Raw genomic sequence first — 69,310 nt, 5'->3', positions numbered from 1 at the left:
TATGGGCTGTTTTGGAACCCATCCCACAAAGGTTTGGTTGCAACATTATGGAAGCTAATTGTAGTATTTCAATAACATAAGCAAAACATGGATGGAAATGTTTTATTATTTTTGTGTAGGTCACAAAGTGTGTACATACAGAATTAAATTTTAAAAAATAATTCTATTTAAGTTCAAAAAGTGAAATTCAAGTTGAGTTGTTGTTCAACAATTACAAATCCATCCATAGATTTTTCAGAATTCACAATTTCTTTTTATAGGCACCTTGTATTACCTAGTAGGCCCAAACTTACAAAAATGTATAAATGAAATCCTATTTATACATATTACTTAGGTTTGTTTCTGACTCCACCATTGGACTATTTTATGAGAATGTGATTTCTTTTGATATTATAAGTTCAGGGTATGACCAAAAAGAAAACTTCCAAATCTTCTCACTGTATTGAAATTATCTATAGTGTGAGCTAACCCTTGTCTTCTGGGTCACATGATGCCTAATGTAGGCTATATGAGGAATATATTGTTGGAAATCTTTGACAAATTCACTTCATTTCTAAGGACTGAAGAAGTACACAGAGCATTTCAATTATTTTTACTATAAGTAAAAATATAAATTTGATGATAAAAAAAACTTTCTAGGATAATTTTTACATATGGTTATTTGTCTTTTCCCTAGAATTTAATTCCTATAACTAATTTAATTAATGTGTTTGTCTCATGTACATGGATATACAAGTTATTAAATATACTCTGCATGTAAGCATTGGTTTTTCCCCCCTAACCCTGCTCCCACCCCCAAAACATCCCATCTCCTACTCCCTCTCCCATCTCATCCTTTGTTAAGATTCCTTTTTAATTATCTTTATATGTAGAAGATCTACTTAGTATATACTAAGTAAAGATTTCAACCGGTTGCACTCACACAGAAACACAAAGTATAAACTACTGATTGAATACTAGTTTTATCGTTAATTCACATAGTACAACATATTAAGGACAGAGATCCTACTTAGGGAGTCAGTGCACAGTGACTCCTGTTGTTGTCTTACCAATTGGCACTCTTATTTATGAAGTCAGTAATCACCTGAGGCTCTTGTCATGAGCTGCCAAGGCTATGGAAGCCTCTTGTGTTCATAAACTCTGACCTTATTTAGGCAAGGCCATACTCATAATAGAAGTTCTCTCCTCCCTTCATAGAAATGTAACTCCTTCTTTGATGGCCTGTTCTTTAAAGGGATAAATTTTATACAAACCCATCTATAAGCTGGGGTAAAAAAGGCACCCAGAGATTGTGATATTGCTTCCAAGATGAGCATGAGCATGCCATCTACATACATGTACCTACTACATGGTGATGTAAAGAATCTAGTCATTGTTCACACTGTAGAAAATGCTTCTTCACATGGGGAAGGTGTGGGTCAAGGCAGACATGTGGGTCATTGTTGTGGATGAGGCTGTCCCTATGCTACTCTTTGTTGTCCTGAGCACAGAGAAAGTCACATTTCACATGCCCATTGCTTTAAGGAGAGTGACTCAACTATAAACATCATGAAAGAAAAAAAAAATGCACTACTACAGGCTGTGAATGCTTTGCAGTTCCAAGTGAGAAGGCATAAACTTTGGATGTAGCATCATCAGGACGGTGGTCTTTCCCTCATCTTCTCCCCACGTCTCTGGAGAACACAACCCCCTCTCTCAGCAACCACTGTTATACGCTCACTATGAGACTAATGTAAATCTTTACTGCATTGATGTCTTACAACTTTGGGGTTCATGTGTCACCACAGCATAACCTGAGTTATCTTGGAAATATAATCAATTTCCAGCCCAGAATCCTCCAAAGCTACTGTGTGATATGTCCCAATGGTGGTTTGTTTGAAATGGTCCCTCTATGAATAATTTCACTTGTTAATGCAGGCCATTGGAGGCAGCAGAAATGGCTCATGTAGTTGGATTCCTGACACCTAGATTTGAGACTTATATTGAGTTCCTGGCTGCTGGTTTCTTGCCAGGGCCAGCTGACTTCTGCCATTGAAGTATGCTTTTAGTGAGAAAACAGCAAATAGGAGCGCTCTCTCTCTCTCTGTCGCTGTTTCTCTGCCTCTTAAACAAAACAGTAAGAGGTTGTAATGAGAAGGTTCACTGGGTATGCTTTAAAGAAACCTGCTTTTGTCGAAGAGATCGTGGCAGGCTTGGGCTTGGGCAGATGAGTGTGTGAATTCCAGTGTAACTGTAACAGAGCCTTAAATACTCCTTGGGGATCTTCAGGAGTAGCATAGCCCTCTGCATCATCCCAAGTGGAAACCAGATGTCCAGGTCTTCACATCTACATATCTAACAACCTTTGGTCCCTGGATGCCTTCTAAGAGAGTCTTGTCTTAGTACAGAGCATTTCTGCCTCCTGTAAATATCTCTTATGTGTCAAAGAGCTGTGATTAGTCAATAGTCAATATTCACAGAATATGGCAAATGGACATATTATCCCCAGACAGTAATCAGAGTGAGTGAGTTCTCTCAGATTGCACTGCTTTGTACCTTCATTAGTTCTTACTTGTGAATATACTCAGAATCCAGCTGACACCCTGAGACACATTGTACACCATGGTCAGGTACCCATACTTGGCTTCTACATTTCCCTTTCGTCAGATGTGAGAGAATGGGGTTGGTGGAGACTTACACATTGCTCTGCAGAATTAGGAATCCATTTACCTGTGGGATTTTTAGAGCTCCAGCAAGTTCCGGTCTAGGAAGAAAATGCTGACATGGTTCCAGCAATAACAGCAAGTGTTTTGTATTGTATATGGCAGTTATAGTTAGAGGGAGTAAATACTCTCTGTAGAGAAAATGCAAACCATTCCTAAGGGTGCATTGATCTGTGACAAAGGCAGTGCACATTGGAATTCCATGGATAGTTTGGGGAGGTATGGTGGGTCCAGATTTATCACCTGGATGGCAAAGTAAAAGGCCAACATGTATGGGTAGTTCTTCCCTGACCACCTAAATGAAGCAGCAGATTTAGAGAGCAGGGTGAGAGTCTGTATCTCAGTGCAGTTTCACAGCCAAACCCTGAGGAAGCCAGGGTCAGGTTCAGGCTGCCACTCAGTGATGCTCCAGGGTCCCTGGAGGATCGTGGAATGTCTCTCTGACTTCTAGGAAGCAAACTGTTTCAGTGGACAACCTCATCTTCATGTACCCTTTGGGAAAACTTTGGTAAATTCCAATGTGGAAGCGCATTTCTGCTTAAGAACAGAAAGCAAGGTGCATCTCTTCTGTACGTTCTGGAATAGTTTGAGTGGAAATTTGATTGCCACTTGTTCAAATATGTGAGAGTATTATCATCTTTGACCATATTCACCAGTGTGATTTTCCCAGAATTTTTGATAATTTTCTACTTTTATATCAAATCTTATCAAAGCAGGCTTATTAAGTTAGATTTTTAATTAAACAAATGCATCCAATTCAGGACTTCTGGTATCAGAGTGTTCACAATGTTCACTTTTCTTCATTTATTCATTTCCTGGGTACTGAATTTATCTTTGTCTTTTCACATTTTACAATTGAACATTCTCTGTATTTTCCCACATTTCTTACCTGAAAATATGAGTTCTTAAATTTAAGATGGGTTTATGTTATTGTGAATAAGAAAATTGATGTTCTATTTTCTCACTATGAGTTTCTTTGCTCCACTTTTCTTGGAATTCTGGACTTTATCTTATTTCCTACATTTAACCCAAAATTTGAATGTCAAGAAAATTGTCACATTTGAATTATGAGGGAAGAAATATATTTATCCAATCCTTTCTTCAGCTCATATACACTGATTTTTAGTTTTCAATGTTGAATTAACTGATAAAGTGTCATTTCACTTTTGTTCTTTCATATGGTATATTCACAGTTTCAAAATGGCAGTGTTTTGTTTTTAGTATAAAGGTACTTTTCTATTTTGTCACAATGTGTTGTATGTATTATCTTTCCACATGAATTTAAAATTTTCTCCTGTGGTCTAAACAAGTGTAGCTTTCCCATACACCTGAACCAAAATTGGATTTCTGAGGATGGAGAGGACTCACTTGTGGGACACTAAATAGATCTGGTACAAAAATCACACTGTGGATCCATTGAGTAATTTTATGTATTTTAATGATAAGAGTGGTGAATTAAATTATTTAAAATCATTTTGCCCTAGTGATACACTTTTCCAATATGATGGTATATTTGTTCACCTGTGCGTTGCTTATAGCTCTGATGATCAGCTGAATATTGAGTACCTTAATCTATTTTTTTCAAAATATGAAGCTGTCATCTATTGAGTTCTATACCATGCACAAAATTGGTAGAAAACTTGAAGATTGAAGAACATATACTTGTAAAATTACCATCTTATTATAAGCAACCAGAAATATACTAATACAAAAAGTCTGTGTGAATATTCTGAGAAAAGTATACTTCACAGTTATACAGGGTACAGCATGGGTAAAATATGATAATATTGGGCAGTGAAAGAAGCTCATCCCAAAGGATGACAAAGCGAAATAGAGGTTCTTGTCTTCCAATAAGAAATGAAATTCAGACATAAGATGGAACAGTGATAAGCAAGACAGCAACATTGAATGAGGTAGTGCATGCATCAGAATAGCTAGGCACCTCTCCAGACAGATCTGGACACTGGCAGTAGTGATCCTGGGTCCCAACAGTCTCATCCATGCCAAGTGCTCAGAGTTGGATCAGGGGATGTGCTTATGGGGTGGGTACAAAAATCTTGATGCCTGTCCTCTGCCTCTGAAAGCCTGGGGAGCAAACGGAAGATTCTATGGAAGGCGCAACAAGGGTGAGGACCTCTGCTTCCATTCACCTGACTTTCTGCCATACATTTGTCAGAATTGCCAATAGGGACAGAATACACACAGGCACAAAGATACACTCACCTGCAGTCACAATGATACTTAACACATACACACAACCTTGAACTTACAAAGGTGCTGACATATTTTCTGGCTTGAACATAAGAGTCTGGTTGTGTTTCCTGTAGACATTTATCCTCAGATAAGTTTGGTAGCTGCTGATCAACATATCCAGTGAAATGTTCAAGGGGTGGAGCTGCAGGCAGATAAAAAGCAGAGATGATGACATGTCAAGATCTCCCCAGCATAGAGTCAGAGACCAGAGTGTCAGCTGAAATGGGGAGAATGTGGAATTGATGCTGTCTGCAGGGTCACCCTCTGCAGGGAGAACTTGTCTCTGTACAGGGCACAGCCAAATCCTAGGATTTCTGTGTCAGCAGCATACAGAATGTACGTGACAGTCTGGTGATCCAGACAAGGACACAGCTCGAAGCCAAAGGGAGAGATTTCTAAGTCCATCACAATGCTGAGACCTCGTCTTTGTGTCATTGTGATCAGAACAGGTCAGCCCTCTGGGTCATTTTATTGCTTTATCCCTCTACATCCCAGGAAGACAGGGAAGCACCTCGCCCTGATGCTCTGCACCTGTGACTGGGAAGTGGATTGTAAAGGATGTGTGGAGGTTGACATCTCTGCATTGTCTCTCCTCATGCCAGGATTTGAATAGTCCTTGCATGTGGTTCTGACTTTTATTCCCCAGGATGTGTGAAGAGCTGACTGTATGCCAGCTCCAAGGGGACTCTTCCTCTCATATTGAACTTATGTGAGTATTGGAGCCTCCTACTGCCAACATCCTGAGTCATAATTGTCAACAGGCTTTCTCTGGGTCAATAGTTTCTGAGCACAGGACCCTTTATTGGAAAAGGGCTTGAACTGAGAGATTTGGAGAGGATTTGCTTTCTGAAATACCTAGATATATGACAAGAGGGAATTTGGGGGACCATAGGACAGGATAAGTGGGTGAAGTGGGAGACAACTATGGATGAGAGCATGGCAGTATTAGCATGGTGTGGTCAGAACAAGACGTGTCCTGACCATTTTCTTGTGTGCAGAAAGGATATCTACTCTCATCCCTGTCCTTGAGAAAAAGCAGACACTGATTTAGGTGTTCTCCAGAGCATACTCATGCCTGGACACACTGGGTAGCCACTCACAACAGAGGTGAGCCAGCCTGCATGAGCTGGGGACACACACGACACAGGTAGTCACGCAGCCTGTAAGCCCTGCCCATGGCCATCATTTCCCTGAGCCCCATCTCTATTTAAAATATATGTTCGTTTTACAGTAGAAGTTACATAGATAATTCTAAAAGTATGCTTCCCTCTGTTTCTATAAATTGACATCTAGAAATGATTTAGATAAGCAGGTTATCTTAATATATTTTAAACAAATTAAAAATTTATATGACTCAACTAGGGGGAAATACATTACCTTAATGTTTAGAATGGTTACCTCATTTCAGTGAATGTCATTTTTAAGAAAAATTGAAGTTTTCTTTAAAAATGTTTTAGTATTTGTTTAATTGTGAAAGAATCTGGGATAGGTGTATTCATTAGCAAAGCACTTAAACCACTAGAGTATTTTATCATTGTTCAGCATTATTAATGAACATTATTACTTAGTTTTAGAAAATAATTTTTAAAAACTTAATATAAAATAAATAAGTGGCTTATGAAATAGTTATTTAAGAAAATAGTCATTAAAAAGCAATCCATTAAGTAATGTCATATAAAAGTCATTTCACATAAAATACTACTGTACTTGCTATACCTTTATAACTTATATTTGTGTAGAATTTTAATACTCAACATATATATTTAAATATTTTTATGTTTGTATAGTAGAGTTTTGGTTATTCAGTATCTTCATTATTTTCAAAAACTTTTCCCTTGCAAGTCACTTGTTATAGGGAATGTCTTTTTAGTTGCTTTAGGTTTTAGAAATTGCCTAAAACATGAATAAAAAACTAAATTCTTACTAAAATAAACATATATATTCACTGCATTTTCCTCAGAAAGTTTTGAAGTACCCTGTGCACTCAGAAAAACTGAAGGTGCATACCCAAATGTGTATTTTACAAGAATGCTCAGAACAACCTGATCGTAACTCTGACAATGTGGAGACAACCCAAATCATAATCTGTGAATGATTGAATGAGTTTAATGTGGGAAATATGTAAGAGTGAATGCCCTACATCTATAAAAATAATGAAGGATACCTGCTATAACTTGAATGAATTGAAAATGTAATGCCATGTGAAAGAAGCTAGATCTAAGAGGTCTCATATGACCTCATTCCATTGCCAGGAACTGTCCAGAATAGGTAACCACATAACAACTAAAAGAGATGAATGTTTGCATGAACTACATTCACGGAAGTTTACAAATGGCTGCTTAGTAGTGTCTGTCTTTGATTATGGGGTGATGCAAAAGGCTACAACCTACAGAGACATGATAATTACACAAACTTGTGAACATACTTTATAAAAAAATCAATGCAGAATTTGAATGTGAAAGTACTGTGATGCCACATCCTTGTACAATACTTCAGTGGTTCCCATTGGGTATGTGAATTTCACCTCAATAATACCATCATTGTTTCCTGGACTAAGAACTCTAAGCAAAGGCAAAAAGAGAAAGTTGTCAAATGATGGAGGACACAATTATAGAATCATTCCTATAATCTTGGAATCTACCTATATTTGTGGTAAAGATATCATATCCAAATTGCAAGGCAGTGAATATTGACTAAGATGTTTGTGAACAATACAGCATCCAAAGAGAAGAATGCTCAAGGATTAGTTGACTCTTGTGTTTGGGAAAGAAATTCCACTAAATTCATAACCACAAAATGATAAATTCTCTATGACGTTCAGGGAAGCAACATAAAACAGGTATAACTGAGACATGTTTTCAAATAGGAAATAGCATCTAAATTACTAAACCTAAAGAAAATTAATTAGTGTGCCTATTTTCAGGGATAGCCCTACTATATAAAATGACATTATTGTTTTTTTAACTTTTATTTAATGAATATAAATTTCCAAAGTACAGCTTATGGATTACAATGGCTTCCCCCTCCATAACTTCCCTCCCACCTGCAACCCTCCCCTTTCCCGCTCCCTCTCTCCTTCCATTCACATCAAGATTCATTTTCAATTCTCTTTATATACAGAAGATCAGTTCAGTATATATTAAGCAAAGATTTCAACAGTTTGCCCCCACATAGCAACACAAAGTGAAAAAATACTGTTGGAGTACTAGTTATAGCATTAAATAAGAGTGTATAGCACATTAAAGACAGAGATCCTACATGATATATGTTTTAAAAATTAATTAATTTTCTATACAATTTCCAAATAAGTTGATGGTCTGCTGTGTTTCAGTTTAAACAGCAATTTCTTTTACTTTCTATGAAAATATTTCTAGACTGCTTTGCATTTCTTGAGAAGAAGAGAGAGAAACAGAGAGCAGTGGTTGAGAGACCAATGTTTCATTGCTTCACCTCTCAATGCCTACAATGGCTGAGCCTGGATTGAGACCAGAGCCAGGAGCTAGGAAAAAATTGACTGACAGGGACCCAATAGCTCTGAGTTGTCACCAATCATTCAATGGTTTTGCTTTCTGGGAATCTAGGGTGAGGGATCAGAGCCAAATTACAAACCCAATTATTGTCATGTGGAACAATGTCATCTTAATTGCTATGCTAAATGAATAACCAAAAATGATTTATAGTTTTGCTTATTTGACAATGCTGAAAGGCTACTTCACTTTAGACTTTATTACAAAGGTTGAAAATGTGAAGAAACCCCTGAAAGAAACAATTTAGGATATCCTAGAACTTCTCTGGTTCTTTAAAGCTTTCACAGAATTTTTATCAGGTTTTATGAGAATAACATAGCACTTGGGAACAAAGATGCAGCCCAGGAGCCCTGCACTGGAGGCCAAGATGGAGAAGATCTCCACAGCCACCATGACCTTCCCCTTGGTGCTGTGGTAGACAGGCAGGAAGGTCACCCAGACACTGCAGAACACCAGCATGCTGAACGTCAGGAACTTGGCTTCATTGAACGTGTCAGGCAGATTCCTGGCTAGGAAAGCCACGGTGAAGCTGGCCAGGGCCAAGGAGCCCAGGTAGCCCAGGACACAATAGAAGGCAGTGACCGAGCCCTTGTTGCACACCAGGATGATGTGACCAGGCTCAGAGTGTACATCTATGTCAAGAAAGGGAGGAGAGGTTCCCAACCAGATGCTACAGAGAGCCAGTTGGATCAGGAAGCAGATGGGTATAATGAATTTAGAAGCACCTGATACCAAAAATTGCCTCATTTTTTTTCCAGGTTTTGTAACCTTGAAGGCCAGAATCACAGTGATGGTCTTGGCCAGCACAGTGGAAACAGCCACTGTGAACACAAGGCCAAATGCTATTTGCTGGAGGAGGCAGGTGGCTGTGTTGGGACGGCCAATGAAGAGTAAGGAGCAGAGGAAGCACAGGAGGAGGGTGATGAGCAGGATGTAGCTGAGGGTCCTGTTATTGGCCTTGACGATGGGAGTGTCTCGGTGCCTCACAAAGACCCAGAGGACCGCAGCTGTGAGGACAGAGAAGCACAGAGCCATGCAGGCCAGAGCAATCCCCAGGGATTCCTCAAAGCCTAAGAAGGTCACCAGCTTGGGGAGGCAGTGGTTTCTCTCCAGGTTTGGGTATTCATGATCTGCACACGGGATGCACTGCTCTGCATCTGTGGGGAAAAGGAAGATTCATGTTTCCATTTCACAGTTTGGTCCTTTTTCCCTGTTCAGGAAAATGGTCACTTTTTCAATGTCATGATGAGTCCAGCCTGCTCTGATGTATACCAAGAAACACTAAAGGATATTTCTACATTCCTGACCCTGGGAGAATGCTTATCTCCTATGGAAGAAACTGTTTCAAAGAAGCTCCTTTGCACATAGGGCTCTGTGCTCTCATCTTGTTTTTCAGAGATTTTTTTCAGTGTTTTAATTTTTATAAAGTGATGAATTTCATGTATTTCATATTTGCATGGATTCCACCAAAGCGTCTTCTCTCCTGTCCCCAGTGTCTTTCTCAGGAAAAGCCTTTTGTTCACATGGGTTAGAATATTTAACTGGGGTCATCAATGTTAAGCTTTTTCTTACTTATCCTCAAATGGAGATGAACTATATAAATGATGTTTCATTCCTGGGAACTCCATACATTTTTCAGTACTGTAATTTCCTACATGGACTCATTTTGTCAGTATTTCCATACAAATGTTGTGACACTGTGATTGAATAGAAGAGAATTGTAGCTGGCTGATTTCTGAGGTTATATTGGAGTAAGTGGTATTTTAATCATGTTACTAAAGACAAGTTTGCAATCTTGTTAACCTGAAAGCATGGATTTTTCACCATTTTAGCTCATGTGAACACCACATTAGACACCACATTGTGGCACATGAAATGATGCACCTCTGCTGCTATGGCATGAGAGAAGTTATTAGGAACAGGCCAGTTGATGAATGTTTCTCTTTCAATGAAATGTCCATTAAAAAAGCAAAAATAGGGTCAGTGTTATGGCATGGTAGGTAAAACCACCACCTGCAATGCCTGCATCCCAAATGGACATTATTTTGTGTTCCAGTTGATCAATTTCTTACCCAGAAGCAGAAGGTGGTCCAAGTACTTAGGACCCACACACCCATGTGGGAGACCCAAATAAAGCCCCTGGCTCCTGGCTTCTGCCTGGTCCAGCCTGGGCCATTGTTTCCATCTGGTGCATGAACAATTAAAAAAGCTTTCTCTCTCATTCTCTCTCTCTCTCTCTCTCTCTCTCTCTCTCCCCCTCTTTTGTTGTCTGAATCTCTGATTTTCAAATAAAATAAATAAATCTTTTTTTGATAGGCAGAGTTAGACAGTGAGAGAGACAGAGAGAAAGGTCTTCCTTTCATTGGTTCACACCCCCAAATGGCCGCTACTGCTGGCGCGCTGCACTGATCCAAAGCCAGGAGCCACGTGCTTCATCCTGGTTTCCCATGTGAGTGCAGGACCCAAGGACTTGGGCCGTCCTCCACTGCCTTTCTGGGCCACAGCAGAGAGCTGGACTGGAAGAGGAGCAAACAGGACAGAATCTGGCACACCAACTGGGACTAGAGCCTAGGGTACCAGCACTGCAGGTAGAGGATTGGCCTAGTGAGCCATGGTGTGGCCCAATAAATCTTTTTTTCTTTAAAAGAGAGGAAAGGGTGTTAATGGGCTACACTTGCAGAAAGAGTTGTACTCTGTTTTTATCCTTGGTACTTATGCAAGAATGCAAGCTTCAGGGACTGGAGTTGTGATGCAGGAGGTTAAGCCACAGCCTTGGATGATGGCATCCCATACAGGTGTCAGTTCATGTCCTAGCTTCTCCTCTTGCAAACCAGCTCCATGCCAATGTGCCTGGGAAACCAAGAGAGGAAGTCCCAAATACTTGAGTCCCTGCAATACCTAGAACAAGATCCTGGTTTCTGGCTTTGGCCAGGCCAAGTCTGGGCTGCTGCAGCTATCTGGGGAGTGAATCTACGTAATGGGAGATCATCTTCCCTCTCTATTATTCTCTCCCTCTCTCTGTAACTGACATTCAAACAAATAAACATAACTGTAAAAGAAATAGAAAATAAACATTAGAAAAATTCAGAGGAATTCTCTCTTACAATTCTTTTCAACGTGTACCCTTTACTTTTTATAAAATCTGTATGTGCCCTGGCACCAGTCTCAAATACACTGGGCATACATAGGCAAGTGTAGGTTGTACAATGAGTCAATGTATGCTACTTTAGTTTTCTTTCTTTTACTAACTTCTTTTCTTATTACTAAACTTTTATTTAATGAATATAAATTTCCAAAGTACAGCTTGCGGGTTACAATGGCTTCCCCCCTCCCAAAACTTCCCTCCCACCCACAACCCTCCAATTTCCCGCTCCCTCTCCCCTTCCAATCACATCAAGATTCATTTTCAATTCTCTTTATATGCAGAAGATCAGTTTAGTATACATTAAGTAAAGATTTCAACAGTTTGCCCCATATAGCAACACAAAGTGAAAAAAAAATATTGTTGGAGTACAAGTTAAAGCATTAAATAAGCATGTACAGCACATTAAAGACAGAGATCCTACATAATATTTTTAAAAAATTAATTAATTTTCTATGCCATTTCCAATTTAACACCAGGTTTTATTTTTTCATTTCCAATTCTCTTTATATACAGAAGATCGATTCAGTATATAATTAGTAAAGATCTCATCAGTTTGTATCCACGCAGAAACACAAAGTGTAAAAATACTGTTTCAGTACTAGTTATAGCATCACTGCACATTAGACAACACATTAAGGACAGATCCCACATGGGATGTAAGTACACAGTGACTCCTGTTGCTGACTTAACAATTTGACACTCCTGTTCATGGCGTCAGTAATCTCCCTAGGCTCTAGTCATGAGTTGCCAGGGCTATGGAAGCCTTTAGAGTTCGCTGACTTTGATCTTATTCTGATAGGGTCATAGTCAAAGTGGAAGTTCTCTCCTCCCTTCAGAGAAAGGTACCTCCTTCTTTAATGGCCCCGTTCATTCCACTGGGATCTCACTCACAGAGATCTTTCATTTAGGTCTTCCTCTTTTTTTTTTCTTTTCCATGGTATCTTGGCTTTCCATGCCTACAATACTCTCATGGGCTCTTCAGCCAGATCCGAATGCCTTAAGGGCTGATTCTGAGGCCAGAGTGTTGTTTAGGACATCTGCCATTCTATGAGTCTGCTGTGTATCCCACTTCCCATGTTGGATCTTTCTCTCCCTTTTTGATTCTATCAGTTAGTATTAGCAGACACTAGTCTTGTTTGTGTGATCCCTTTGACTCTTAGACCTGTCAGAGCCATCAATTGTGAGCTGAAATTGATCACTTGGACTAGTGAGATGGCATTGGTACATGCCACCTTGATGGGATTGTATTGGAATCCCCTGGCACATTTCTAACTCCACCATTTGGGTTAAGTCTGATTGAGCAGGTCCCAAATTGTACATCTCCTCCCTCTCTTTTTCCCACTCTTAAATTTAACAGGGATCACTTTTCAGTTAAAATTTAAACACCTAAGAAAAATTGTGTGTTAATTACAGAGTTCAACCACTAGTACTAGAACAACAACAACAACAAATACTAAAAAGGATAAAGTATTACATTGTACATCTAGAGTCAGGACAAGAGCTGATCAGGTCACTGTTTCATATAGTGTCCATTTCATTTCAACAGGTTTCCCCTTTGGTGCTCAGTTGTCACCGATCAGGGAAAACAAATGATATTTGTCTCTTTGGGACTGGCTTAATTCACTCAGCGTGATGTTTTCCAGATTGCTCCATCTTGTTGCAAATGACCGGGTTTCGTTGCTTCTTACTGCTGTATAGTATTCTATGGGGTACATGTCCCATAATTTCTTTATCCAGTCTACTGTTGATGGGCATTTGGGTTGGTTCCAGGTCTTAGCTATTGTGAATTGAGCTGCAAAAAAACATTAATGTGCAGATGGCTTTTTTATTTGCCAAATTAATTTCCTTTGGGTAAATTCCAAGGAGTGGGATGGCTGGGTTGTATGGTAGGGTTATGTTGAGGTTTCTGAGGATTCTCCAGACTGACTTCCATAGTGGTTAACCAGTTTGCATTCCCACCAACGGTGGGTTAGTGTCCCTTTTTTCCCACATCCTCTCCAGCATCTGCTATTAGTAGATTTCTGAATGTGAGCCATTCTCACCGGGGTGAGATGGAACCTCATTGTGGTTTTGATTTGCATTTCACTGATTGCTAGTGATCTTGAACATTTTTTCATGTGTCTGTTGGCCATTTGGATTTCCTCTTTCGAAAAATGTCTATTGAGGTCCTTGGCCCATCTCTTAAGTGGGTTGTTTGTTTTGTTGTTGTGGAGTTTCTTGATTTCTTTGTAGATTCTGGTTATCAATCCTTTATCTGTAGTATAGTTTGCAAATATTTTTTCCCATTCTGTCGGTTGCCTCTGCACTTTCCTGACTGTTTCTTTTGAAGTACAGAAACTTCACAATTTGATGCAATCCCAAATGTTAATTTTGGTTTTAACTGCCTGTGCTGCTGGAGTATTTTCCAAGAAGTCTTTCCCTGTGCCTATATCTTGCAGGGTTTCTCCAATGCTCTCTAATAATTTGATTGTTTCGGGTCATAGATTTAAGTCTTTAATCCATGTTGAGTGAATTTTTGTGTAAGGTGAAAGGTATGGGTCTTGCTTCAAGCTTCTGCACGTGGAAATCCAATTTTCCAGAACCATTTATTGAATAGGCTGTCCTTATTCCAGGGATTAGTTTTGGATCTTTGGTCGAATATAAGTTGGCTGTAGATGTTTGGATTGATTTCTGGTGTTTCTATTCTGTTCCATTGGTCTACCCATCTGTTTCTGTACCAGCACCATGCTGTTTTGATAACAACTGCCCTGTAGTATGTCCTGAATTCTGGTATTCTGATGCCTCTGGCTTTGTTTTTGTTGTACAAGATTGCTTTGGCTATTTGAGGTCTTCTGTGTCTCCATATGAATTTCAGCATCGTTTTTTCCACATCTGAGAAGAATGTCTTTGGTATCTTGATTGGTATTGCATTGAATGTATAAATTGCTTTTGGGAGAATAGACATTTTGATGATATTGATTCTTCCAATCATTGAGCATGGAAGATTTCTCCATTTTTTGGTATCCTCTTCTATTTCTTTCTGTAAGGTTTTGTAGTTTTCATCGTAGAGATCTTTAACGTCCTTGGTTAAGTTTATTCCAAGGTATTTGTTTTTGTAGCTAGTGAGAATGGGATTCATCTTAGAAGTTCTTCCTTAGCCGTGGCATTGCCTGTGTATACAAAGGCTGTTGATTTTTGTGGATTGATTTTATATCCTGCTACTTTGCCAAACTCTTCGATGAGTTCCAGTAGTCTCTTAGTAGAGTTCTTTGGGTCCCTTAAATAAAGAATCATATCATCTGCAAAGAGGGATAGTTTGACTTCTTCCTTCCCCATTTGTATCCCTTTAATTTCTTTTTCTTGCCTAATAGCTCTGGCCAAAACTTCCAGAACTATATTGAATAGCAGTGGTGAGAGTGGGCATCCCTGTCTGGTACCAGATCTCAGCGGAAATGCTTCCAACTTTTCCCCATTCAATAGGATGTTGGCCGTGGGTTTTTCATATATTGCTTTGATTGTATTGAGGAATGTTCCTTCCATACCCAGTTTGCTTAGAGTTTTCATCATGAAAGGGTGTTGTATTTTATCAAATGCTTTCTCTGCATCTATTGAGAGAATCATATTGTTTTTCTTCTGCAGTCTGTTAATGTAGTATATTACATTGATTGTTTTGCGAACGTTGAACCATCCCTGCATACCAGGGATAAATCCCATTTGGTCTGGGTGGATGATCTTTCTGATGTGTTGTTGTATTCTATTGGCCAGAATTTTATTGAGGAATTTTGCATCTATGTTCATCAAGGATAATGGTCTGTAATTCTCTTTCAATGCTGCATCTTTTTCCGGCTTAGGAATTAAGGTGATGGTGGCTTCATAGAAAGAATTTGGGAGGATTCCCTCTTTTTCGATTGCTCTGAATAGTTTGAGAAGAATTGGAGTTAGTTCTTCTCTAAATGTCTGGTAGAACTCAGCAGTGAATCCATCTGGCCCTGGGCTTTTCTTTGTTGGGAGGGCCTTTATTACTGTTTCAATTTCTGTGTCAGTTATGGGTCTGTTTAGGTTTTCTATGTCTTCCTGGCTCAATTTAGGGAGGTTGTATGTGTCCAAGAATCTGTCCATTTCTGATAGATTTCCCTGTTTGCTGGCATACAAGTCCTTGAAGTAATTTCTGATGATTCTTTTTATTTTTGTGGTGTCTGTAGTTATGTTTCCATTTTCATCTCTGATTGTATTGATTTGGGTCTTTTCTCTTCTTTTTTTAGTTAGTTGAGCCAATGGGGTGTCAATTTTGTTTACTTTTTCAAAAAAACAGCTCCTTGTTTGGCTGATTTTTTGTAATGTTTTTTTTTATTCAATCCTATTGATTTCTTCTTTGATTTTAATTATTTCTCTTCTCCTACTGGGTTTGGGTCTTGTTTGCTGCTGATTTTCTAGATCCTTGAGATGACTTGGAAGCTCATCTATTTGGTGCCTTTCCAATTTCTTGATGTAGGCACCTATTGATATAAACTTTCCTCTTAACCTGCTTTTGCTGTATCCCATAGGTTTTGGTATGTTGTGCTTTTATCCTCTTTTACTTCCAGAAAATTTTTGATTTCTCTTTTAATTTCTTCTATGACCCATTGTTCATTCAGGAGCATGTTGTTCAATCTCCATGTGTTTGCACGCGCTCTAGAGATTCCCGAGTTGCTAATTTCCAATTTCATTCTCTTGTGGTCTGAGAAGCTGCATGGTATGATTCTCATTCTTTTGAATTTGCTGAGACTTGCTTTATGGCCTAGTATGTGGTCAATCCTAGAGAAGGTTCCATGTACTGCTGAGAAGAATGTGAAGTCTTTAGATGTAGGATGACATGTTCTGTAGATATCTGTTAGATCCATTTGGGCTATAGTGAGATTTAAATCTACTGTCTCCTTGTTCATCTTCTGTCCTGTTGATCTGTCTATCTCTGAGAGTGGAGTATTGAAGTCCCCAGTACTATTGTATTGGTGCCTAAGTCTCCCTTTAAGTCCCTTAACAAGTCTTTTAAATAAGCTGGTGCCCTGTCATTAGGTGCATATACATTGATAATCATTATATCTTCCTGTTGAATGGATCCCTTAATCATTAAATAGTGCCCCTCTTTGTCTCTCCTAACAGTTTTTGTGGTAAAGTTTATGTTGTGTGATATTAAGATGGCTATGCCCGCTCTTTTTTCATTTCTGTTGGCATGGTCTATCTTTTTCCAGCCTTTCACTTTCAGTCTGAATGCATCATTGTTGGAAAGATGAGTTTCTTGTAAGCAGCAAAAAGATGAGTTTTGTTCCTTAATCCAATCAGCCAGTCGGTGTCCTTTAACTGGATATTACAGGCCATTAACATTCAATGTGACTATTGAGAAGGAGTAACTTTACCCTGTCATTTGCCAAAGATTTTTTCTAATATATGGTTTGAGACTCCTGTGATCTTTTGCTGTGAGGTTTCCTTCCTTTATCTTCTTTCATATTGGTGACCGTGTTTCTGTGTTTCTGTATGTAACACATCTTTAAGCATCTTTTGCAGGGCTGAACAAGTGGCGACAAATTCTTTCAATTTCTGTTTGCTGTGAAAGGTCTTTATTTCACCTTCATTCATAAATGAGAGCTTTGCAGGATATAATATTCTGGGCTGGCAGTTTTTCTCTCTTAGTACCTGGGCTATATCCCGCCATTCTCTCCTAGCTTGTAGGGTTTCTGATGAGAAATCAGCCATGAGTCTAATTGGAGATCCTCTAAGAGTAATCTGGCATTTCTCTCTTGCACATTTTAGGATCTTTTCTTTATGTTTCACTGTGGTGAATTTGATTACGATTTGTCGTGGTGAGGATTTTTTCTCGTTATACTATGCCTCTAAGTGGGCTGTCTGCTTTGATGGATCCTTAGAGGCTGTGATGGGTGTGGCCAGAGAGCTGTGCTTGATTCTTCAGGTTTAAGGCTGTGCAAAATGACTCACCCAGATTGTTCTCTCTCTTGCCCCTTGCTGGATCTCTCTCTCTCTCTCTCTCTCTCTCTCTCTCTTTTTTTTTTTTTTTTTTTTTTTTGACTCAGTTGGGAAGTGATTCTGCACAGGTGAGTGGAATTGAGAGTAGTTGAAATCTGGCCTCTGTGAGTATTCCTTTGATCTACCCCTGGGACCACACAAAGAGTTTATGCAGCCCTCAATGTGTTCTCAAGTTTCACCAAAGTTCCAAAGTTACTGAGTTTGTGTACTCATTGGCGGTGCTTTACATATGTAAAATGGTGCCTGCTCTTTGTATTGCTCAAGTGGAGGGAGGGGCCTCTGCCTTTCCCCACTAATGTCTCGCGTTTGTGAGGCTTTTGTCTTACCTCCCGTTCGTTCCCACGCTGGCGAGATTCTGTGGCTCGGCTCCCGTGGTTGGGTTTCCACGTGGTGGGCTCCTTGTAGGTCCTCTGTGTCACATCCACTAGATCCGGAAGCGTTTCCTCTGCAGTTTTTTTTCTTGAGTCTTTTCCTGAGGCTACAGTAATTCCACTTTTATGAAACTTTATTTTCCAGACTATCGGCACACGTCCTCACTATCCGCCATCTTGGCTCCACCCCCCTTTTACTAACTTCTTGCATGTTGAATATTTTCACAGTAACTTGAAGTCATATTTTGTTTTCTTCATAGAGGAAGCTATATATAGCTTATTTGAAGTTTCTTAAATGAAAATATTTCTATAGCTTAGATTACATGAATTAAAACATCCTTTTGGAAGAATTCAAATTATTTTAAACATATTTATTATACATTGAACAATGTAACTATTTACCAAAGAGACATTTTTATATTTCTCAAAACAATTAGCTTTGATATTTAACATTCCTTAAATGTTTGCCTTGTGCAAATGTTTTTGGGGTTACCAAGCTGCATCATTTTTAGGATTGTCTGTCTCTATATTTCACCTTGTTTATTCTCTTACTCTATTATATATCTCCAAAGGGCAAGATGGTGGCATTCAGGATGTGCACTGCACACCATGCACAATGTCAAAGATGTAGCACAGAAATACAGTATTCCCATCAAAATTTATGCAAAGTATCTCCCTGCTTGTCATTTGTGTATGCAAAAATTTTTGGTTGCAAGCCTTCTAGATATCCAAAGGGAGCCTTAACAAAACACAAATATTACATTTCTTGCTTAGAACTTATCCTTAGATTGAGACAGTCTCATCCAACACTGGATGGGAAAGAAGGATACCAGATAGAATCAGTGTCAGAGTTGAACTTGAGAGGATAAGCACCACACATAATGAGATGGTGATAGTGAGCATACAACAAGGGTATGGAAAGAGTGAGTGAAGGTGTGCATGGAGACCAATAGGATGCTCTGATCCCTTTGCAAAATATTCTGGGTTTCCTTTTTATTAAGAGAGAGTTCAGAGGCTGGAGTTCTCACAAGTAAGTTATGTTTTTTACCTGAATGATTGGAAATGTCTCTTCCTGGACAAACAACACAAGTATAGCAGCAGACAGGTCTTCCTTCCTGTGGCATTTTCCTGAATCCTGGACCACATCTCTGGCTACACAAAGACTGAGGAGTCTGAGGGGTAAAGAGAAGTGATGGTCATTGTTTTGCTTGTCATTAGGCACTGTGATAGGATGTCTCTATTTGTCTCATCACCCCAATGTCATCATTATGTCCTTCCCAGTCTGTGTCTTGTTGATTTTATTCAGATACCCAATTTGGAGTTTCTATGATGCTCGTTAAAGGTTTCTCAACTGAGTACCAAATAATATGAGGGTCCCTGCTAACCAATCATTAAACCTAATTTTGTTCATCACCAAATCTATGCTTCTGGGCATTTGTCTCTTTCTATTGAATTGCTTCCTCTGAAATCTTTTCAGTCAGCTTTTTATGGAAAAAATTTTTTTGAGAATTTGTATGTCTGAGGCTGTTTTACATGGTTCTTTTCTTGATCAAGTAGATTTTACATGCCAGAAAATAATATCCAAAAATCAGAATGACTAGGTATACTTCTGAGTAACTGTTCAGGAAAAGACAAGCCCACACAGAAATGATGAGAAAATGTTATAAACCATGGATTGTGCATTGATCTACTTCTGGACTTCTAGATTCCTGAAGACCATCCATTCTAGAATATAATTCTGGAATATAACTCACAACAGTTATATAAATCACCCACAAAATTTTCTGGGGTTTTTCAACAGCACAATAATGATAAAATTTTTGACCACAGCTAAGAGGTGCTATTCAGAAGAAAAACTGAACTGATTGGCAAACACAATGAAAATATAGAGAATGGGAATGTTTTCTACAAATAGGCAATAGATAAGTCCACTCATAATTTACTTGTGTTCATACTGCATAAAAACATAATAATGACTCTCACCAAATGATTAAAATATAATTATGATTATAAATGTATATATAATACATGAAGTTTTTTCACCTTATATAAATAAATAAGTCAGAACCATGCACAAGGACAATTCAAATCCTGGCATCAGGAGAGACAATATAGAGATGTCCCCCTCCACACATCCTTTACAATTTATTTCCCAGTCACAGGGGCAGAGCATCAGGACTGGGGGTTTCCCTGACTTCCTGGGATGGAGAGGGATATAGCAATAAAAGGACACAGAGTTCTGACCTGCTCTGACCACAGAGACACATAGGCGAGGTCTCAGCACTGTGACAGACTTAGAAATCTCTCCTTTTGGGGAGGAGAGAACTTCCACTTTGACTATGACCCTATCAGAATAAGATCAAAGTCAGTGAACTCTAAAGGCTTCTATAGCCTTGGCAACTCATGACTAGAGCCTAGGGAGATTACTGATGCCATGAACAAGAGTGTCAAATTGTTAAATCAGCAACAGGAGTCACTGTGTACTTACATCTCATGTGAGATCTGTCCTTAATGTGTTGTCTAATGTGCAGTGATGCTATAACTAGTACTGAAACAGTATTTTTACACTTTGTGTTTCTGCGTGGGTACAAACTGATGAAATCTTTACTAATTATATATTGAATTGATCTTCTATATATAAAGAGAATTGGAAATGAAAAAAAACAACCCAGTGTTAAATTGGAAATGGCATAGAAAATTAATTAATTTTTTAAAAGTATTATGTAGGATCTCTGTCTTTAATGTGCTGTACACTGTTATTTAATGCTATAACTAGTACTCCAACAGTATTTTTTTCACTTTGTGTTGCTATATGGGAGCAAACTGTTGAAATCTTTACCTAATATATACTAAACTTATCTTCTGTATATAAAGAGAATTGAAAATGAATCATGATGTGAATGGAAGGGGAGAGGGAGCGGGAAAGGGGAGGGTTGCGGTTGGGAGGGAAGTTATGGAAGGGGGGAAGCCATTGTAACCCGTAAGCTGTACTTTGGAAATTTATATTCATTAAATAAAAGTTTAATAAATAAAAAAAAGTTAAAATAAAACTTTAGAATTTGTATAGACATCCATTTAGTAATTTTATGTCTGTATATTGATCTCTATCTCTATTCCTTAACATTGTTCTTTCTAGTCACTCAACCTTTGGATGCATAAATATGCCCAAAGTAAAAACAACAATATCTAATACAAACATGCACTTCTGATAAACACTGGCTCATATATGTGTAAGGAAAACCGTGTCTTTTGAATGAAGATGTGAATTGAGAATTGAATGCTTGTTTAAAGTCGCACACTTAATCTCCTCTCAGACTCTCCTCAGACCCTCTGTATGTACCCAACATTCCCATGGATCCACACCTCCTTGAATGCTACAGGCCATTCTATCATCTCTTCATTGAGGATCAAGCCTTGGTCATGTGCATTCTCAGAGGAAAACTCCCCGATTTTAATGAGCATCCGAAATCCAGCAGGAAAGTTCACAATGTTGTGGATATCGTAGTGTTTCATACGGTGTCTCGTTTCATGGAAGGAAACATCCTCCCCAGCACTGTTGGTAAATTGGATGTTCCTCAGAAGTGGATGAAGCTGGAGGGGAGGCACAATTGGAAAGAGGGAGAGCATTCAGATTAGAGGTGGGAGGTGCATGTGTACTGAGAAATCCTTCTTTTTCTCCTCTCTACCCTCAGAGTGTCTATTTGGTGGAGGCTGATTTTGTCTGAATGGTTCCTATATTGCGGGTTCAAGTGTGGGGAATTCTGCCTCTCCTCTATTAAAATGATGGATACCATCCAAATCCAAACAGGGAAATCACAGGATGTGTCCCACAGGGTGGTTGACCATAAGATTGATTTGAGTTTTAGGAAAGCTCATGTTAGTTCTTCCACATGAGAACAACATGCCTTTTTATGTGAAATATCTTGATTGTTGTGATGGTTCCCCAGGGAATTGCATCCATGTGCACTTTTAAAATATTAAACCCACCTCCCAACAAAGAATGAAAACCTCTCTTTGGCAAAAAAAAAAATAGATTCAGCTGGATACCACTATGCATAGTGAAATATATGCATTCCATAAAGAAAACATAAGTTTTTTTGGTGATGGGTACTACATAATATAGAATGAAAAAAAACCACAATATATAAAAATGAAACTGAAATCTCAGGATTTGATTTGTGTTTATCGCTCTTGTGTACATTCCTGTGGAGCAGTGGTCTTTCCACTTTTCACTTGTGGAACATTATGATTAGTTGGGTATTAAACCTATTATTTAAAATAAATTGAAATCCAAAGAAAAATTGAAAGGAATTAGAGAGGATTGAGAAAGGAAAGAAAGAAATGATGGTTGTATTCTTAGAATTGTATCAATCTGGAAAACATCATGCTGAGTGAATTAAGCCAGTCCCAAAGAGAAAAATACCATTTGTTTTCCCTGATCGGTGACAACTGAGCGCCAAAGAGGAAACCTGTTAAGTGAAATGGACACTATAAGCAACAATGAACTGATCAGCTCCTGTCCTGACTTTAGATGTACAATGTAATACTTTATCCTTTTTAGTATTTGTTGTTGTTGTTGTTGTTCTAGTACTATTGGTTGAACTCAGTAATTAACACACAATTATTCTCAGGTGTTTAAATTTTAACTGAAAAGTGATCCCTGTTAAATCTAAGAATGGAAAAAGAGAGGGAGGAGATGAACAATTTGGAACATGCTCAATCGGACTGGCCGCAAATGGTGGAGTTAGAAATGTGCCAGGGGATTCCAACACAATCCCATCAAGGTGGCATGTACCAATGCCATCGCACTAGTCCAAGTGATCAATTTCAGCTCACAATTGATAGCTCTGATAGGTCTAAGAGTCAAAGAGATCACACAAACAAGACAAGTATCTGCTAATACTAACTGATAGAATCAAAAAGGGAGAGAAAGATCCAACATGGGAAGTGGGATACACAGCAGACTCATAGGATGGCAGATGTCCTAAACAACACTCCGGCCTCAGAATCAGCCCTCAAGGCATTCAGATCTGGCTGAAGAGCCCATGAGAGTATAGCAGGCATGGAAAGCCAAGATATCATGGGAAAAAAAAAAAAGACCTAAATGAAAGATCTCTGTGAGTGAGATCCCAGTGGAAAGAACGGGGCCATCAAAGAAGGAGATACCCTTCTCCGAAGGGAGGAGAGAACCTCCACTTTGACTATGACCCTATCGGAATAAGACCAAAGTCAGCGAACTCTAAAGGCTTCCATAGCCCTGGCAACTCATGACTAGAGCCTAGGGAGATTACTGACGCCATGAACAGGAGTGTCAAATTGTTAAGTCAGCAACAGGAGTCACTGTGTACTTACACCCCATGCGGGATCTGTCCCTAATGTGTCGTCTAAAGCCAAGTGATGCTATGACTGGTACTGAAACAGTATTTTTATACTTTGCGTTTCTGTGTGGGCGCAGACTGATGAGGTCTTTGCTAATTATATACTGAATTGATCTTCTGTATATAAAGAGAATTGGAAATGGAAAAAAAAAAACAACCTGGTGTCAAAATGGAAATGGCATAGAAAATTAATTATTTTGAAAAAAAAATTATGTAGGATCTCTGTCTTTAATGTGCTGTACATTGCTATTTAATGCTATAATTAGTAATCCAATGGTAGTTTTTTCACTCGATGTTGCTATATGGGCAAAATGTTGAAACCTTTACCTAATATATACTAAATTGATCTTCTGTATACAAAGAGAATTGAAAATGAATCTTTACATGAATGGAAGGGGAAAGGGAGCGGGAGGGGGGAGGGTTGCGGGCGGGAGGGAAGTTATGGGAGGGGGGAAGCCATTGTAACCCACAAGCTATACTTTGGAAATTTATATTCATTAAATAAAAGTTTAATAAAAAAAAATACTTAGAGATGTCAGAAAAGAGATGATTATGATGGTGATAATAGTTTATTTTTTTTTTAGTTTTTGAAGTACTTACTTTTCATTAGCAGTTAAATTTGCAATGTTTTCATAATTTGTTATTGTATATGTGGTAAATAAAATTTCTAAAATGCCCCCTAAATAAAGGCAAACTATTTTTCCACTCATAAAAAAAAAAAAACAAAAAAAAAAAAAAGAATTGTATCAATGAAATACATGAAATCTCTCCTTTTACATTAGTAATTTTTTTACTTAACAAAATTTGGGCTGATCTTTTGGTGCAGCAGGTGAAGCTGCTTTCAACGTTGCCCAGCATCTCTGTGATTGCAGGTTAAAATCTCAGCTGCTGGCCGGCGCCGTGGCTTAACAGGCTAATCCTCCACCTTGCTGCGCCAGCACACCGGGTCTAGTCCCGGTTGGGGCACCAATCCTGTCCCGGTTGCCCCTCTTCCAGGTCAGCTCTCTGCTGTGGCCAGGGAGTGCAGTGGAGGATGGCCCAAGTGCTTGGGCCCTGCACCCCATGGGAAACCAGGATAAGCACCTGGCTCCTGCCATCGGTACGGCGCGGTGCGCCGGCCGCAGCGCGCCTACCACAGTGGCCATTGGAGGGTGAACCAACGGCAAAAAGGAAAACCTTTCTCTCTGTCTCCCTCTACTGTCCACTCTGCCTGTCAAAAAAAAAATCTCAGCTGCTCTACTGCTGGTTCAGCTTTCTGCTGATGCCTGGGAAAGCACAGGTGAGGGTCCAAGTACGTGGGCCCCTGCACTCACATGGGAGATGCAGTGAAGCTCCTGCATCCTGGCTTGGCCTGGCCTACTCCTTATTCTTGCAGCCACTGGGGAGTGAATCAGAAGATGCCAGATCTGTTTCCTCTTTCTCTGTCTGTCTCTCCTTCTCTTACAGCAACTCAGATTTTCAAATTTTTTTTAAGGTTTAACAAAATTGAATGAAATATTAGTTGATTTTGGTTAAATGAATTAGATATCCAAAAATAATTTTTCTTAATAAATGTTTTGCAAAATCTTTGTACATCCCTGGCTGTACCTGGTAGTTCTAAACTTATAAAAATGTGTATGCAGTGTATGTATAGATCTATTTGTATAGCATTTTCACCTCAGTGGAGTTTAACAGTAATATGCATGAGTTTTATTTCTCACTCTGCACTTTGACTCATTTTTCTTGAGAACACAGGTACCTTTTGAGATGATAGGGGAAATATTTTATAACCAAAAAGATAATTAAGAATACCCTGATAGTACTGAGGATATGAACAGTGTGTACTAGCCCTGATTTTCTGAGTCTCCTGATGCCTTTGTAGGATGGCCAATTCTTTAAACAACTATCATCATGTCTTCACTGACTTGAACCAAGAACTTCATTATAACAATAATCTGATCTTTGGAATCATTCTTGGCCAATATACCTACTTTTCTGATTATGAGGCTACCAAATCACAACTGGTATGTCAATTATTATTGTATGTAAACACAGAACTTACATAGTCAAGTAAAGATATTGATGTCCATTTACATATATGTATAATATAGATTATATATTTTTCTTCTGTGAGACCTTAAATTTATTAGATTTACTCAAATAATTTGATCTGTATATTTTCCTGTACATATATGGAGAAGTTCCTAATTGTGTTTTACAATGGGTATTAGATTTATGTGAGCCAGAGTAAAAATCCAGACAAATTCATGTATAACCCAGCAGGTGTATTCTGTGCCTATGTGCACACTTGGTGATCTTGTATATAATAATAGGCTCACAACCCCTCCTCACTGTTTCTGGAAGGTTTTCTGTATGATGTCACTTCTTTATCAGAGTCCTTTTATGCTATAACATTGACCGCACTTCTATTTTCCCCAGCAGCATCTCACAGAAAGCCTGGGCTACAGCGTATAGCATTATAGAGGAGATAGCTGCTGTGGGATATACCACAGTCCATATTTCCTGGCTTTACAATTATTCCAAAGAAAAGAATAGTTTTGATCATTATCTCCTTCCCAGTCTTTGTAACGAGCTATATTAAGATAATTTACAGCATCTCATCATAGAGTGGGAAACATTATTCTTCTATGATCTGTCATTATAGAGTCTGAATTGAAAATGTTACATGGAGCTAAACCCCTCCCTAGAGAAAGGACAGTTTCTTCAACAAATGCACACATTTGGATTTCCACATGTGGAGATCTGAAATCAAACTTCTCCTTACAATATCAACTCATCATTTATCAAGGATCTGTTTCTATGTGTGTGCAAACTGTTGAAATCTTTATACTAAATTGATCTTCTGTATATAAAGAGAATTGAAAATGAATCTTGATGTGAATGGAAGGGGAGAGGGAGCGGGAGAGGGGAGGGTTGCGGGTTGGAGGGAAGTTATGGGAGGGGGAAGCCATTGTATTCCATAAGCTGTACACTGGAAATTTATATTCATTAAATAAAAGTTTAAAAAAAAGGATCTAAGCCTAAAACCCGAAACCATCAAATTACATGAGGCAAACACAGGAGAAAATCTGCAGGATATGTGCCTAGACAATGATTTCTTGTATAAGACCCCAAAAGTACAGGCAATGAAAGCAACAATATACAAATTGGATTACATCAAGCTAAGATAATTTACTATGTAATATTGATATTGCTTCACTGAATCATATCATGTTAACGACAATATGTTCCTCTTATACATGTTGAAAAAGAAATTGAGTTGGGAATACTGAGCTCCTTTGGGATACTAGTAATGCTATATGCTGAATTTGGGTGTAGATTATGAGTGTGATGCAATGATGAAAACTCATTTATCTGAAGACGTATGTGAATTTCTTAGCATGTATACTGTTTTAAATATTTTCAGCATATTCCATAGCAGAAAATGCTTTTTAAAATGTTCAATGGCAGATAAAAAATCCTCCACACACAGATAACTATTACAGATGTATCTATACCCAGTGAGATGTGAAAGAGCCCACTTTCCAACATGCCTGATCATGCTAGCTTTTTCAACATGAAAACCTGGTCATGTGGAACTACACTAAATACCTGAGGATGCCAACAAGTGTTCAGTGCATGTCCTGTTCTGGGAGACGTTTACCTGCCATGGAAGAATCCTAGGTTGAGCTGCATCTCCTGGAGATCCCTTTTCTATTTGCTCTGAAAGCATCTTATGGAGGGCATGGGCCACTGCATACACAGCATTGTAGATGAAATAGCTGGAGTCAGATATGGTCAGCATGTCAATGTGTCCTGGGAAAAACTCAAAGGAAGCATTTGGGGGGCAGACTCCAACTGTTCCACAGTGTGACCCAGGAGGTAAGCAGTGAAGAGCATGAAGCCATAGTTGACTGAGGAAGAAATCTTCTGGGTAGTGGGAAGGGTCCACTGTCTTGACAAAATGCTTGAGGCCAGGGATTTCCCCCTTGTGGTGTGAAAATGAGAAGCCTCCATGGAAAGAGTGCAGCATGTGGTCTGTCTCTTTCACAACAATCTCCCACTTTGCAGCCATGATCCATACCTTCCCCAGGGTTAAATAGTATTTGCTAAGAAATTCCATGGTATAGAGGCTCCTCACATCACCATATAGAATATACACATTTGCTGATAAAATGTGAAGATCAGCTAAGAAAGATATTTCAGTGTTTTCATACATTTTCTTAGAGTCACGAAGCTTTAATGCATAGGCCAAGCAGACACCTTTCTTTACCATCTCGGCTGAAATATCCTGAAGGAACTGCTCTCCTTTCAGATCATTAGATACAAAGATCGCCACCCAAATCCAGCCAAAATGGAGCAGCAATGAGAGCATTCCGCAGGCCAGGGAGCTGTCACTGGTGGCCATCTGATAGAGCGATGGAAACTTGGCTCTCTCACTTAGCATGGGATCAAAGGGACCATATGTGATCTGAATGGAAAGAAAACCATCACGATCTGACTTGTGTGGGTAAAGAAGGCCAATTTCTATCAACTGGGCTCAGAGAAATCCATGCTTCAATGCCTATTGCTTTTAGGAGCAGAAATATATATCTTCATGCACAGCATGAAAGAAAATGTGTAAGATACCCATGTATCTTCATATTCAGCTGAGAGAATAAGAAGGTGTGGATTTCAGACAAGGACATTGGTCTTTCCACTTCTCACCCCATGTCACATGAGGAGAACAGCCCACACTGCAACTAGTGTTAGATGTTACCTCAGGGAAAACTCTTTACTGTGTTGTTCTCTTGATAGTTTCAATTTCATTTGTTTTCACAGCATAAACTAAATTGCCTTGAGGAATACAATCACCTACCTTCTCTGAGTTTTGATAAAGTTGCTTTTCAGACCAGAATCTTCCTAAGCTATTCCAATCTAGCTTGATGTTCATGTGTGCAGATTGATATTTGTTTGAAGTGTGTCTCCTTTAAGAATCCTGGAAATATGAATGCAGACCCTTGGAGGCTGCTTGATTGATTTATATGTTTGGTTCCTGACACCTTCTTATGAGATTTGAATTGAGTGCTAGTCCCTTAGTTTCACCACAGTCAGCACCTGCACCATAGTGGATATTTGGAGACTAAATTAGTGAATGTGTGTACACTGTCTGCCTTTCTTATTTCTCAGTCCATCAAACACACAGTAAGATTTAAATCTCTGAATTGCACATGGAAAATGAACTGGAAACCCTGTGAAGGAATCTGTTAAATGGGAGGAAGAAAGGATTGGTATAGGGAGAGGATGAAATCTCATCTAACTGCACCTAAACCCAAAAACACTCTTTGATGATCATTGGGACTGCCATGGTGCTCAGAGTGTTCCACATGAAAGTACAGTTTGATGTCTTTATAAACCCATGTCTAACATGGGGTCATCCCAGTACATCTCTGTGCTGTGGGTATTTCCTGTGAATAGTCAATAATCAACATTGCCAGTAGGTGGGAATGGATACATTGGCCTTGGACAAGGATCTGGGTGAGGCTCTCAGCTTCCACTGCTCCTTCCCTTTCTCACAGCCAAATGAGATCTCCAGAATCTGTTTCAACTAACAGTAGTATATGTCACTTGGCTTCCACATGACCTTTGCTTCAGATGTGACAGACCTAGTGGGAGATGGAAACATTTCTCACCAGAAGTCACAACCCATTTACCTGTGGGGTTTTGTACAGCTCCAACATCGTTCCAATTTCAGCTGAAAATGCTGACGTGGTTCCAGCAATGATGGCAACTGCCTTGCCTTGTGTCTGGCAGGTGTAGTTAGGGATGAGATGATGCTTTCCAGTCAGCCAGTGCAGAGTGCTCCTCAGGGTGAAGTGGCCACTGGTAACAGAATTGTAGAGTTGGAAACCCAGGGTCAGGTTGGGGAGGAGCTGGGGGTCCTTATTGATCTCCTGGATGGCAAAGCGGAAGGCCAGCACATATTGGTAGTTCTTCCACAGCTGCCTAAAGAGAGGGGCAGCATCAGGGAGAAGGCTGAGACCATGGAATTCAGAGCAAAACAATACAGCCATGCCCTGAAGCTGGAATGGTCAGAGTCAGGCTGTCACTCAGTGGTGTCTCAGCTCTGGCACATGGAGCAGGTGTGAGTGAGCCTCCCATGGCTCTAGAAGGTCATGAAATGGGCCTTGGCTCCTCTGAAGCAAACTTTGTCCCCATTCACACTCACCTTCCCAAGCCCTTCAGGAAAGCCTTGATGTCTCCCAACACGGGATTTCACTTCTACTTAGGGATGGAACTCAAGGGGCAAATATTGCTGTTTTCAGTAACTTCTAAAATAGTTGAACACCATCTGACTAGTCAGTTATCCAAGTGTTTGGCAACATCTCTAATGCATTTACCAAAGCCACTTTCATGAGCCCTTTTTGTATTTCCACTTAATAAAGCAACACTCACAGAAGCAATTTTGTTCAACTATATTTTCCTTGAAAATGAACATTTCATTGAGAATGTCAAATTGTCAGAATAGTTACAAGGCTCACTTTATTTTTATCCACTGTTTTCCTCATGCACTGAATTCTATTTTATCATTTCATATTTTATTCATTAACATTTTCTGCATTTTTCTATATAGCTTAAGCAAAAGTATGAGTCCCTGGGATTTAGTAATGGCTCTCAAATGCTACCTGTCCAAGAGTGTAGATGTTTTGTTTTCCTGCAATTGATACCTTTGTTCCTCTTCTTGGAAATTTTTTTCTTATTTCTATATTTCATCCATACTTTGAATGAAGTAAGTGCTTACTTGTGAATAGATTACATGGGATTAAATAAATTTATGCAACCACCTGTTTAGATGAATTTATTCATGTGTTTGAATGTTGAGGTTAATAGATTGCCATTTCAATATGTGCTAAATCATGAAATATGTTTATGAATTTTCTAAAATGCAGTGTTTGATTTAAGGTTAATACATTTTTTCTCGTGTTTCACACAATTTTGTATTAGTTTTACATACAGGATTTCAAATTTTGTTTATCTAAAAATAGTCAAATATTGCTCCTTTTCAAAAAAGGTTGATTAAAAACACTTTTTTTAATTCAGAAACAGAATTTACTTTTTTTTATTTTTTTGACAGGCAGAGTGGATAGTGAGAGAGAGAGACAGAGAGAAAGGTCTTCCTTTTTTGCCATTGGTTCTCCCTCCAATGGCCGCTGCAGCCGGCGCATCTCGCTGATCCGAAGCCAGGAGCCAGGTGCTTCTCCTGGTCTCCCATGCGGGTGCAGGGCCCAAGCACCTGGGCCATCCTCCACTGCCTTCCCGGGCCATAGCAGAGAGCTGGCCTGGAAGAGGGGCAACCGGGATAGAATCCAGTGCCCCAACCGGGACTAGAACCCAGTGTGCCAGCGCCACAAGGCAGAGGATTAGCCTGTCAAGCCACAGCACCAGCCCAGAATTTACTTGTTTTACACTAAGTAGACCCATCAAAAAATAAGCTACTGAAGACTGTTCCACACTAGGGAACAATTCAAATCGGTAAGCATATGTGCAAATCAATAAGTTTTACTTATTTGATTGAAAATTAAGAGCATTAAATTGAAATGTTCCTTGCTTTTAATCATTTTTGCTTAATTGCAATTAATTCCCTTGTAAGGGGATTTTAATCACTGCTGGGTTACTTACAGCACTTGTGTCAGCTGCAAGCTGACAAGTTTACTTCATCTTTCCCCATATAGAAGGCCCCCAGTTCTTAAGTTCAGACTCTAAACATTCATTTCCAGACTCTTGGAGGCTGATCAGGAGGTGAGATCAAAAGAGTGTATACAAAATGTCCATCTCACACTCTGCAGAAATGGAGAGCAAACAGAAAATGGAAAGGGAAGGTTGTGAAAGGCAAAAGAAGGGAAGGAACTCCAGCCTTCATTGATCTGCATTCCTACAACATCTGTAATTTTTTTAGAATTCTCAAATGTGAGTAACCTCTCAAAGATATAAGCACACACTCTCTCATAGTCTGAACCACAGTTGACACATAACTCAGTGTTGGACTTACCAGTCTATCTTCAGTAAATCCATTGGTCTGGATAAAAAAAATAACCGGATCATGTCTAATTCTGGTTCCAGGAAGTAGAGGGGGAAAAACCCACCTAGTACCAGGTCTCCATCTCTGTAGACACTTGGCCTCATGTAATTATTACATTTCCAGGGAGGTATATCCTGTGAACTGTACAAAGGATTCAGGAGTAGGTTGACAAAAATCACAGAAAACCACATGTCAAGTCAACCCAACATAAAGTTAAAGGCCCAAGTCTCTGTTTATATTAGGAGAAATTTGTCTGGATAATGTTGCTGTCTCAGCTCCCTGCAGGGAGAATAGAGCTCTGTGTAGGGCACAGCTTATACCAGTATAGTTGTATGCTCTCAGCCTATAGACAGTGTGTGCTAGTCTACTGAGTCACACAGGGACACAGCTTGAATCACAAGGAAGACATTTCAAAGGGAGTCACAGGGCTGAGGCCTTGCCTTAATGTCCCTGTGATCAGATCAGCTCTGGCTTCTATATATTTTATGGCTTCATTTCTGTCCCATCCAGGAACTCAACGCGTCACCCCACCCTGAGGCTATGCACCTGCGTCTCTCTCTCTCTATTATGGGGAAAAACAGCTTTGGAAAAGCATGCTTTGGACTCTCTTTTCTCCCTAGGGCTTTGCTGGGTCAGAGCTCTGTAAACCTGCAAACACAAGGGCCAAGAGTTGTCCCATCTGTCAATCATTTTGATGGATTTGGGAATTGTAGAAAGAATTAGTTTTGGAATTAAAAAAACACTAAGTTTCATCATGTCACATGATCCTTCATCAAGAAGGTAAAAGGTCACATTCACCACTGATGACCCTTTGTGTACCCTAGGGAGTCTCTTCATGGCTCTGCCAAATATCTCTCCAGGCCTATAGTACTCTAATGGATAAACATGCTTCATGAATTGCAAATAAGTAAGTATATCCAGAGAAGGGCAGTAGTTCATGCCTGCACTGAACGTGATACATCATTTTGTGTAATCTAATTGTGTTCATAGTGCATCAAAATACAGTAAAGATTCTCAACATGTATAATTAAGCCTTTCAGAATATATACAGGAATATGTGTAGCATCTGAGCCTTTGTCTGTGCTTCTTTCTCCATATACTAGCTTTGTTCCTACCATTCTCTTAGTTGCTGATACAAAGTTGCACATTTGATAGACACTGGCTGAGAACATGTGTGAAGGACATCATATTTTATGTATACATGTGAAATGAGTATTGAATGCATATTTAAAAGTTTCACACTTCATCTCCTCTCACTTCACTCCGTTTCTAGTTCTTCTCATGGAACCATACTTACTTGAATGCAGGAGGCCATTCTATCACCTCTGCATTGATGACCAAGCCTTGGTCATGTGCACTCTTGCAGAGAAACTCTCCAATTTTAGCCAAAACCCAAGAGCCAGAGGAAGATCCACATGCTGTGGATAATATGGTGTGTCCTACAGTGCCTTGGTCATGGGAGGATATGTTATCCCATGCACTGTTAACAAATCGGCTTTTCCTTGGAAGTTGCTGCAGCTGTAATACAGGCATAATTGGAGAAAGAGAGAGAGTGCACTGAAATAAGAGGTGTAGGTGCATGTGTACTTAGCAGTCCTTATTTTCCCTCAACCTCCCTATCCTCAAGGTTTCTTTTTGGTAGAAATTATTTTTTGCTATTTTGTATTTTGATGACTACTATGTCATGAGTTCAAATGACATAGTACCATCCACCCTTGCAACAAATTGGGAATTGATTTAACTCAATCAATAAATGTATGATGTAGTTGCAAGGTTAGCTATGGTTATTGGCCTTGATGATGGGAGTGTCTCGGTGCTTCACAAAGACCCAGAGGACAGAAGCTGTGAGGACAGAGAAGCACAGAGCCATGCAGGCCAGAGCCATCCTCAGGGATTCCTCAAAGGCTAAGAAGGTCTCCAGCTTGGGGAGGCAGTGGTTTCTCTCTGTGTGTGGGTACTCATCATCTGCACATGGGGTGCACTGCTCTGCCTCTGGGGGGAAAAGGAAGACTCAGTGTTTACACTTCACAATTTGCTCCTTTTTCCCTGTTAAAGAAAATGTTCACCTTTTCAATGTCGTGATGAGTCCAGCCTGCTCTGATGTATACCAAGGAACAGTAGAGGAGCTTTCTGCACTCCTGATCCAGGGAGGATGTTCATCTCCAGGAGGCAGAAACTCATTCAAACAAGCTCCTCAGCAGATGGGGCTTTGTGGACTCATCTTGTCACTCAGAGACTTTTTTTCCGTGTTTTAATTTCTATAAAGTGATGAATTTCCTGTATTTAATAAGGGCATGGATTTCTTCCAAGCCCTCTTCTCTACTGTCCCCAGTTCCTTCTCAGGAGAAGCTTTTGTTCACCTGGGTTAGAATATTTATCTGAGTTCATTAGGTTTAAGATTTTTCTTCCTTATACTCAAATAGAGATGTCTTATATAAATGATCTATCTCTTCTGAGATATCCATAAATCAACCAATACTCTTAATTTCCGACATGGACTCATCTTGTCAGTGTTTCCATTAGATGTTGAGATGCTGTGATTGAATTAAGAGAATTATAGCCGCTTGTTTTTATGTGGTTATATGGGAGTGAGTGATGTATTTCATCACATTATTTAAATACATTTCCACTCATGTTTCCCAAGCACATTGTCCACATGGAACACCACATTGTCTCTCTTGATACAATGCACTTCTATGGAAAGCCATGACTCTGTGGCAAAAAATACCCTACATGGCAGATCTCTGTGAAAGAAAGGGCCATCAAAGAAGAATGTACTTTTCTCTGAATGGAGGAGAGATCATCCATTTTACTTATGGCTGTGTCCAAATACTGATGGAGTCTATGTTCACAAAAGTTTTCCATAGCTTTTGGCAGCCCATGGCAAGAGCCTTGGGTGATCACTGCCATCATACATCAGAGGGTTAATTGTTAAATAAACAACAGAAGTCACTGTGCATTACTCCCCATGTAGGACCCTTGTCCTTAATGAGTTGTACTATGAGAATCAACTGCAAAACTTGTTCTCAAACTGCACTCTATATGTTGTGTATATGTGTAGGTGCAAACTGTTGAAATCTGTACTTAACACAGAATTGGTCCTCTGCATATGAAATCAAACTAAAAATGAACCATAATGAAGAAGGAGATGGGAGAGGGAGAGGGAAGTAAAATGGAAGTTGGAGTGGGGGGGTGGAATTTTTAAAAGAACCACTATATTCCTAAAGTTATCTACAAAAAATACATTTATTCAATAAAAACTTTAAAAACTAATGGACTTGGGGGAGAGCGGCAAGATGGCGGAATAGGAAGGGAGCACATTGATAGTCCGGGGAGAGAAATTTTAATAAAAGTGGAGATACTGCAGGTTCAAGGAAGAGTAGGGGAAGAAACAGCAGAGGAAACTCTTCCGGAACTAGTGATTCACAGTGGACCTGCGTGGAGAGCGTGGGAGCCCAACTTCGGGACACCAGTGGCAGAATCAACACACCAGCGCTGGAACGTGAGGTGAGCTGAACCTCAATAGCCCAAGACACCAGCGGGAAAGCGGAAAGAGGAGACTAGTGGGAATGAGGATTGAAACCCCGTGGGGAAAAGTTCACCAGGCTAACTAGAAGAGAGAGAGAGAAAAAAAAAGTGACCGATACAGACACAAGTTTCTCTCTCTCCAATCACCTCTCAAAGGCAAACAAGACAAAGAGCAGGCACCATTTTGGACATACGTCATAAGCAGGGCGACCTCAGGTCTGTACCAGCCCTGAGCCTAGCAGAAAAACCTGACTCTGGGGGGAGGGGTGAAATAACAGGAGATTAGGATTTAATGAATGTGTGGTGCTAATGAACTGAGACTGTGGAAAAAGAGATGGTGGGGGAGACAACTCACAGAATTCATGTGAGTACTCTCCAGAAATGCTACAATTCGGTAATCTTGGCAACCCAGTGGGAATCTGTAGGAGAATTGGAGCCCACACTGAGGGCAGCACAGATTCCCTGTGTGGTCCTTGGGAAAGAGCTTCCTATCTCTGGCTCCTGTGGGTATATCATTTGCCTGCTAACTACCTCCAACTCCGTTCAGCTGTGTAGAATTATGTCCCTTTTGAATAAAAAAAAAAGAAAGAGAGAGAGAAAGATTTACCACGCCTAAACTGGGAGTGTCGCCTTTCCCACACCCTCAACCCTGAGGAACCAAACAGAGCTCTCAGGCCACAACCATTTCAAGCCACTAAGGCTCCATCTAAAGCCTTAATATAGAGTCATAGTATAACAAGAAAAAACACCACAGTGAAGAAACCAAATATCTCCAACATGCCAAACAACAAATGCAAAAACCGAGTTAACAAGAACAAGGAAGACACTATGATGCCCCCAAATGAAAAAGACACCCCAATTCAAGATTATGAAGATGATGAGAGAAGAAATGCAAGAAGCAGATCTCAAAAAATTAATAGGAACATTAAGAAGTTCTCAAAAAGAAATTCTTGAACTACAGAAATCCTTAATGTACAAGATAGAAAATCTCTCTCATGAAAATGAAATATTAAGGAGGAATCAAAATGAAATGAAACAACTAGTAGAACAAGAAACTGTGACAGTGATGAGAAATCATAATGAAATGAAAAATTCAATAGATCAAATGACACATTTGAGGGCCTTAAAAACAGAATGGGTGAAGCAGAAGAGAGAATATCGGACGTAGAAGACAGCACAAGAAAGTATACAGTCAAACCAAAGAAAAGAAGAGGAAATTAGAAATCTAAAAAATACTGTCAGGAATCTACAGGATACTATTAAAAAACCAACATTCGGGTTCTAGGAGTTCCTGAAGGCATGGAGAAAGAGAAAGGATTAGAAGGCCTTTTTACTGAGATACTTGCAGAGAACTTACCGGGTCTAGAGAAAGACAGAGACATCTTAGTACAGGAAGCTCATAGAACCCCTAGTAAACATGACCAAAAGAGATCCTCACCACGACATGTTGTAATCAAACTCACCACAGTGAAACATAAAGAAAAGATTCTAAAATGTGCAAGAGAGAAACACCAGATTACTCTCAGAGGATCTCCAATTAGACTCACGGCTGACTTCTCATCAGAAACCCTACAAGCTAGAAGGGAATGGCAAGACATAGCCCAAGTACTAAGAGGGAAAAACTGCCATCCCAGAATATTATATCTTGCAAAGCTCTCATTTGTGAATGAAGGTGAAATTAAGACTTTTCATAGCAAACAGAAACTGAAAGAATTTGTTGCCACTCATCCTGCCCTGCAAAAGATGCTTAAAGATGTGTTATACATAGAAACACAGAAACATGGTCACCAATATGAAAGAAGGTAAAGGAAGGAAACCTCACAGCAAAAGATCACAGGAAGCTCAATTTCTCTTTGACATAGAATTAAAATCTGATGCTCTGTTAAAGCAATGTTCTCTTGATGTCTGTTAAATTCTAATTGTTCAAAAACAGCTGAATTTTTATTAAGAGCTATGGGTTATTTAAATATGTGCTTATTTTCAAAGATTTGAATAATCACCTTGTAACAATGATCAAATTTGGTCTTTGTTATGTCATTATTTTAAGGAATCTTATTTCAACCAGATATTTTGGATTTTGAGCCTTCTTGGCATTCTTGACAGGCATTCCAAAAAATCAAAGTTTCAAACAATCTGGACTCTAAAATTTCCAGTAAATCCTGGACTTTGGTTTTTCCAGTTTGGGCCCAACTGAAAAAATTGAAGGACCTATGTCTCTCATCTTATAGAGACACCAACTAGTCAGGCTATTTGGATTATATTAGAAGGACTGTCAAGATGTGACGTGGTACTAAATTTTAAGTTTCTATAATGGAAAATGCTATTAATACAAATGTTTGAGAATTAAAAAGTCTAATGATCTTGTGTTACTAGACATGATAGTTATCTTAATGAGAAAGCCCCAGAGGCCTAAAGGGTTAAATACTTGTAAAATCCTACAGGTGCTTTCAAAAATACTGTGAAGTAAGCAAGGGCCTCTTGTTGGTTGATGAGTTTATAATTTTAAACATGGCAACGTAAAGTCTTTTGTCATCCACAGTTATATATGATTTGCTGCTCATAAAACTAAAGCATTGTTGGTTCTGTGTTTAGCTGTCCTCCTATAGGTTCCTATGGACTTTTTCCAGCCACTTCTATTGTAGTCAGTACTTTGGGACGGCTCTGTAAACAGATGAAGCCAATAATGTATTAACAGTACCAACTGAGAGGAAGTATGGTTAACTGAGGTTACTGAAAACATAAAGCAATTCAAATCAATTGGCAATCTACAAAAGAGTTAAAGATTGTAAAAACTATTATTAAAATTGCTATATTGGTCTATTATGCTATGTTATATGTGTGTACATATTGTATGTCCACATGGGAAAATTTTATTAAGAGTTTTATTTTAAATGGCTTATAGATAAGATTTCCGTAAATTTAAGCTGCTAAAATTAATCAAAGATACATTTTAATTCGTGTGACCTGAATCTCTGCATCATATGTTTTATACTTGTTGGTAGAAAGAAACTAAAAACATTTTAGATGGTTGTGCTTAAGTTTACTGGTTAAACAAACTACACCATGTTAGATATTTAAGAGCTGTTTTCAAATACATGATTCTTAAAATTTATAGAAGGCATTGGACCTCCTGGTAAATGTTTTCTTAAGTTGTTATCTAATGGTTGAAACGGTTTGCTAAGTATTCATGTAATATTGCTATTGTCAGCAAGCAATCTAGGACTTGCTCCCTCATTTCTATATTCTAAGCCCAACTTGTTCTTTCATTTCTCTATTCTCTTCAAAGTAGGAAACTAATTCTATTATAAAGGAATCTGTAGGATGCACAATTTAATCTTTAGACCTTATAAAAGAGATGGCTAACATTTTTCTGTAATAGCATAGCCAAAATAAGAACTTAACTAATAACCTCATAGCTAGATTCACTTCGCCATCAGTGAAGTATACGGTAAGTAGAAAAAACCTCCCTTTCAGACCAAGGGAAAGAAAGTTTTAAAGTGATAATATAATTGTCCTCATGGGCATTGTCTACCTTAGAAAAAGTACTACAGAACATGCCTGTGACTATAGACTTGTAGTTCAGGCCACCGAAGATTAGAGATGGGACTTGGGCACTCCCTTGACTTGCATCCTCTGGTCTGCTTTAACACAAACCAGGAGGAAAAGAAAGCTAGGCATCAGAAGCAATGGGTGGCAGGCCTATTAATGGCTGATCTGTACAGTGATCTGCCCTCAAGGAGACCCAACAGGCCAGTCCACTGCAGTGGCTTTCAATGTGGTAAGCCTGGGCTTCAGCAGAAGTCAGCTTGTGAAGAGCCCTGGCAGCTCTGGCAAGAGTTGGATCACTGGAAATGGACCTGCCCTGTAGTCGAAGGATGCCCAGGTCAGAGCCACAGATCTTATTGGCTCTAAGCTGAAAAGCCCTTCACTCAGCCCAACTTCCAAAGTGACCACTGCAGCTGAGGGGATGGTCAAGCAGGGTCAGCAACATTGCAGGCAGAACTGTAAATTTCTTGTTAGAGATGCCACCTGCCTTCACCTGGCCAGCTCTCCTCCCAGGCCAGCCAAGTAATGAAAGTCAACAGAGTGCCTTCCCCTAGGAGGTTCACACCTCCCTTAGGATGTACCCCATGTGAAGAGATAGATAGGTCTGGGCCTCCTAACTTACAAGGCCTAAAGCCCACCAGATTATTATCAAGCCCCTTCTATCAGGTTCTATTGCCTCTCAATCAGAAAACTTAATTGTAGCTTAGACAGCACCTTTCTTAGCTCCTCTAATAAAGACTCTGTCCTTTGTTCTAGACCCTGTCTAGCGCACTTGGGCCTCATTCCTTCGTAATCATAACCTCTACCTCCAATGACTCTACTCCCAACCTGTGTGTACTGATGGTCCTCTTCCCCACTTAATGCTGTATAATTGTTCAGACCTAGTTAATGCCACTCTTAGGATCATTGTTTACTATCCTCACCCTGTCTTTTATGACCTTGTCTAAATATGATCAGAGTCGGCAAACTTGGAAGGCTTCCATAGCCTTGGCAACTCATGACGAGAGCCTAGGGTGGTTACTGGCACCATAAACTAGAGTTTCAATTTGTTGGGTCAACAACAGGAGTCACTGTGCACTTGCTCCTCATGTGGGATCTCTATCCTTAATGTGCTGTACATTTTTATTTAATGCTATAACTAGTACTCAAACAGTATGCTTCACTTTGTGTTTCTATGTGGGTGCAAACTGTTGAAATCTTTACTTAATGTATACTAAATTGATCTTCTGTACATAAAGAGAATTGAAAATGAATCTTGATGCAAATGGAAGGGGAGAGGGAGTGGGAGAGGGGAGGGTTGCAGGTTGGAGGGAAGTTATGGGAGGGGGAAGCCATTGTAACCCATAAGCTGTACATTGGAAATTTATATTCATTAAATAAAAGTTTTTAAAAAAGATAAATGGATGTGCACACAAATAAATGCAAAGAAATATGATATTCATGTATTATAAGTATTAATAGCCTTAAAATATACATAATATGAAAAGGTATATAATAACTTAGTTCAAATCATGTCAAAATCCCCATGTCATTTTTCACAGAAGTAGAAAAGAACGAAGGTTACCAAGGCTGGGAGTTTGAATGCTCAGGAGAAGTTAGAGAAATAAAATTTCATTTAGACAAGACCAATGAGTTCAAGTGATGTGTTGTACATCATAGGGAGCCTGGGAACACCATGCAGTTTACTTGCAAAATGTCTGAGGCAGTTGAGGTTAATGTGGTCAACCCAAAAAATTGAAGAGCATGTGAGATAAACACATGGCAAAGAGCTGGATGAACTGATTCACAATTTGTACAGATATCAACTCATTCCCTCAGAACCATAAATCTAGACTATTTAAAGTTAACAATTTAAAACAGATAAGAAGAATCTTAATTAAAAAGGTAGAGGAATGTTGTTGAGAATGTTTCCTGTAAAAAGTGAGAGAAAATAGACAGCCTGAGAAATCCATGTTTGATACAGAATTCCTTTCACTTGTCACATGGAAACCACACAATGCTAAAGGCTTGTTAAATGGGGAGAACCTCAGGGAGGTGGGTAACTGGATTAATTGTGTGGAGGGGTGTGCATGGTGAGAGAATCGGTACCCTTTTCTGAATATGCCTGCTCATTCTTAATCATGAAGCCAATGTTCCCAGCAGCATTCTGCAGACTTGAGAGTGATATTAGACACAGCAATGAAGAAACTGGGTGGGGAGCACAGAGTCATCAATGATAGACATCAGCCCTTGACTTCTTTCCAACTCATATGTGGAATGATGCAACTGGATATTGTGTTGGTCCTAGCATCAACTCTTTCTTTTTTTATTATTATTATTAAACTTTTATTTAATGAATATAAATTTCCAAAGTACAGCTTATGGGTTACAATGGCTTCCCCCTCTCAAAACTTCCCTCCCACCCGCAACCCTCCCCTTTCCCGCTCCCTCTCCCCTTCCAATCACATCAAGATTCATTTTCAATTCTCTTTATATACAGAAGATCAGTTTAGTATATATTAGGTAAAGATTTCAACAGTTTGCCCCCATATAGCAACACAAAGTGAAAAAAAATACTGTTGGAGTACTAGTTATAGCATTAAATAACAGTGTACAGCACATTAAAGACAGAGATCCTACATAATATATTTTTAAATTAATTAATTTTCTATGCCATTTCCAATTTAACACCAGGGGTTTTTTTTCATTTCCAATTATCTTTATATACAGAAGATTGATTCAGTATATAATTAGTAAAGATTTCATCAGTTTGTACCCACACAGAAACACAAAGTGTAAAAATACTGTTTCAGTACTAGTTATAGCATCACTGCACATTAGACAACACATTAAGGACAGATCCCACATGGGATGTAAGTACACATTGACTCCTGTTGCTGACTTAACAATTTGACACTCCTGTTCATGGCGTCAGTAATCTCCCTAGGCTCTAGTCATGAGTTGTCAGGGCTATGGAAGCCTTTAGACGTCGCTGACTTTGATCTTATTCCGATAGGGTCATAGTCAAAGTGGAAGTTCTCTCCTCCCTTCAGAGAAAGGTACCTCCTTCTTTGATGGCCCCGTTCATTCCACTGGGATCTCACTCACAGAAATCTTTCATTTAGGTCTTCTTCTTCTTTTTTTTCTTTTCCATGGTATCTTGGCTTTCCATGCCTACATTACTCTCATGGGCTCTTCAGCCAGATCCGAATGCCTTAAGGGCTGATTCTGAGGCCAGAGTGTTGTTTAGGACGTCTGCCATTCTATAAGTCTGCTGTGTATCCCACTTCCCATGTTGGATCGTTCTCTCCCTTTTTGATTCTATCAGTTAGTATTAGCAGACACTAGTCTTGTTTGTGTGATCCCTTTGACTCTTAGACCTATCAGAACCATCAATTGTGAACTGAAATTGATCACTTGGACTAGTGAGATGGCATTGGTACATGCCACCTTGAGCATCAACTCTTTCTAAACTTGCCAAACACACCAAGAAGTCCCCTGGAGTAACACTTAGCCCTTTGTGCACTGTCCAATCATTCAGTGGTCCCCAGTGCCTTGTTGGACCATGATGAAATCACACAAGGAGGAGAGGAAAGAGAGTCCAAAACATGTTTTTCCAACGTGTTTTCCCCAAGAATGGAGGGTGACAGGTGTAGGGCCCCAGGGCTGGGTGATCCCTTGAGTTCCTGTATGGGACACAACGAAGCAATGAAAAGGCTGAGCTGCAAGTGCTGTGCATGGACACCAAGGGCAATGTCTCACTGCATGGACTTCCTTAGAAATGACTCCCTGTAGTTTCTAGTTGCGTCCCTTTCTGACTCACTAGACTGGCAGACAGCAATACTGGGATTCAGCAGTACCCTGCACAGAGAGCAGTTCTCTGGAGGGGACTGAGCCTGCTGACACCTGCCAGCTCCGTGTTCCTTAATCTCAGCTGACATTTTGGGCTTCATCTCTGCATTGTGAAAACCCTGGCAAGATGTTGTCTGTGAGCCTTCTGTGCCTACTCCTGCACACTATACACACTTCACAGGGCATGACTCACAGGGAATGCCATCATTACCTTAAGCCAAGTATCAACCAAGACGGAGACCTGATCTTGGGTGGCTTTTTCCCTCTCTACTACCCAGAACCAGAAACTGAAAAGGTCCAGATGTCTTTTTTACATCGTCCCCAGTATAAAACTGTTGTTTCGTGGTAAGTTCAAGATTGTGCATATGTGTTAAGTCTGGTTATTCTTGAATGTGAGTGTATGTTACTATGTCTGTGTTTAATACATTCTGCGAATGCTGGAAGGTATGCAGAAAGTGGCAGAAATGCCAATAAAGAAAGGCATAGGTTCCCTCCATTCTTGTTCCTTCCACACCTTCCTGTTCATTTTTCCATTTGTTTCTTAGTCCTTCAGGGCCAGAGCAGTGACATCAATAGAAATGTGCCCACTCCATGCAGCCCTGGGCAGCTTGGGATGAGTCAAAATGTGGGGACTCCAGATCCCATCCCACCTACATGCATGGAGTGGGCACAGGAGTCCTGAGACACTGAGACCATGGTCTGGGGTCAGTGTTAGGATTAAGAGGTCATTCTGGGTGTCAGTGCTTATAAGAGCATTGTTGAAATGCACTTGATAGTGAATCCATCTGTGTCTGAGATGTGCCACCATAAACAGACTGTGACAGATTGTGTCTCACCACATGTCAATAACTGAGTCCCAACAGACTGCAGGCATTAAGTCCCTGAAAGTCACAAGGAGAAATGGGTTTATCTTCCCCAATTCTTTCACTTGGATCCTGATGGTGCTTCTCCAGGAACCACACAGAAACTGCATTAATTCTGGGCTTGATGTACCTGTGCAGCATGTGTTTTAGTAACTTTTAACATGGTTGCCTGAAGAGGATTAGAAACAAACATCCTGTCTCTGCACCCTTATTGATGGTGACAGTGGAGTGTGTTTCTGACTCACTACAGAGAACCACATGCTCATGTGTTCAGAAGAGGGTGAGGCAGGGAGCTGTTGGTTTAAATGGTGTGTGTCTGGCTTTTCCATGCTTTTTGGAATTTAAAGCTTATCCACTCAGCAGATTGCTATGCAGTGTGGGCAACTGATAATGGGCCTGGTGACCTCTGAGGCACAGTGTTACCATGTAATCTCTCATCTCAGGGACACTGGGAGACAGTGAGGACCTGCCTTGTTCATGATCTCAGGGTGAGGTCAGCCCATGCCAAAAAGAGGAGGACAGGCTTTGCTCTGCCTTCTGTTCCCCAGGTAGAAAAGTGTCTGGTCACCCTTGTTTGTGCAGACATGCCAGCCCTCATGTGCTCTTCACACTCTAAAATAAAATTGCGTATGCTTTAATCTCCTTTAGTTAATATGGGCCAGATGATTAATTCTTTGTGGACTTTGGCTTCAAGCTCCAGCTTCAATACCATGACTGAACTCCCTTAAAGCTGATGGAAGATGTGTTGTTATTTGCCTAAGAGGAGTTATTTTATGTGCAGATCCCACACTTGTTTACCCAGTGTTTGGCCTTTAATTTGGCATTCATTTTGTGTGACTGTATGTAATACTCTAACGATCAATTTCATTTAATAAACTGCATATTTTTCTGAGATGATTGGGGTACATCATTGAATAATGAGATAAAGTCTTTTATCAAGATTTTTAAAAGAGTTACCAACTCATTGCTGATAAACCTGTTGATGTTCATCACCCATTCAGAAATCCCCATAGTCCTTTTCAGTGTTTCTACATTTTTCATTCTTTCTCTCCTAGTCCATACCACCCGTCTTGTGTGTCTGAGAATCAGTCTGCTATAACCCCCCCATGTGAACTGATTCATATCCTTCATGGTCTTTTCTGACTGACATCTTGCAGTGCACCGTGTTTTCCTGTTTTACCCATGTTGTGGCTTGCAACAACATTTAGTGTACTTTTCTCAAAATATCTTAATATCTAGGTCTGCTTTGGTGTCAGACACTCCTATTTACTTAAAATAATAAGTCTGCATGCCAGGTTCTGTACTTAACAACTCACAACTTTGCATTCAGGAAAAAAAAAAAGAATTAAGCTAGTCAACGTTCAGCTGATAGCACATGCTGTAAATAACCCAGGGTGTATGCAGTATGCCCTTCACAATAAAAAATTCTATTACTAAGACTAAATGTGTAAAAGAAAAAAAAGTTTATTCAATGGTTTTAATTTACTATTCAAATAAATAAATTTAAGCTTTGGACACATGACAGTAGCATAATTTCTGTGCCAGGTTGACTTCATTTTTAACAAGTAAGTCCTCGACATATCTGAAAATCTCCTTGGATTAAGTGTGTATAGAATGCTGACTTTTACCTGGAGGACAAAATTAAATTTTAAACTCCACATATAAGAACAACATGTACAGCACTGTCTGACCCAATAAATACTGTTCAGCTAAAAATAAAGCACTGTCAATTAGAAACTTTTTGAATGTGTATTATAATATTGAGTATAAGGATAAATGACAAACTCTTAATTAAGCCCAAAAAAAAACATAATATCCAATGCAAAGCAGCTAAAGGAATGATTGGATGAATATATTGAGTCCCAGGTAACTTATTAACATGTATGAATTTTCTTAGCTTTCAAATTATGGAAGAAATGTAATAAGCTATAAAAGTTCAAAAGAATTCCAAGGGAAGAAGAAAAAATAAACCCATAGTGAGGAAATAGACCATCCACTCTCTCATAAAATGTGAGAGTTCCTAAATTCTCAGAAATCCTATTTTCACTTAAGATATATGTTGTGATTATAGAGTATATTGAGATTATGTTATAGCAAAGATTAAATGAAAAAAGAGAAAAAAGGAGGGATAATTGAGGGAGGGACATATGGTTATCCTCTTAGGATTGTATCTATGAAATATATGAAATCTTCATATTAATAACAATTTTAAGAACATATATAGAAAACAGGAGGCAACATACAAGTGTAAAATATGAAATGACAAATGTGAATTCAATAGAGAAAAAATAAATGGAAACTAAGCAATCATCACCAATTATCTGAGAGATTTCAGGAGTCAAATGTTTACATTCAAGGAAAACAAAATGTTAAATCTGATTTGAGCAAAGCAAAATATTAGAGTAGAAAATTAAAGTGAGGACCAGGGAAAAACAGCTTAGGTGGCCCTGAGAATGTTCTAAAATTTTGGACAACTGATGAGTCAGGTGGTATTCAGCCTACTCCAGAAATTACTGAAAACAGAAATGCTTGCTCCTGGGTGTTGTCCTTAGGTTGGAACACATCAAAGATTCCCTAGAGGGTTCATGAAGGTGAGAGTGATCATAGACATGGTTTGCTTCAGAGGAGTCCAAGGACCCTGCCATGATCTTCTAAAGCACTTGGAACCTCCCTCACACCTCCTCCATGTTCAACAGCTGTGGCACAACTGAGTGGCAGCCTGAGTCTGACCACTGCTGCCTCAGGGCATGGCTGTGTTGTTGCTCTGAATTCCATGCTCTGAACCTTCTCCCTGATGCTCTTTAGGTGGCTGTGGAAGAACTACCAATACGTGCTGGCCTTCCGCTTTGCCATCCAGGAGATCAATAAGGACCCCCAGCTACTCCCCAACCTGACCCTGGGTTTCAAATTCTTCAATGCCTTTGCCAGTGAACAGTATACCTTATTGAACTTAGTGTATTGGTTGATTGGGATGAATCTGGCTTTTCCTAACTACAGCTGCCATAAACAAGGAAGACATGTTGCCATCATTGCTGGAACCACATCAGCATTGTCTGTTGAGTTTGCAACACTTTTGGAGCTCTACAAAACCCCACAGGTAAATGAGTTGTGAATTTGGAGAACAATAGTTGAATCTCCTCCAACACCATTCTCTCACCTCTGAAAAATGGAAATGGGGCAGCTGAGTGTACATATTCCACCATGCTATAGGAATGATCCCATGGATTTTTCAGGGACATGAGATTATTAACAGGGGAAGGATAAGGAATAAAGGCAAATAGCAGGGTATGCTGACTATATTCTTAATATTCCTGTCTAGGGCCTGTGTAACCATCTCCCACCTGCTGGAAGCATTGACTGTCTAATAGTCTCACCTCTATGCCTCAAAAAAAATGTCCACAGCACACAAACATGCCCCATCCTAGGACACTGTCTCAGGTGGCACCCAGAGATCTAGGACTAATGTATATGGAGATATACCTCTTGGTTCTCTTTGGGAAAACACTGAGTGTAACAGTGAAAAAATATTTTCAAGAAGACTTTATATTTCTTTATCTAAATGGCAAAGCAATGGAGAAAGAAGGAAAGGCACATACACATACACATACACACAGTGGTGGGGTGGATCTCCTATCCACAGGGTCACTCCCCAAATTCCCACAACAGCTAGATCCGAGCCAGCCAGCAGCTAGCAGCCAGCAGCCAGCAGCCACTATCCCATTCCAGTTATACCACATGGTAGAAAGGGGCCTAGCACTTGTGTCATACATTGCTGAATCCTTAGGCACATTGGCAGGCAAATAGATCAGAACTTGAACTGACAATTTAAAATTGGATGCTGGCGTCATCATTTGTAGGCTAACACACAGTGCCACAAGGCTGGCTCCACCATGGAGTGTTGAGACTCATATCCAGTTATACTGGAGCTCAACCAATCATGTTTTCAATCTTAATTAGTCACAAGCACACAGATTGATTTTTTTTTCACATTCTCAGTGGCCATGCCATATACAACTCTACATATCAAACATGTTGACATTGAATCCAATGTTCAGGAGACAGCGAAGCAGCCAGGCAGACAAGGAGCTCCAATATAACCAGCTCTGCTGGTTAGCTCACCAAATGTCTGCCATGATGTTGGGCTGAGTCTGCCATAGCAGATGTGCAGAACCAGGAAGTCATTCCACATGAATTCCATGACCCAATGACTTGAGACATTATCACTTCCTCCCTAGGTCTGCACCAGTATCTCAAAAATACTTCCCCAGGGACACACTACACAAGAAAATGTGCCTGCCAAACATAGGCCACATGGTGAGCAGAAGTTTCTGTTTTGGAAAAGTTATTTTGCCCCAAATCAAAGATGGTTGGTGATTGTATTCTTGGAGACAATGCAGGATTCCTGTGGTAATCAATGTACACCAAATACCAAGAGATCAACACAGTAGAGATTTCTGTCTAAAGTTATCTACAATGGAGAAGGTGGCTCTGCTCCACCAGTCACCCTGGGCAAGGATGTGGGAAAGACCACTGGCTGGGTGAAGCAGGATCCAAAGTTCCTTATTCCTCAGGCCCCACTGCAGGACACGAAGAGCATACAGAAAATGACAGATTTTCTTTAAAGCTAAGGATGAGGAGTCACATTTATTCACCTAAAGAAATGTGCATGTGAAGCATAGCCTTCTCTGTGGTCGATATAGCAAGATTTTTCATCTCACTGCACTTTTTATTTTCACACAATAGTAACCTACTTAAAGCTCACCTTGGGGAGATTTTTTTTTCACTCATTTCCAAGAGAGATAAGACAAATCTCACAAACATTTGATCATGTTTTTCTTTGCTTTCAGCTCACCTATGGCCCTTTTGACCCCATGCTAAATGATAAGGACCAGTTTCCCTCACTCTATCAGATGGCCACCAGTGACAGCTCTTTGGGCCATGGAATGATCTCTTTGTTGCTGCATTTTGGCTGGACGTGGGTGGCGCTCTTTGTGTCTGATGACATGAAAGGAGAGCAGTTCCTTCAGTACTTTGAAGCAGAGATGCTCAAGAAAGGTATCTGTGTGGCCTTTACAGTTAAGCTCCCTGTCACAAAGAAGTTGTATGGGGATAGTGATCTCACTTTCATGAGTAGCATCGGAGCTTCATCTGCAAATGTGCATATACTCTACGGTGATGTAAGAGGTCTCATCATTGTGGACATTTCAGTGGAGTCCTTTTTAACCATGGGGAAGGTGTGGATCTTGACATCAAAGTGGGATCTTGTTATGTCTGAGACAAACCACATGTTGCACTCTCTGCATGGAGGCTTCTCATTTTCACCCCGCAAGGAAGAAATCCCTGGCCTTAAACATTTTGTCAAGATGTCAAACCCTTCCCACTACCCAGAAGACTTTTACTTCAGTAAATTATGGCTTTTCCATCTAGACTGCTCACTTGAAGGATCATTTTGTGGACATATTGGAACCTGCTCACCAAATACCTCCTTAGAGTTTCTTCCAGGACATATTGACTTGCTGACCATATCTGACTCCAGCTATTTAGTCTACAATGCTGTCTACACAGTGGCTCATGTCCTCCATAAAATGCTTTTGGAGAAAGTAGAAATGGGATCTCCAGGAGAAGCAGCCCAGCCCATGATTCTTCCCTGGCAGGTAAACCTCCCTTAGAACAGAACAGGCACTGGCCACTTGATGGAATCTAGAGATGTTTTATTGAGGTGCAGCATCATGACCCTGCTTTTCATCTCAAGTTCAGAGAGATTAGGTACAAAAGAATATGGGCTCTTTCTTTTGGTGATTGTTGGCTTTGGCTGGAAATTTCAGTCACTGTAGATTTTGAATCTTTACTTTCTAATCAGAAATCATATCAGAAAAGTTTTTAATGCTGGCTGAAATACTGTAAAGTATACAATGAAACACATGAGTAAACTTAACAGATAAAAAGTTGCCATGCCCTAATATTCTTTGGCATTTATACAGGTCCAAAAAAGACATATTGACCAATTATTTTCATTTCTATTCATCTTTCATTTGTAAAATTTAACAATTTTGGCATCCTGCTACATATGCATCACATGTAGATACTTTATATATATATATATATATATATATATATATATATATATTCATATATACAGCTTTTTCTTGGAATAGGACTATTAATTTAAAAAGGTGAGGGATTAATGACAATGTTCCTAATAAAGGGAAATTAGGGTATATATCATATACATGGTATGCTTCATGGAAACAACATGCTAGGATATCATCACAGTGTTTGTACTCTGTATATTAACTTGAACAAATCAGAAAAACATCTGATATTTCCTTCCTGGGCCTGCAGTATCTCACTCAGAATAGTGATCTTCAGTTCCATGTATTTTGTTGCAAATATTGATCAAATCTATAATTGATTAATTATAGATAAATATAAATTAATTATATACATTATATAATTATATAATATAGTATAGTATAAAATTAATTATTATATATAATTAACTATTATGTAACTGATTAATTTTAGATCAATAATTGATTATCAATTAATAAATTGATCTATAATTCTGTATAATCTGTGGCCTAAGCCCTTAATGAGATAAGATACTTCTTGTGAAAATAGAAATGGATTTCACATAATATCCTAAATATGATAGGAAATGGATGGGAAATAAAGCATGTTAGACCAACTGTCCTTACAAACTCTGCAGCAATCAGGGAGCATGGACTGTAGTCCCATGTCTTACATATGAGACTACTGAGGATGCACGTAAGCACAGTGTATCCCCTCTGGATTACAGATGAATCTGTCTAGGTTTTAACCCTAGCTTACATAATCCATTCCCTATATATAGAATGTATTTAGGAACTTCTGTTTGTGTGTGCAAAGGACAAATACATTCATAAATTTGCAGAATAAATTAAATAAGTGTGATATGTAGAAAAGGTAAAATGTATATGCAAAAATTAACATGAGAAAGTTTACTTCATAAATTAATTGTATTTTACTCATAAGAAGCGTATTTTATAATCTACATGATCAGAGTCAAACCTTGGTAAAGGAAATGAATTTTTCAAGAAGGCTTCCATAGATATAATTTTGAATTATCTGTAAATTTTGTCCTCTACATTGCTTAAGAATTAAGTGATAATTGTTTAAAAAATAAGAACTTAGTTGTATTCCATAGCAGGTGTGTTGTGATCTAGAAGGTCCAAGGTTAACACATACTATATAAAACATAATAAGCTTTCATAGATTTGAAATTTTGGCTTTAGTCATACCATACTACCTGATATGTCAAAGATAGTCACAGTCATCACAATAAGTGACCCAAAACCAAAGAAAGGAAGAACACGATGTTGTACCACGTTCAACCTGTGTTAAGGTATACCTTATAAGGTATAAGGTATATTGCTGATATATGTAATGTACATAATGTACATATTTATAAATATGGACCTCTGAGGTGTTACCAGTTGTCTTGAGTCTCTTGATGGAAAATATCTTATGAAACAATCATGCATAAATCTCTAATTTTTCCCCAACCAAAATACACTAATCATCAACTATATTTTGAACCTTATGAAGAACTTATGTAGATACACACCTGTGATATATCACAACACCTATCAAGTTATTTCAGTAGCCATCTATGTGTTTCCAAACCAGTAACAATAGAGTTAAATCCCACAAAGCTCCAACCAATCTTTCATGACCAAGGCTGCAATAGAGCCTATGCTCCAGTCAACCTCTGGACCAAAAAACTATAGTTTTCTGATTGGGGACAATCACTCTTTGATGTTTTGTTGAGGGAGCAGAGGAGTACCTGAACCCAGGAGATGTTTAACCATCCAAAGAAAACTAATGTTCTACCACATGGAAAATCTGAATGCAGAAGACAACAACGGTGGCTTGTTTAGAGCATCTCACTTACAACAACTAATTTGGATGTGCTCTGTATTTCAATTATATCTGTCCTCCAGCTCCATCCATTTCTGAGGAAAATCCAATTTAAAAACAGCGCTGGAGATGATGTATCCTTCCATGAAACAAGAAACCACATGGCGCATTACTATATCCAGAACGTTGTGAATTTTCCTAGTGGTCTTCGTTTGCTTGTTAAAATTGGAGAGTTTTCCTCCAAGAATCCACATGAACAAAGCTTACTTATCAATGAAGAGATGATAGAGTGGCCTGCTGCATTCAAAGTGGTATGATTCTCTTTTGACACGGAATACCCATAGAGAGATCCGTGAATAGTCTTGTGAGGAGATTAAGTGTGAAATGATCAGGTTCTTTTGTAATCCTTGGGAAATAGGGTTAGTGAAACAGGAATGGTAATAGTTGAAATACTGAAATGGATATCTAGGTATTGACCACAGGTATAGGAGGAGGGGATATAGTTATGACTTTCAATTGAAGACCAAGGTGTTATGAGTGAGGAGGGCTCTACTGACATCCTTCACGGTGGCTGATAATAAACCAAACCATGACCATGCTTCTCTTTTTCTTTCAGACTCCTCAATCTGTGTGTAGCCAGAGCTGTGGGCCTGGATTCAGGAAAATGTCACAGGAAGGAAGACCTATCTGCTGCTATACTTGTGTTTTGTGTCCCGAGAGAGAAATTGCCAATCAGACAGGTAGAAAATTTCCAATCCATAATTTACGGTCCTAATTAATTCTCCACAAAAGGGAAACCAAAGAGTTTCAGTAGGAACCAGTGAGTTTTTAGTGCATCATTTTCTCTATGCACACATGTACTGTTAATTCAATATATCCACTTATATCACTACAGCTATTTCTTTATGTTTAAGCTGTTGTCTGGTGGTGCTCATTCTAGAAAGTCAACTTTAGCACATCACAGCACGTTAGATGAGTCATCATCTGAGATTTGCAGGTGGAACCTGCTATATTGCGGCTGAGAAATGCAGGATGTATAATAATCAAGACTTTCTATTGGTGCCTGTAGATTGTGAAACCAATTCATCTTTACAAACACATAAGCACAGAGCAAGCGCTTGTATGTCATCGTGGAAATACCGTATTCCCTCCTGAACTTTCATTAATCTTGTGCATGGTATTAAGGATGTCTAATTAGGACCACAGTTACATTTAGATTTCTAGAATTTATTAAAGGAAAGATTCAAGATGAAGTATGAATATCACATCCTGCTATAATATATAGTTTGGCATACTCATTAAAATTTTTTGAACAAAACAAACATAAAAAGAATTACCTATCAAACCAAATGTACTGAGAATGCAAAAACTATGCAAGGCTTCATTGAGAAATAATTTCTTTTTTCAAAATATTAGAAATAGACCTAGTAATGATTTGATTTCCTCCAAAAGAGCATCTCAATTCCCATTGTGTTAGCAGTAGCAACCATTTGGCTTTATTCACTTCCTAGAGGAAATAAATAGTTTTGGACATGGAGAAGATAACAGAACAGAGTTAACCCATGCTTTTTTTAACAAAAATTCAATAACAAGTAAAAAGAATTTTAAAAAAAACTAATTCTGGAAGCATGCTGTAAAACAATACTTGCTTGTATGTGCAAATACTGTGGAAAGTATCTGAGATTGAAGACAGAACCTCTGGAGACCCCAAGAGGAGAAATGGGTATTTCAAGATAAGAAAGCCAGGAAGATTGACTCTAAATTACATTGGGATCTTGTGTGGTTGAAGAAGTATCATCTACAAAACCTAAATCAAAACCTTGTGACAAGTATAGCCAGATGCCAATACCATCATCTGTATTTTTATGATTTGTTTATTTATTTAAAAAGCAGATTGACAGAGAAAAGGAGAGGCAGAGAGAGAGAGAGAGAGAGAGAGAGTCTTCCATCTGTTGGTTCACTCTCCATTTGGCCCCTACAGCCAGGGTGGCGCTGATCCAAAGCCAGAAACCAGGAGCTTCTTCTGGGTCTCTCATGTGGGTGCAGGGGCCCAACCAAGGACTTGGGCCATTCTCTATTGCTTCCCCAGGCCATAACAGTGCTGGATTGGAAGTGGAGAAGCCAGGACTTGAACCGGGGCCCATATGGGATGCTGGCATTGCAGGAGGCAGCTTTACCTACTATGCCACAACGCCAGAGCCCATCTTCTGTATTTAACTAAGTCCATTCATTGACTTGTCTCTATGACTTATTTCTTGCAGTACTGGCACCAAAATGTTATTTCAAGACAGACAACATGGTGTCCAGAGCTGACGTTTTTCCCCACCATCCACAAGAACAATGGGGTAACAAGCCATGATTTCATGAAAATGAGTGAAAAGTTCAAAAAATACAAAATAAAAAATTACTCAGAGTTTCTGTGATTATTTTAAAATTTAGTATGTATAAGTGAAATGGACACTTTGTTTTGGTTATGGTTTATAGCCTTTGCCTCCATTCCCACTGAACTATAGTCTTATTAATTTTTACTTGTTGAATTCTTGACTTAGTGGAGTTTTAAGTCTTTGACTATAATGTAAATTTAAAATATGCTATTTCAAAAAATAAAAAGGAATGAAGGAAAGAATTAAGAAAAAGAAGAAAAGAAGGAAGGAAAAGAGAAAAAAGAAAGGATGGAAGGGAGGGATGGAGGAAGGTAGAGGTGGGATGGAGAAAAGAAAGTGTCTTAAAATCGTACCAGTGAATGGAATGTTAGCTCTTCTGCTTTTATTAATATCAGACTAACATGAGAATTGGTAAGAATTATGTTATAGTAATTACATGCACTTGCTGTGACCCTGAGAATTTAATGTATTAATAAATTCATTTTGAAATTAATTTATACTACGTACTAACTTGAAAAATATCTAATTTCTCAATCAATAACTTGATAAAACATCAATTGCACTCAAATTTCTTTATTTTAAAAAACACCTCTGTTCAAATCCAAATGTTGCTTATTTGATAAAAATGCACCTCAAGATTACATTAAAATTGAAACAAGGTTCCCAAGGAAATAAAAATATAAAATGAGGAAAGACTTTTTCTGCAGATATCAAGTAGCATGCAGTCAGAAAATGCTAACAATTGGAGTATTGATGATGGTAAGGTTATCTTGGGAGGTTTGGGTTATTTATTTCTGTGTCTGAAGCATGGAGATACAAGATGTGACATGAGGCTGACTTAGGAGATAGTACAGACAAAGGCTGAAAAGCATCCATGCTCGTGGAAATAGCACTGTGTCACAGGATGCGTTAACAGAGCCCCCATCTCCTGAAGCTGTTGTTTGAATGAGTTTATTCCAATCTGCCAATGGGCATGCTCCCTGGTCAGCAATGCAGAAACTTGATTGGGTGTGCCCTGGTATACATCACAAGTTCCCACTGGCATTGCAGAGTTGACCATTTTCGACAACAGGAAAAAATTCAAACTTTCTGCAAAGTAAAAATTCAGTATTTCTCCTTCCTCAGATGCAAAGCAGTGCATGCAGTGCTCAGACGATGAGTACCCAAACCAGGAAAGAAGTCGCTGCCTCCCTAAACTGGTGACCTTCTTAGCCTTTGAAGAATCCCTGGGGATGGCTCTGGCCTGCATGGCTCTGTGCTTCTCTGTCCTCACAGCTGTGGTCCTCTGGGTCTTTGTGAAGCACCGAGACACTCCCACCGTCAAGGCCAATAACAGGACCCTCAGCTACATCCTGCTTATCACCCTCCTCCTGTGCTTCCTCTGCTCCTTACTCTTCATTGGCCGTCCCAACACAGCCACCTGCCTCCTCCGGCAAATAGCATTTGGCCTTGTGTTCACAGTGGCTGTTTCCACTGTGCTGGCCAAGACCATCACTGTGATTCTGGCCTTCAAGGTTACAAAACCTGGAAGAACAATGAGGAGATTGCTGGTATCAGGAGCATATAACTCTGTTATTCCCATCTGCTCCTTGATCCAACTGGCTCTCTGTGGCATCTGGTTGGGAACCTATCCTCCTTTTATTGAGTTAGATACACACTCTGAGCCTGACCACATCATCCTGGTGTGCAACAAGGGCTCGGTCACTGCCTTCTACTGTGTCCTGGGCTACCTGGGCTCCTTGGCCCTGGCCAGCTTCACTGTGGCTTTCCTAGCCAGGAATCTGCCTGACACGTTCAATGAAGCCAAGTTCCTGACGTTCAGCATGCTGGTGTTCTGCAGTGTCTGGGTAACCTTCCTGCCTGTCTACCACAGCACCAAGGGGAAGGTGATGGTGGCTGTGGAGATCTTCTCCATCTTGGCCTCCAGTGCAGGGCTCCTGGGCTGCATCTTTTTTCCCAAGTGCTATGTTATTCTTATAAGACCTGAGAAAAACACTTTGAAAGGCTTAAAGAAAAAAGCAAGTTCTAAAGGATTCTAAAATGTTTCCACTTGTTTTATTATCATATATTTAGAGTTTAATACCAAGAATCTGAAATAGCATTCCAGAAATATGAAGGAAACAAAATTGATTTTTCCTTTAAAAACTTCTTATATTGGACATTATCCTAGCATTCTGAGTACATGGCATAAATTTTGAGTTTTGGCTTTGGCTCCTGACATGGACTTCTGACTCCTGGGGACCCTTGAAGGAAGTGTTGAATCTTCATGTTAACTTGGTCCTGGCCACCGATGTGGAAAACTAGGGTCTGACTGCCTGTTGTTGGTTGTAGCCTCAGCCCAGGACAGGCATGGGGGTTGTAGAGGTTTGAGGCATTGAATGTAAGGTCTCTCTGTCTGTGTCACTAAACTTGTGTTTCTCTCCCTCTCAGTGTTAGTAATGGAGTTTAGAGAAAATTGTTATATTGAGTAAAAATAAATTATGATGTAAATTTCCATCCAGGCTACAACAACAATGTTATTTTATATTAAAACGCTATCCCCAAAATGGTGGAGACTGAATTAATTTATATTTTTTATCAATGTACAGACAATGTAATTGTTCATATTTGCTAAAACATCTAATTATACATGCTTTATGTTCTGTTTGCCCTGGCTATTGAGTGCTTGTCATCTCTTTGTTGACATTGTCATTTAAGTGAGATTCCTTTTCCAGACACAGGAGGTGCTTGGTCATACAGTGTTCCTCTGTAGAGATATTGTGTTGCCCAAAATATCTTAATAAATTCTCATTGTTGAGCTATTTTGAAATTAAGTCTTTATCAAACATATATGGAATATTCATTTAAACATGGCACCGAATCATTAACTGTATGTTCTTTCATCAATATATTGGTTTTTTATTTTGTCTTTGTTTTAAGTTTTATTTTTCCACTTGCACATGGGACACAATGTTGTTTTGATTAATCTGAAATTCTCATAGCTAAGATGAACCAATTTTAAACTGGATAAGTCAAAATCATTTAAGTACATGCATATTCATATTGAACATTCAGATTGTGCATAGTATGTTCACACATTCGTGCAATGGTCTTCTCTAAGTGGATTGAAGGCATTTTCATCACCCTATAAAATTTCTTGATGCAATAAGAAGTCAGTTTCAAACTCATATCATGCAACCAATCATCTTCTTTAGTTTCTCTGAGTTTCCCTTCTCTGAATAATTCTGATCAATATGTAGCATAGGAGTCTGGCTTCAAACCCATCCACATTGCAGCAGGCATCATTTATTTCTTTTTCAAACTGTATAACTTTCCATCTTACAGATTTTTATCATTCTGTTTTATAATTTTATTGATTCATTTTATTGCTCAACCTAGTAATATTTTATTTGTTATTTTGAGATAATATAGTTTTAGTTTTCATTTGACTCAAAGGCTTAATGCTGCACTAAATAAAGTGTTCAACAAATACCAAGCAAGAAGACCATAGTTCTGCAGGTATATAGGCAGGGGATATAAATGATAATCCAATGAAAAATGTTCAACTTCCCTTATATATAGCAAATTTTAAAATAGCTTTTGAACATTCATGCTATAGTAGTGTGCAGTGGAAGGTGTCTGGCAAATAACAAATCTTCCCAGGCAGATGAATCAATTAATTCACAAACTTTTATTGGGATTCTGCTCCTGGGCAAGGTTCCCCAGCCCCAACAGAGCATCAGAAGTTGGAAGGGCTCCTTTTATAGATACAGGGCATGGAGGATAAGGTTGAGGCAGGTCTGATCCTTGTGGGTTGACCTTTAGGCAGCTGGTGGACCTTCACAAGGACTTTTCTTCCCCAGAAGTGCAGGTATGGTCTCTGAATTTCTAGAAGTATAGGCCTTCTCTCCTTGTGGATCCCAAAGCTACCATGTAGTTCTTAATAATTTATTCCACAACGATTTAAAACTAAGTATGGCAAAACATTATATTTTCAGCCAAAATGATACACACAGACATTTAGCTTTCCTTTAATTTCTTTTTATTTCATAGCCAAAATGAATTTTTCTTTTATTTCCCCAGAACACTTTTATTTAAGGTATCTAAATATCAAACATTTCATAAATACAATTTTAGGACCATTGTGATTCTCCACACCCTTCTTCCTCCTTCCTCTCCAATGTCCATTCCTACTTTACACTAAGATCAATTTTCTTTTTTTTAAATTCTATTTAATGAATATAAATTTCCAAAGTACAGCTTATGGATTACAATGGCTTCCCCCCCATAACTTCCCTCCCACCTGCAACCCTCCCCTTTCCCGTTCCCTCTCCCCTTCCATTCACATCAAGATTCACTTTCAATTCTCTTTATATACAGAAGATCAGTTTAGTATATATTAAGTAAAGATTTCAACAGTTTGCACCCACATAGCAACACAAATTGAAAAATGCTGTTGGAGTACTAGTTATAGCATTAAATCACAATGCACAGCACATTAAGGACAGAGATCCTACATGAGGAGTAAGTGCACAGTGACTCCTGTTGTTGACTTAACAAATTGACACTCTTGTTTATGGCATCAGTAATCACCCTAGGCTCTTGTCATGAGTTGCAAAGGCTATGGAAGCCTTTTGAGTTCACCAACTCTGATCATATTTAGACGAGTTCATAGTCAAAGTGGAAGTTCTTTCCTCCCTTCAGAGAAAGGTACCTCCTTCTTTGATGACCTGCTCTTTCCACTGGGACATCACTCGTGGAGATCTTTCATTTAGGTCAATATTTTTTTATTTTCCAGAGTGTCTTGGCTTTCCATGCCTAAAATACTCTCATGGACTTTTTAGCTGGATCTGAATGCCTTAAAGGCTGATTCTGAGGCCAGAGTGCTCTTTAGGACATCCACCATTCTATGAGTCTGCTGTGTATCCCGCTTCCCATGTTGGATTGTTCTCTCACTTTATTCTATCAGTTAGTATTTTCAAACACTAGTCTTGTTTATGTGATCCCTTTGACTCTTGGTCCTATCATTATGATCAATTGTGAACAGAAATTGATCACTTGGACTAGTGAGATGGCATTGCTACATGCCACCTTGATGGGATTGAATTGGAATCCGCTGGTATGTTTCTAACTCTACTGTTTGGGGCAAGTCAGCTTGAGCATGTCCCAAATTGTACATTTCTTCCCTCTCTTATTCCCATTCTTATATTTAACAGGAATCACTTTTCATTTAAGTTTCAACACTTAAGAATAACTGAGTATTAATTACAGAATTAAACAAATACCATTAAGTAGAACAAACAAAAAATACTAGGAAGGATAAAGTATTAAGTTGTTCATCAACAGTCAGAGCAAGGGCAGATCAAGTCACTGTTTCTCATAGTGTCCATTTCACTTCAACAGGTTTCCCCTTTGGTGCTCAGTTAGTTGTCACCAATCAGGGAGAATATATTATATTTCCCCATTTGGACTGGCTTATTTCACTCAGCATAATTTTTCCAGATTCCTCCATTTTATTGCCAATGACCGGATTTCATTGTTTTTGACTGCTGTATAGTATTCTGTAGAGTACATATCCCATAATTTCTTTATCCAGTCTACTGTTGTTGGGAATTTAGGTTGATTCCAGGTCTTAGCTATTGTGAATTGAGCTGCAATAAACATTAAGGTGCAGACAGCTTTTTTATTAACCAATTTAATTTCCTTTGGGTAAATTCCAAGGAGTGGGATGGCTGGGTTGTATGGTAGGGTTATATTGAGGTTACTGAGGAATCTCCAGACTGACTTCCATAGTGGCTTTACCTGTGTACATGCCCACCAACAGTGGGTTAGTGTCCCTATTCCCCACATCCTCTCCAGCATCTATTGTTGGTAGATTTCTGAATGTGAGCCATTCTCACCAGGGTGAGGTGAAACTTCATTGTGGTTTTCATTTGCATTTCCCTGATTGCTAGTGATCTTGAACATTTTTTCACGTGTCTGTTGGCCATTTGGATTTCCTCTTTTGTAAAATGTCTATTGAGGTCCTTGGCCCATCTCTTAAGTGGGTTGTTTGTTTTGATGTTGTGGATTTTCTTGATCTCTATGTAGATTCTGGTTATTAATCCTTTATCTGTTGCATAGTTTGTAAATATTTTTCCCATTCTGTTGGTTGCCTCTTCACTCTCCTGTTTCTTTTGCCATAGAGAAACTTCTCAATTTGATGCAATCCCAAATGATAATTTTGGCTTTGACTGTCTGCACTTCTAGGGTCTTTTCCAGGAAGTCTTTGCCAGTGCCAATATCTTGCAGGGTTTCTCCAATGTTCTCTAATATTTGATGGTGCCATGTCATAGATTTAGGTCTTTAATCCATGTTGAGTGGATTTTTGTGTAAGGTGTAAGGTAGGGGTCTTGCTTCATGCTTCTGCACATGGAAATCCAGTTTTCCCAGCACCATTTATTGAATAGACTGTCCTTGCTCCAGGAATTGGTTTTAGAGCCTTGATCAAATATAAGTTGGCTGTAGATGTTTTGATTGATTTCTGGTGTTTCTATTCTGTCCCATTGGTCTACCCAATGTTTCTGTACCAGCACAATACTGTTTTGATTACAACTGCCCTGTAGTATGTCCTGAAATCTGGCATTGTGATGCCTCTGGCTTTGTTTTTGTTGTACAAAATTGCTTTAGCTATTCAAGGTCTCCTGTGCCTCCACATGAATTTCAGCATTATTTTTTCTAGATCTGAGAAGAATGTCTTCGGTATCTTGATTGGTATTGCATTGAATCTATAAATTGCTTTTGGGAGAATGGAAATTTTGATGATACTGAATCTTCCAATCCATGACTATGGAAGATTTTTGCATTTTTTGTATCCTCTTCTATTTCTTTAAATATGATTTTGTAATTCTCATCATAGAGATCTTTAACATCCTTAGTTAAGTTTATTCCAAGGTATTTGATTGTTTTTGTAGCTATTGTGAATGGGATTGATCTTAGCAGTTCTTTCTCAGCTGTGGCATTGCCTGTGTGTACAAAAGCTGTTGATTTTTTGCATTGATTTTATATCCTGCTACTTTGCCAGACTCTTGTATGAGTTCCAATTGTCTCTTAGTAGAGTTCTTTGGATCTCCTAAGTAAAGAAATATATCATCTGCAAAGAGGGATAGTTTGACTTCTTCCTTCCCAATTTGTATCCCTTTAATTTCTTTTCCTTGCCTGATGGCTCTGGCTAAATCTTCCAGAAGTATGTTGAATAGCAGTGATGAGAGTGGGCATCCCTGTCTGGTACCAGATCTCAGCGGAAATGCTTCCAACTTTCCCCCATTCAATAGGATGTTGGCCGTGGGTTTTTCATAAATTGCTTTGATTATATTGAGGAATGTTCCTTCCATACCCAGCTTGCTTAGAGTTTTCATCATGAAAGGGTGTTGTATTTTATCGAATGCTTTCTCTGTGTCTATTGAGAGAATCATATGGTTTTTCTTCTGCAGTCTGTTAATGTGGTGTATCACGTTGATTGTTTTGCGAACATTGAACCATCTCTGCATACCAGGGATAAATCCAACCCGGTCTGGGTGGATGATTTTTCTGATCTGCTGTTGTATTCTATTGGCAAGAATTTTATTGAGTATTTTTGCATCTATGTTCATCAGGGATATTGGTCTGTAATTTTCTTTCAATGCTGCATCTTTCTCTGACTTAGGGATTAAGTTGATGCTAGCTTCATAGAAAGAATTTGGGAGGAGTCCATATTTTTCAATTGTTCTGAATAGTTGGAGAATAAATGGAGTTAGTTATTTAAATGTCTGGTAGAATTCCGCAGTGAATCCATCTGGTCCTGGGCTTTTCATTGTTGGGAGGGCCTTTATTAGTGTTTCAATTTCTGTGTCAGTTATTGGTCAGTTTAGGTTTTCTATGTCTTCATGATTCAATTTAGATAGATTGCATGTATCCAGGAATCTATACATTTCTGATAGATTTCCCTGTTTGCTGGCATACAACTCTTTGTAGTAATTTCTGATTATTCTTTTTATTTTTGTGGTATATTGTTACATTTCCTTTTTCATCTCTGATTTTATTGATTTGGATCTTTTCTCTTCTTTTTTTAGTTAGTTGAGCCAATAGTGTGTCAATTTTATTCATTTTTTTTTTCAAAAAACCAGCTCTTCACTTGGTTGATTTTTTGTAATTTTTTTTATTCAATCCTGTTGATTTCTTCTCTGATAAATTATTCCTCTTCCCTACTAGATTTGGTTCTGGTTTGCTGCAGTTTTTCTAGATCCTTGAGATGATTTGAAAGCTCATCTATTTGGTGCCTTTCCAATTTCTTGATGTAGGCACCTATTGCTATAAACTTTCCTCTCAACACTGCTTTTGCCAAATCCCATAAGTTTTGATATGTTGTGTTATTATCCTCATTTACTTCCAGAAAGTTTTTTATTTCTTCTATGACCCAGTGTTCATTCAGGAGCATGTTGTTCAGTCTCCATGTGTTTGCATACTCTCTAGGGATTCCTGAGTTGCTAATTTCCACCTTCATTCCACTGTGGTCTGAGAAGCTGCATGGTATAATTCTAATGCTTTTGAATTTGTTGAGACTTGCTTTATGGCCTAGTATGTGGTCAATCCTAGAGAAGGTTACATGCACTGCTGAGAAGAATGTAAAATCTTTAAATGTAGGATTGGAAGTTCTGTAGATACCTGTTAGATCCATTTGGGCAATAGTGTCAATTAAATCTGCTGTTTCCTTGTTGATCTTCTGTCTGGTTGATCTGTCTATTTCTGATAGTGGAGTATTGAAGTCCCCCAGTACTACTGTATTGGAATCTAAGTCTCCCTTTAAGTCCATTAACATATCTTTTAAATAAACCGGTGCCCTGTAATTAGGTGCATATACATTTATAATAGTTACATCTTCCTGTTGAATTGAACCCTTAATCATTATATAGTGACCCTCTTTTGTCTCTTTTAACAGTTTTTGTGTTAAACTTTATTTTGTCTGATATTAATATGACTACACCTGCTTTTTTTTTCATTTCTGTTGGCATGGAATATCTTTTTCCAACCTTTCACTTTCAGTCTGCATGCATCTTTCTTGGAAAGATAAGTTTCTTGTAGGCGGCAAATAGATGAGTTTGTTCCTTAATCCATTCAGCCAGTCGGTGTCTTTTAACTGGAGAGTTGAGTACATTAAGGTTCAATGTGACTATTGATAAGTAGTGACTTTGCCCTGCCATTTTCCCAAAGATATTTTCTAGTATATGCTTTGAGCTTCCTGTGATCTTTTACTGTGAGGTTTTCTTCCTTCACCTTCTTTCATATTGGTGACCGTGTTTCTGTGTTTCTGTGTGTAGTACATCTTTAAGCTGGACGAGTGGTGACGAATTCTTTCAATTTCTGTTTGCTATGAAAGGTCTTTATTTCACCTTCATTCACAATAGAGAGCTTTGCAGGATATAATATTCTGGGCTGGCAGTTTTTCTCTCTTAGTACCTTGGCTATATCTCACCATTTCCTCCTAGCCTGTAGGGTTTCTGATGAGAAGTCAGCTGTGAGTCTAATTGGAGATCCTCTGAGAGTAATCTGACATTTCTCTCTTGCACATTTTAAGATCTTTTCTTTATGTTCCACTGTGGTGAGTTTAATTACAACATGTCCTGGTGAGGATCTCTTTTGGTCATGTTTATTAGGGGTTCTATGAGCTTCCTGTACTAGGATGTCTCTGTCCTCCAAACCAGGGAAATTTTCTACTAGTATCTCACTAAAAGGCCTTCTAATCCTTTCTCCCTCTCCATGCCTTCAGGAACTCCTAGAACCTGAATGTTGGGTTTTTTAATAGTATCCTGTAGATTCCTGACAATATTTTTTAGATTTCTGATTTCCTCTTCTTTTCTTTGGTTTGACTGTATACTTTCCTGTTCTCTGTCTTCTAAGTCTGGTATTCTCTCTTTTGCTTCACCCATTCTGTTTTTAAGGCTCTCTAATGTGTTTGTCATTTGATCTATTGAATTCTTCATTTCATTATGATTTCTCCTCACTATCACAGTTTCATGTTCTACTAGTTGCTTTCTTTCATTTTTTTAAACTTTTATTTAATGAATATAAATTTCCAAAGTACAGCTTATGGATTACAATGGCTTCCCCCCCATAACTTCCCTCCCACCTGCAACCCTCCCCTTTCCCGCTCCCTCTCCCCTTCCATTCACATCAAGATTCATTTTCAATTCTCTTTATATACAGAAGATCAGTTTAGTATATATTAAGTTAAGATTTCAACAGTTTGCACCCACATAGCATCACAAATTGAAAAATACTGTTGGAGTACTAGTTATAGCATTAAATCACAATGTACAGCACATTAAGGACAGAGATCCTACATGATATTTTTTAAAAATTGATTAATTTTCTATGCAATTTCCAATTTAACACCAGGGTTATTTTTTTTTCAATTCTCTTTATATACAGAAGATCGATTCAGTATAAAATTAGTAAAGATCTCATCAGTTTGCACCCACACAGAAACACAAAGTATAAAAATACTGTTTCGGTACTAGTTATAGCATTACTTCACATTGGACAACACATTAAGGACAGATCCCACATGAGATGTAAGTACACAGTGACTCCTGTTGTTGACTTAACAATTTGACATTCTTGTTTATGGAGTCAATAATCTCCCTAGGCTCTAGTCATGAGTTGCCAAGGCTATGGAAGCCTTTAGGGTTCGCCAACTTCACTTTATTCCTCCTTAATATTTCATTTTCATGAGAGAGATTTTCTATCCTGTCAAGATTTCTGTAGTTCAAGAATTTGTTTTTGAGAACTTCTTAATGTTCTTATCAATTTTTTGAGATCCGCTTCTTCCATTCTTCTATCTCATCATCTTCATAATCTTGAATTGGTGTGTCTTTCATTTGGGGGCATCATAGTGTCTTCCTTGTTCTTGTCACCTCGGTTTCTGCATTTGTTGTTTGGCATTGTTGAGATATTCTTTGGTTTCTTCACTGTGGTGTTTTTTCTCATTATACTATGACTAGATTAAGTGAACTGTCTGCTTTTGATGGATCTTTAGAGGCTGTGATGGGTGTGGCCAGAGAGCTCTGGTTCTTCAGGGTTAAGGTTGTGCCAAAGTTGATTCACCCAGGTTGTTCTCTCTCTTGCGCGTGCTCGCTCTCTCTCTCTCTCTCTCTTTTTTCTTCTGACTCAGAAGGGAAGTAATTCTGCACAGCTGAGTGGAATTTAAGGTAGTTGATGTATGAAATCTGGCCCCTGTGGGTATTAGTCTGATCTATCCCAAGGACCACACAAAGGGTCTATGTAGCCCTCGGTGTGGTCTCAAATTTCTCCACAGTCTCTCACCAGGTTGCCAAGGTTACTGAGTTTGTGTACTCAGTGAGTTCTCTCACCCAACTTTAGATTTTCACAGTCTCAGTTCATTAGCTCCACACTTTCACTAGGTTCTAATCTCCAGTTATTTCTCCCCACCAGAGTCAGGTTTTTCTGCTTGGCTGATGGCAGGCGCTGCTTTGTATGTCCAAAATGGTGCCTGCTCTTTGTCTTGCTTGGTTTTGTAAGCTGAGTGGAGAGAGAGGCTAGTGTCTGTGCCAGTTCCCCTTATTTATTCATTTTTTTTCTCTCCTCCAGTCAGCCTGGTGAACTTTCCCCAGTGGGGCTTCAAGCCTTCCCTCTAGGCTCTTTCTGCCTTTCCCTACCAATGACTCGGTTACTGAGGTTTTTGTCTCAATTCCCCTTCTAGTGCTGGCATGCAGACTCCACACCTCAGCATCCATGCCATGGGCATCCTTGCTCTCCCCGTAGGTCCTCTGGGTCACATCCACTAGATTCGGAAGGGTTTCCTCTGCAATTTTTTTCTGAGCCTTTTCCTGAGACTACAGTAACTCCACTTTTATTAAACTATCTTTTCAAGATCTATTTTCAATTAACATTATACACATAAGATTAATTCTATACTAAATAAGAGTTCAACAAATAGTATGAAAAAATAAAACGTTCCTCAACAATTGAGAAAAGGGCTGTTCAAAGTCATCGTATCTCCAAGTGGTTTTTTTTATTTTCATCTTATGATTATTTTAAAGTTAGCTCGCACATTTTAGGGAGAATCTGTGATATTTGTCTTTCTGTCTACCATATTCATTTTATCTACTTGTCCACAGCAGGACATTCATTTTTTTCCACATTGTAACTGGTATAAACTGGTTCTCCATACTGTTTTATATAGCCGCTTTACCAGCTTACATTCCCACCAACAGTAGATTAGGGTACCTTTTTGCACACATCCTCACCAGTATTTGTTGTTTGTTGATTTCCATATGAAAGCCATCCTAACTGGGGTGAGGTGAAACCTCATTGTGGTTTTGGTTTACATTTCCCTGATGGCTAATGATCCTGAGAATTTTTTTCATGTGTCTGTTGGCCATTTGGATTTCCTCTTTTGAAAAATGTTTGTTTAAGTGTTTTGCCCATTTCTTCATTGGGTTGTTTTGTTGTTGTTAAGTTTCTTGAGCTCTTTGTGTATTCTGGTTATTAATCTTTTATCAGTTGCATAGTTTGCAAATAATTTCTCCCATTCTGTCAGGGTCTCTTCACTTTGCTGATTGATTCTTTTGCAGTGCAGAAGCTTCTCAATTTGGTGTAATCCCATTTGTCAATTTTGGCTTTTATTGCCTGTACCTCTAGGGTCCTTTCCAGAAATCTTTGTCAATTCCAATGGCTAACATCATTTTAAAATCAGTATTTTATGACTTCATGATTAAGAGTAAGAATAGATTATATCAAGGTACATACGCTTCCCAAATCTGTAGGAGAGGGCAGTGGCTTCACTTGTATTTTCTATAGCCAGGCTCACTGTCACTGTGCTCCCATCTTTAGTGGTCTCCCACTCAGCAGTTTCTGCTGTACTGTGGTCTCTCACAGCTACTCATCTCAGAACTCTTGGTCTATGACAAACAAATGCTGTGGAAATCTAGCACCCCAGCTGATTTCTCTCTGTTTTTTAACAAAATGGATAGCAGGCATTTTAGCCTAGTGATTATGATGACCATGTCCTCAGTAGAGTGTCTGAGTTCAAACGTTGGCTCCAGCTCCTGACCCCAACTTCTCAGTAATTCAGACTCTGTCAGGCAGTGGTGACAGATCAAGTATTGGTTCCCTGTCACCTATGTGCATTTATTTCTGGGCATCTGTTCTGTCCCAAACCAGCCCCAGCTGAGTGGGTGATTTTTCTCTTTCCTCTTAGACTTATTAAAAAATAAACACAGCTGAGGAATTCTTGAAATAAAAGAAAAAGTAATTGTGTGAAACTAACCTCAGCTGACTAGCAAAGATATAAATAATAATGTCATCTATATGAGCAGCTATCCCTGAATTTGAGAATATTGAATTAATATCTATTTCCTTAATCAATTTACTTACACTGCAATCACTCATATTTGATATGGTCATAAACTCTTAAGACACAGGGTGGCGTTATCAGTACTTTCCGGCCTGGGCTGCTTAGCTCTACTTCAGTAGTTTACTGATAAGAGGCCACATGTTGCTCGGTCCCCAACATCTCCCCCTTTCTTATCAATTAAACAGAAATGGCTACCGGTTAGGCCAAGTGTGATGAACGAGCAGTGCCTGTCTTAGGAATCGACCCAGAGCTCCAGCACCTCTTACCCGTCATTGGATATCCTTGCCAGTCCCCAAGGACTCCTGTCTTAGGTGGGTGAGGTTCCAGGAAGGTGCCCGTCATTGGCTTACTGCTCATTTAATTGATAAGCCTGGGACCCTTCCTGGGCTCCCGACTGGGGCAGCGGCAGACTGAAGGGGAGAGTCAGTTGTTGGAGCGACCGTGACTTTACTGGCCACACCTCACCAGCTGGAGAGAGAGACAACGTTTTCCAGTGGATCTTTCATGGCCAGACTTTGGTAATGTATTTGAATCGGTCTGGCCGCTAAATTATCTACTTGCTGTCTGATAAAAGTCATCAGCTTATTGAAAAGACAAGGACCTACAGATAATGTAACAAGCAAACCAGCAATGGGGCCTAAAAGTGGTAGCAAATAGGGAAGCAGTCCATTCCATCCCGTCCAAAAGGGATTTTCAGCCATGGCACGTCGACGACGCTCCAGATTTTTTTGAAGTGTCTTGATTTTATCACGAACAATGCCGGATTGTTAGCATAAAAACAGCATTTTTCCTGTAAAGCCAAGCAAATACCTCCCTGTTCAGTGGTAAGCAAGTCTAAGCCTCTACGATTTTGTAAAACCACTTCCGCTAGGGAATCAATTTGATCTTGAAGGTCCTGAATGGTGGTGGATAGGGTTTGTACATCATTAATAAGTTGTTGGGACAATTCTCTATATTTTTGGACCACGATTCCCAGTCCTGTGGATCCTGTAACCACAGCTGTGGAAATTCCCAATGTGGCCAATAAGGGAATAAGTTGAATAGCTCGCCTTTGCCTTCCTGCAATATAATCAAAGGAGGGAATAGGGACAGGGGTATTTCCATCAATAATTTCTACATTGGGAAGAAGCATAGCATGCATGCGATTACCGGTCCAATTTGTTGGCAAAATGGTATAAGCTAAATTATTCCTACATACAAAACGGTGGAATTAGGGACATAAAGAGGGTAATCTACTGTTATACTATTTGTGCAGAAAGGAGCAAGGCCTACATCGATATCGAAGGAATTATTGTTAGGAGATTTATAAAGGCAAGTGATATTTTCCATTGGGACAGGAAGAACAGGAAAAGGCTGTATAGGGGGGCAACCAAAGGAGATATTAAACCCAAGGGTATCATTAAGTGGCAGAAAAATGCCAAGAGGGAGGGGGGGTCCCAGGTGTAAACAGAGCCAGTAGCCTTTTGCAAGGTCTGGGGCAGAGAGATTAAGCAGTTTATGGGTGTTGATAAGGATATCGATGGTATTGACATCCAAGTCTTCATTTCATCTGGAAGAACTTTAGCCAGGGGGTGGTATTGAAGGGAAGGGTAAAGGCTCTCAAATAGGGTTTTGAGTGTTTTTTGTGTTTTTAATTGTGTAAGGGTATCCTGAGGGCCTCCACCATCAGACACTCCCACAGGGGCTATAGGGTACCAGCAGGCCACTTGTCCCTTAGGGGGGCAGGGAGGAGAGCTGAGGCGTGAAGAAGATAAGTCTCCTCCAAATGTTCCCCCATGATCTCCTGTTATAGTGGCAAACAATAAATGTTCATTCCCCTCATTACAGGTTTGATACTGAGTATAACAGGAGGAGTGCACAGAGTAATGGATAGTACTACTGCATTCTGATGGGCATTGATCCCCAGGGCGGGAAGAGTCTAGTTTAGGTTTGAGAATACAGTGCCACTTGGAATCTGTGGCAGCCCGATATGCGGTTTTATCTCCACAGTCATGTGTAAAATGAGGCTTACGATTGAGGACTCGGGATCCATAGGAGGTTGATGTTTGTGGGAGTGATACTATTATGCCCCTCGAGCAGATACAAGGGTCATGCTGTTGAAGGAGTTTTTGAATGGCCTGAGGGTCGTCCAACCCTGCAAAGACTGGTGGAGCCCAATGGATGGTGTAGATTGCCATTATCAGGAGAGCAAGGAAGAGGGACATTTTGTTAGGGCCCTTCAGAGGGGTTAATCAGTGAGCCCTCAGGAAATGTGGCAGGGGAAGAGAGAATAAAGAGAAGACACACAAATAATAACAATGGCAACAATGCCGACAATAACAAGGAGTCCTGTAATGAGTCCCAGTAGAGTCCAGCCGGGTCTTTTCATTCCTGTAAACACAAGGGGAAAATATCCTCAGGGCCGGATGTAGGCTCTGGTGTAGGGTTAATATTAGAAGAGTTTGACGAATTAACTTGTTTAGTTAATCTTTCAGGC

The 69,310-nt window shown here is 39.2% G+C and overlaps 2 protein-coding genes across 2 annotated transcripts; one reads left to right on the top strand and one right to left on the bottom strand.

Moving 5' to 3' along the window:
* Positions 1 to 5,649: 5,649 nt before the first annotated feature.
* On the bottom strand, positions 5,650 to 31,404 carry LOC133750018 (vomeronasal type-2 receptor 116-like). Its single transcript, XM_062179405.1, has 8 exons — positions 31,382 to 31,404; positions 29,046 to 29,337; positions 27,626 to 27,823; positions 27,017 to 27,340; positions 21,359 to 21,586; positions 19,044 to 19,167; positions 8,743 to 9,639; positions 5,650 to 5,678 (listed from the first exon to the last, which is right to left on the bottom strand). Exons 1-8 carry the CDS (start codon positions 31,402 to 31,404, stop codon positions 5,650 to 5,652), a joined length of 2,115 nt encoding a protein of 704 aa, XP_062035389.1.
* Positions 31,405 to 45,973: 14,569 nt separating this feature from the next.
* LOC133750017 (vomeronasal type-2 receptor 116-like) lies at positions 45,974 to 55,501 on the top strand. Its single transcript, XM_062179404.1, has 5 exons — positions 45,974 to 46,276; positions 48,027 to 48,833; positions 51,162 to 51,389; positions 51,695 to 51,818; positions 54,588 to 55,501. The coding sequence occupies exons 1-5, from the start codon at positions 45,974 to 45,976 to the stop codon at positions 55,499 to 55,501; spliced, it is 2,376 nt and encodes a 791-aa protein (XP_062035388.1).
* The last annotated feature ends 13,809 nt before the right edge of the window (positions 55,502 to 69,310 follow it).

Source organism: Lepus europaeus, chromosome 20 (genome assembly GCF_033115175.1).
Source record: "Lepus europaeus isolate LE1 chromosome 20, mLepTim1.pri, whole genome shotgun sequence".
Lineage (NCBI taxonomy): Eukaryota > Metazoa > Chordata > Mammalia > Lagomorpha > Leporidae > Lepus > Lepus europaeus.
The sequence above is the reverse complement of the archived record's forward strand: the minus strand, read 5'-3'. Positions and strand labels throughout refer to the sequence as shown.

Excerpts from the sequence above, each read along its gene's own strand:
- LOC133750018 (XM_062179405.1), bottom strand. The coding sequence starts at position 31,404 with ATGGATTTACTGAAGATAGACTG. Across the intron at positions 29,338-31,381 it reads GATTTACTGAAGATAGACTG|GCAGCTGTGGAAGAACTACC; the intron begins GTAAGTCCAACA and ends CCCTCTCTTTAG. Across the intron at positions 27,341-27,625 it reads AGGATATTTCAGCCGAGATG|GGGGAAATCCCTGGCCTCAA; the intron begins GTAAAGAAAGGT and ends TCACACCACAAG.
- LOC133750017 (XM_062179404.1), top strand. The coding sequence starts at position 45,974 with ATGCTCTTTAGGTGGCTGTGGAAGAACTACCAATACGTGCTGGCCTTC. Across the intron at positions 48,834-51,161 it reads CCATGATTCTTCCCTGGCAG|CTCCATCCATTTCTGAGGAA; the intron begins GTAAACCTCCCT and ends TCTGTCCTCCAG. Across the intron at positions 51,390-51,694 it reads GGCCTGCTGCATTCAAAGTG|ACTCCTCAATCTGTGTGTAG; the intron begins GTATGATTCTCT and ends TTTTTCTTTCAG.